General features: G+C 35.6%; 2 protein-coding genes and 2 non-coding genes across 7 annotated transcripts; 3 read left to right on the forward strand and 1 right to left on the reverse strand.

Moving 5' to 3' along the window:
- The first annotated feature begins 16,825 nt into the window (after positions 1–16,825).
- On the forward strand, positions 16,826–16,932 carry LOC132620626 (small nucleolar RNA R71). The gene has a single exon (XR_009575066.1). It is a non-coding gene; the product is annotated as a small nucleolar RNA R71 (small nucleolar RNA).
- Positions 16,933–25,182: 8,250 nt separating this feature from the next.
- On the forward strand, positions 25,183–42,619 carry LOC132616693 (uncharacterized). 4 transcript variants are annotated; one of them, XM_060331270.1, is made up of 16 exons: positions 25,183–25,318; positions 25,578–25,757; positions 26,894–26,993; positions 27,093–27,611; positions 28,190–29,221; positions 29,714–30,038; positions 30,917–31,172; positions 31,259–31,475; positions 32,540–32,895; positions 32,998–33,555; positions 34,120–35,305; positions 36,088–36,429; positions 36,899–37,136; positions 37,893–40,564; positions 40,705–40,850; positions 42,063–42,619. In XM_060331270.1, exons 2-16 carry the CDS (start codon positions 25,687–25,689, stop codon positions 42,343–42,345), a joined length of 8,301 nt encoding a protein of 2,766 aa, XP_060187253.1. In that variant the 5' UTR covers positions 25,183–25,318; positions 25,578–25,686; the 3' UTR covers positions 42,346–42,619. The 4 variants fall into 4 exon arrangements, with proteins under 4 accessions (XP_060187253.1, XP_060187255.1, XP_060187252.1 ...); XM_060331269.1 differs by having other exon boundaries at positions 25,188–25,396; positions 25,580–25,757; XM_060331272.1 differs by lacking the exon at positions 26,894–26,993.
- A 2,219-nt stretch (positions 42,620–44,838) lies between these two features.
- Positions 44,839–44,910, forward strand: TRNAQ-UUG (transfer RNA glutamine (anticodon UUG)). Its single transcript has one exon. It is a non-coding gene; the product is annotated as a tRNA-Gln (tRNA).
- Positions 44,911–50,209: 5,299 nt separating this feature from the next.
- On the reverse strand, positions 50,210–55,615 carry LOC132619330 (UPF0481 protein At3g47200-like). The gene is made up of 3 exons (XM_060334265.1): positions 55,484–55,615; positions 53,372–53,469; positions 50,210–51,689 (listed from the first exon to the last, which is right to left on the reverse strand). Exons 2-3 carry the CDS (start codon positions 53,444–53,446, stop codon positions 50,220–50,222), a joined length of 1,545 nt encoding a protein of 514 aa, XP_060190248.1. The 5' UTR covers positions 53,447–53,469; positions 55,484–55,615; the 3' UTR covers positions 50,210–50,219.
- Between the last annotated feature and the right edge of the window lie 16,474 nt (positions 55,616–72,089).

Consider the following 72,089-nt stretch of genomic DNA (forward strand, 5'->3'; position numbering starts at 1 on the left):
ATACCATTGGCACACACCGCTAACCATAACAGGCAGTATATGCCACCGGTATATGTAGTAGAAGCTCAACCTTTCACTACCCAATTGCAGGCCGTGCAACATCCAGATGTTGACCCTTATGAGGAGATGGAAAGGGAAGCAAAGGCAAAAGCAGACGAGAATGTAGCAAAGGAGATTCGTAGTCTGAAAGAAGCATTCAGAAGCATACAAACTCACAAAGGATGTGAAGGACTAGAGTACGAGGATTTATGTATTCATCCCGACATTGAGTTGCCTGCTGGATATAAGGTGCCGAAGTTTGATATGTATGATGGAAAAGGAAATCCTCGGGCTCACTTGAGGTCGTACTGTGATAAGATTGTTGGACTGGGAAAAGATCAAGATATTAGGATAAAGATGTTCATAAGAAGTTTGACAGGATAAACACTTGATTGGTACACATGCCAAGATCCGCAGAAATGGCATAGTTGGGGAGAGATGGCACAAGAATTCATGGATAGGTTTAGGTTCAACACTGAGACTGTCCCAGACCGATTCTACTTGATGAAGCTGGAAAGGATGTCACCAGAAACTTTCTGAGAGTATGCTATGCGCTGGAGAGCAGAAGCCGCGAAGGTGCAGTCCCCAATGGCGGAGAGTGAGATGACGACGCTCTTTGTACAATCTTTGAAAGATGCCGCATACTATGAAAGGTTGATAAGCGTCATTGGGCAAAAGTTTTCTGAAGTCATTAGAATGGGAGATTTCATAGAGAAAGGTATCAAGACAGGAAGAATCACAAATCTGGCAGCCTTGCAAGCAACAAATAATGCAATTCAATCAGATTCAGCTAAGAAGAAGAAGGACGGAGTGTCCGCGGTCATGACCATCCAGGAACGAAGACCAAACCAGATGTTAACCTACCAATACCCTTCATCCTAGCCTTCATATTATAGCCAATACACCCAAACCCCCCCCCCCCCCCCCCGCCTTATTATCAACCTCCACCCACTCCCCATCCTGTTTACCATACCCAGCCAGCATATTACCCACCTTGAGCACCTGTCTAGCAAAGCCCATCACGATATCAGCCAACTTACTCGCCTCAACCCCAATACCAACCATAAAATTTTCCACAAAATACACCCAGACCTCACTCAAACTTCGAAAGAAAGCCAACCAAAACTTACACACCGTTAGCCGAGCCCTTAGCCCAATTCTATGAAATGTTGAGAACTGCAGGGATACTCCAACCAATTCAGGGAAAAGTCCCTAATCCCCTTCCTAGATGGTATGAAGGGACTAAACACTGTGTGTATCACTCAGGAGTTGCTGGACATGATACTGAAAATTGCCTTACTCTCAAAGACAAAATCGAGGCGTTGATTAAAGAAGAGGTCATCCAGCTCAAAGGAGCTCTCCCAAATATAAACGACAATCCTCTACCCAATCATGGTGATGTAAATGTAAACGTGATTACCATTGATGAAGATTGCAATATGGAAGGAACTATTGTGTCGGTCAAGAAAGAGGAAAATGTCGAATCATCAGCCTTTATTGCTCCAGTGATCACGGTCCAAATGAAGGCCCCAATCGAAGTGGAAGTGTTTACTCCAAGGCCTAAGATCACGGCCTTAGTCGCTCAAACACCTTCTTTCAACACCAAAGCTATTCTTTGGAATTATCAGTCTGATGAAAAGCACAAAACAAAAGGAAAATTGGTTGTAGAAACTGTTGCTGCTGGATTGACTAGATCTGGATGGTGGTATGCCCCCGAGGAGGTAGCTCGAGGAGCACCGAGCAAAGAAAATGGCCAAAAGAAGGCCGTGACTGAGGTTGAAGTCAAAGAATTCTGGAGAAAAATGCCAACTAAAGAATATTATGTTGTAGAACAACTAAAGAAAACACCAGCCTAAATTTCTTTATTGGCATTGTTGATGAGTTCTGAAGCTCATAGTAATGCTTTAGTGAAGGTGCTGAATGAAGCTTATGTTCCAGCTGAAACCTCTGGTGAGAAATTTTTTGCCATAGTTGGAGAAGTCCTCGAAGCTCACAAAGTCTTTTTTCATAACGATGAGTTACCACCTGAGGGTTTGGCTCACAACAAGGCATTGAACATTACAGTCAGATGCAAGGACAAGTTTATTTCTAAGGTGTTGATTAATGGGGGCTCAGCTGTTAACATATGTCCTGTCACTACCCTTCGAGCTTTAGGAATTGATATTGGAAAACTACGCGACAGCCACGTGAGGGTTAAAGGTTTTGACGGAGCTCAAAGAGGTTTCGTAGGGGAGATTGACTTAGTATTAGAAATTGGACCCGTGGAGTTTATGGTGGAATTTCAAGTGATGGACATATCCGCCAGTTACAACTTGCGGATAGGAAGGCCGTGGATCCATATAGCTGGTGCAATCCCCTCTACCCTGCATCAAAGTTTGAAATTTGTTTGGAATCATCAGAAAATTGTGATCCATGGAGAAGGCAGCAATTCAATTTATCTCGAAAACTCGATCCCTGTTATTGAAAGTGTAGAAAGGCTAGATGAATCTGTCTTCCATATCAAGGAAACTATGCACACTACTCAGACTGAAAGGGTGAAATTACCACATGTGCTTATGATGGTGGCATGGGAGATGTTGAAGAACAGTTTTAAGCCTGGTCAGGGTCTCGGAGTGAATTTGGACGGGGAACCAATCCAGTTGCCCGGTCAAAAAGATACTTTCGGTCTTGGATACGAGCCCACTCTTAAAGAAATTTCACTAGCTAGTCTCAAAAGAAAAAGTGATGTTCCCTTGCCAAAGCCTGTTCCTCTCCTGAATCAGTCATTCTTCAAGACATCCGTCACCCAAGTATCAAAGGAAGCATCTGAAGACAACCTCGTGGAAGCTTTCAAGAATCTACTCATTGCCGAGGAGGAAGCTGAATGCAACATGATTCTGGATGATTGCCCAGGAATTCCAACCATTTGGGATGCTGAGCCGGGAAATGTTTTGAACAATTGGACTTTTACCCCGCCCCCGGTGTGAGGACCCCACAGTATGGATGAGACCAGGCGACTGTGAGACCCCCCATGACATGCATGCTTGACATACTTGGGTATTGTGTGAAAGGGTGCTTAGCCAATTCGAGAATACACGCTGCAGCGCCTCGAACCCGCGACCTTGCAGTCACCTTTACATTCCCCTGAGGGAATCGCCTCTTACCAATTGAGCTGCAGCTCAACTGGTAAGAGGCGCTTCCTTAGGGAGGACAAAAGTGACTGCAAGGTCACGGGTTCGAAGCTCTGCAGAGTGTGCGAACTGGCTAAGCACCCTTTCACATACAATGACCCAGTAGTCCATGCTCAGATGCATGTCAGCAGAGAGGGCAACCCCAGTTCAGATATTGTGGATCCTCGATAAAAAGTCACCTTTTTTGTGAGGACCCACAGCTAGGCGCTAACCATACTGTGAACCTCTGGGTATCTGACTCCATGAACATGCTTGACATGACATGACATACTCAGGTATTGTGCGTGAGAGGGTGCTTAGCCAGTTCGATATACGCTGCAGCGGTTGGGATCGAACCCGCGACCTTGCAGTCACCTTTACATTCCCCTGAGGGAATCGACTCTTACCAATTGAGCTCAATTGGTAAGAGTCGATTCCCTCAGGGGAATGTAAAGGTGACTGCAAGGTCGCGAGTTCGATCCCAACCGCTGCAGCGTATATCGAACTGGCTAAGCACCCTCTCACGCACAATACCTGAGTATGTCATGTCATGTCATGTGAAGCATGTTCATGGGGCCAAGGCCCAGGGGTCATCACATCGCAAGGGGTGTGGGTCCTCACACCCGGTTTTCTGGGAGTCTTGGTAGACTGATACGCTCAAATTACACCTATTAATGGCGTAAAGCGGACGTTGTCAAATATAGTAACCCAACAAGGTTGGGGTCGAATCCCATAGGGAATATAGAGAGAAAAGAGTACTAATCGTATGCGATACTAGTCTTTAAAGACTTTAATCCTATTCCGGATAGTTTGAATTGATTGTTGAATAATGTAATTGAATACTTTGACTTGAAATATAATTAATGCGAGAAAGAGACTAAGGTTGTGTTCCCCAATTTGAATAGATATTATGCTTCAGGTTTCAATGTGATATACTTCTAATGGTTGTTCTATGAATATGCACTTGGTTTCTTAAGGACTTCTTAATGTTTTCCAACAGTTAAGTCGTATTTCCTCTTTATGATTTTTCCGAATGTAAAAGAGTTGCAATCGAAGAATGACCAATAATGCCAATTTAGACTTGTTCTTATCCCTAAGTTAGTCTATTAAACGAGGGTTAACGCCTCGAGTCATTGTCATTCAATCTTACCAATATTAACTCTCTTTCCCAAGAACAGTTAATATAATGGCTTAGGATAATGCTTGCAATCATCACCCAACGTTAAATCACTAAAACTGAATGAATACCAACAACCATTATGCATATATCAATAATAGAAACTCATTCACATAATATCCATCATGGGTTCCACAACCTTAGCTTTAAAATTAGCTACTCCTGATTTTGGATAACAAAGAAATCTTACAAGTAAACATAATGAACTTACAATGCCAAATACAAGATGGAATGAGAGTGAAGTTGTTGCCTTAAATGCTCCAACAACTTCTAAGATTAAAGACCTAGGGTTTGTGCCTCCAAAAGAAAATCTAAATAATGAATTAAAACGCTACATTAAGTATTTATAGAGCCAAAAATCGCGCCAAGTTTCTGGACAAAAATGCCCTTACGCTGCATCGTTACGGACCGTAACCTGTGTTACGGTCCGTCCTTCAATTCGTCATTTGTCAGCTTTGATGTTATGGCCACCATGCGACTGACCGTAACCTGTGTTACGGTCCGTCCTTCTGAGGCGTACATTGTGACTTTACTTGGCAACTCTCTGAAAATTTGGCTGATGTTACGGTGATATGTTACGGACCGTAACATGAGTTACGGACCGTAACACTACACCGTAACACTGATGGTTTCATTAAAAACTTTCTGGAAATTTAGCTGATGTTACGGTGATATGTTACGGACCGTAACATGAGTTACGGACCGTAACACCACACCGTAACACTGATGGCTTCAATGAAAACTTTCTGGAAATTTAGGCCCTGTTACGGTTCAATGGTACGAACCGTAACATGAGTTACGGATCCAGTTACTGTCCGTAACATGAGTTACAGACCGTCATTTAGCTCCAATTTGTCCGTTTTTTAGCGTTCCATCTCATTTCCGATCCTTAGTTAATCAACCCTATAAAACACAAAAATATCACAAGAAACAATGTAAAAACACTTAAAAACAAGCAACACTTCTAGTTACAAAGGCATAAAATGTGCCAAAATTCACGGCACATCATAGACGATTTGTATTTGATGAAACAACGCGATTCAATATTGAGGCCTGAATAGTGTTTATGCTTTTGTTGTGTGTTGCCTCCAAACTTTTGAAAGCTTAAATGCCAAATCCAAACTATGCTTTTCTATTTTCTTATTTCGTTTTATTAAATTAATTTTTCTTTTATTTTTCAGCAATCAAACTAGTAAATATGTTGATACTGTGAATGTGACACGTAATGAAGCAAGTGAGCCCATAGTAAGCACCGAACAAGACTCTGAAGAATATGAAGAGGACATGCAACCTGAAGAGTTAACTAAGGATTTTGAACATTTTGAGAATAAGCCAAAACCAAATTTGGATGAAACAGAAACCATAAACTTGGGAGATTCCGAAACAGTGAGGAAAACAAGAATTAGCGTTTATTTAACTCCATCACAAAGGGAAGAATTGATCAACCTTTTGAGACAATATATAGACGTGTTCGCATGGTCTTATGATGATATGCTGGGTCTAAGCATAGCCATTGTTTCGCATAAGTTGCCCATTGATCCCTCTTGCCCTCCGGTAAAATAAAAGAAGAGAAACATTAAACCGGATTTAAGTTTAAAAGTCAAGGAAGAAGTCTCCAAGCAATTTGATGCGAAGGTCATTCGAGCTGCAAGGTACCCCACTTGGCTAGCTAATATCGTGCCTGTACCAAATAAGGACTGCAAAGTCAGGGTATGCGTGGATTATCGGGATCTCAATAGGGCTAGTCCGAAAGATGACTTTTCCCTCCCAAATATTCACATACTCATTGATAACTGTGCGAAGCATGAGTTGCAGTCATTAGTTGATTGCTTCGCAGGATATCACCAAATTCTGATGGATGAAGAAGATGCTGAGAAAACAGCATTCATCATACCTTGGGGAGTATACTATTATCGAGTGATGCCTTTTGGGCTCAAGAACGCAGGTGCCACCTATATGAGAGCATGACTACCATTTTTCATGACATGATCCACAGGGAGATTGAAGTCTATGTGGACGATATTATCATCAAGTCACGAAAGAGTTCAGATTACTTGATGGATTTGAAGAAGTTCTCTGACAGGTTGAGGTGATACAATTTGAAGTTAAATCCCGCAAAATGTGCATTTGGTGTTCCTGCAGGGAAGCTGTTGGGTTGTATTGTGAGTAGGAGAGGTATAAAGTTGGATCCTTCGAAGATAAAGGCTATTCAAGACTTGCCTGCCCCAATGAGTCGAAAGGACATGATGAGTTTCCTCGGTCATCTCAACTACATTAGTCGGTTCATAGCACAATCGACGGTGATATATGAGCCAATAATCGAGTTGTTGAGAAAAGATACTGCTACCAAATGGACAGAAGATTGCCAAAAAGCTTTCGACAGAATCAAAGAGTATTTGTCTAATCCGCCTGTTTTGGTGCCTCCAGAATCCGGAAGACCTTTGTTATTGTATTTGTCCATGTCGGCTAATGCATTTGGATGCGTGTTGAGACAACATGATGAAACGGAAAAGAAGGAGCAAGCAATATACTACTTGAGCAAGAAGTTCACGCCTTACGAGGCTCGATATGCTTTGTTGGAACGCACTTGCTGTGCCCTGACTTGGGTTGCACAAAGGTTAAGGCATTATCTGTCTGCATCTACTACTTATCTCATCTCAAGGATGGATCCACTCAAGTATATCTCCAGAATCCTATGCCTACTGGGAAGTTAGCCAAATGGCAAATTTTGCTAAGTGAGTTTGATATTATGTATGTTACCCAAAAAACTGTCAAAGGGCAGGCAATAGCCGACCATCTTGCTGAAAATCCTGTAGATGAAGAATACATGCCGCTTAAGACTTATTTCCCTGATGAAGAAGTGTTGTTTGTCGGATAAGATATCGCAGAAGAATATCCAGGGTGGAGAATGTTCTTTGATGGGGCTGCAAATTCCAAATGAGTCAGTGTTGGAGCAGTCTTAATTTCGGAGTCAGGCGAGCATTATCGAATTTAAGCAAAGCTCAGGTTTCTGTGCACCAACAATATGGAAGAATATGAGGCTTGTATTCTTGGACTCAGAATGGCCGTTGATATGAACATACAAGAATTATTGGTTATAGGTGATTCTGACTTATTAGTTCATCAAGTACAAGGCGAATGGACCACCAAGAACATGAGGATACTTCGGTACCTGCATTGCGTGCAAGATTTGTGTAAGAGATTTATCAAGGTGGAATTAAAACATGTCCCGAGGGCTCAAAATGAGTTCGCTGATGCTCTGGCAACCTGTCCTCTATGATTCAGTACCCGGACAAGAATTACATAGATCCTATCAAGGTAAATGTACACGATCAGCAAGCTTATTGTTCCTATGTAGATGAAGAGCCTGATGGAGAACCTTGGTATTATGACATTAAGAAGTATCTCAAGGAAGGAGACTACCCAGAAGGCATAACCAGTGTTCAGAAGAAAACACTTCGAAGACTAGCGAATCACTTTTTCCTAAATGAAGAAATCCTGTATAGGAGGACTCCAGATTTAGGATTGTTAAGGTGTGTTGATGCTAAAGAAGCGGTCAAGTTGATTGAAGAAGTGCATAGCGGTACATGTGGGCCTCACATAAATAATTTTACTCTGGCTAAGAAAATTCTACGAGCTGACTATTTTTGGATGACTATGGAATCAGAGTGCATTCGTTTTGTGCAAAAGTTTCACAAATGCCAGATTCATGGCGATTTGATTCGAGTCCCGCCAAATGAGTTAAATGTGACGAGTTCTCCATGGCCATTCACAGCTTGGGGCATGGATGTCATTGGTCCTATCGAGCCAACAGCATCAAACGGACATAGGTTCATTTTGGTAGCCATCGACTACTTTACAAAATAGGTAGAAGCATCTTCGCACAAGTCAGTGACGAAGAAGGTGGTAGCAGACTTTGTTCGTAATAACATCATCTATCGATTCAGAATCCCTGAGTCGATTATAACAGACAATAGAGATAATCTTAATAGCGGTCTGATGCACGAGATTTGCGAAACATTTAAGATTACCCACCGCAATTCCACTCCTTATCGACCTCAGATGAATGGAGCGGTTGAAGCAGCCAACAAAAACATCAAGAGAATATTGCGGAAGATGATTGATAATTACAAGCATTGGCACGAAAAATTGCCATTGGCCCTTCTTGGTTATCGCACCACTGTAAGGACTTCAACTGGGGCAACGCCTTATCTTTTGGTTTATGGGACAGAGGTAGTGTTACCTGTAGAGGAAGAGATACCATCTTTGATAATTATCCAAGAAACTGAGTTGAGTGATGTCAAGTAGATACAAAATCGATATGAACAATTGATGCTCATTGATGAAAAGAGGCTGAATGCAGTTTGCCATAGACAACTTTATCAGAACCGAATGGCCAAAGCTTCCAAAAAAAAGGTAAGACCAAGACAATTCAAACCGGGGAAATTGGTATTGAAGCGCATATTCCCATTTCAAAATGAAGCTAAGGGAAAATTTACACCTAACTGGCAAGGGCCTTACATAGTTCATCGAGTACTGACTGGAGGAGCATTAATTCTAGCAGAAATGGATGGCGAAGTTTGGCCGAAAGCTATCAATGCAGATGCCATCAAGAGATACTATGTCTAGGAGCTTTTCATTTATTCTGTATGTAATATTTTGTAATGTCCTTCTATGTAATGAAGCTACGTTCCATCGGCGGGATACGTAAGAAACCTATATCGGGTTTGGGCTTTTAAGATAAAAATTTCCAGAAAATTTTCATTTTGCTTGTAACATGAACTATGCCTGACCTGATTCCCACGGTGGGATACGTAGGCGGCCTGCATAGGCTTCGGTCACATTATTAGAAAACCTCAATTTTTTTTTGCTTATAATTTGAACTACGCTTGACCTGATTCCTTTAGTGGGATACGTAGGCAGCCTATATAAGGATCGGTCTCGTCATGTAAAAGTTCAATATCCTCCTGTGCCAGAAACTGGGACAAGTTTAAGGGCATCATTGCAAGACGACATCGAGAGACATGAAAGAGTATATGGTCAATAGAGTCATCAGACTAAGGAAAGACTTCGGAGAAAGGGCATTCGCTTTGTTTCACAGTGTGTCACAATTCCAAGTGTAGCAGAAATTATTTATCACTATATACATATTTTTGCTAAGCCTGTTTTCTTTTGAAATAATATGATTTTTAATCAAATAGTTTTATCAGTTGGCCAAGACTTAGAAATAGGCGGAGGTCACAAGTCCAGACAAAGTTGGAAGCATGAAGCATCAAGAGCCGGATCTTCAAAGTCAACGCGAATCAACCCCCCCCCCCCCCCTCTCAAACTTACAAATTTTCTTTGAAGGCAGATTTTCAAATTGCGGAAGCTGAAATATGTAATGTTTACAGCCTTGCAAAGATTGCGCGGCGGTTTGAGCTTTCTTATAACAACTATGCCTCTCAAGTGTCAATAATTCTTGAGATTTGCGATAAATTAATGCTTAAGTCTTGCAAATGATTTTCCAAATGTATCGACGCACAAATATTTTCTATTGCTTTCAAATGCTTCGCATAAATGCTTGCAAATACACTGCGCATGCCCCGCACTGCACATGCACTATTGCTTTCAAATGCCCCGCACTGCACATGCACTGTCGCTTTCGAATGCCTTGCATCAATGCTCTCAAACGCACTACACATGCATTGCATTATTACTTTCAAATGCCCTGCAAACGCACTGCATAAATGCTTTCGAACGCACCGCACATGAATCGCACTGCTGTTTTCAAATGCACTGCACATGCATAGCACTGCCGCTTTCAAATACTCTGCATGAATGCTTTCAAATACACCGCACATGCATTGCACCACTGCCTTCAAATGCACTGCATAAATGCTTTCAAGTACACCGCACGCATATTGCAATACAGCTTTCAAATGCACCACACATACATTGCATGGCTGCCTTCAAAATGCTTTGCACCGCACATGCATTGCACAAATGCTTTCATCCACTTCGCATAAATGCTTGCAAATGCACATGCACCGCACAAATGCTTTAAAATTCACTGCATAAATGCTTTATACCATGAATCATGTTGGTTTAAAAACCTCATTTTCATCAATCATTAGGTTTTAGAGAAAACCTCATTATGCCGGCTTAGAAAGCCTCATTTCTCATAAATCATTCGGCTTAAATAGCCCATATTCATATTCGGTTTGAGGCCTCATTTTCATTAATCATTGCCAAAGGCATCATTCTCATGAATCATCGGCCTAGAACCTCATTTGCATTAGCCTCAGCTAAGGCTATTTTATATCTCTTTACTTCCAATATTTATTTACTAATTGTTTTACCTAGTTTAAGTTTCGCAGGAACTTTAGCGCAACGTGAAACTTTTTCTTCGGCAGCGAACTGGGGCAATTTGTTGGGAAGGGTAATCAGACTTCCCGACAAGGGTCAACGGTCTACCTCGAACGCTCGTCTCTAACCCCAAATATTCCGCTTACATTCCAACACATTCATATTTTAGAATTTTCAAGTTCGATCATAATACCCAGTGTCATCATAATTCGACACTGGGACAATATCTGCAAAGATTCGCACCAACCAATATTCGTTATTCATAGGTGTCGTAGTTATCTCATAACTACATACGACCTGATTCTCGTGCAACCCGAGATATGTAGGCAACTCGGAGACCAGAGTTCGGTCACAATTCCCTAAAATTTTCTTTACCCTTAGTCTCCCGAAATTCTTTTAGTCAGGACAAAATAGGCTACTAAGTCAACGTCTTTGCCCGAGAATTCTTTCATCATTACCGGTCAAAGAGGGACAAGTTATTGACACCCAATTTTGTCCCGCCTTCCTCCAAAATATTTGTTTACGCTTCTAATATTTTGGCAACTTAAGAAATAATTATTTATATTTTACTACAATTATTAGATTTTCATTAATATCAGCACTTCATTATCCTATTGTAGCCACTAGCTATTATTATTTTTATTTTATTACCGTTACTACTACCACTATTATCACTATAGTCAGTACTATTATTATTATTATTATTACCAGTATTATTATAATTTGCATTATAATCATTTCAACATTTTTTTTACCATCTTATGCACACGCATCGCATTTATTTTCGCGTAATTAAATAATAGCGTTTATTTACTGTTGAACTTTAAAATATTATCGCACGGCTATTACGACGTCATATAATTTTATTTTTATTTGAGTACTAATAAATACATTCTTTTATATTAGATAATATTTTAGCATACGTTAGTATATAGTTAATTAAATAGGTCTTTTATTTAAATCTAGAAGCCCATGCGTCCAAATCCGAGCCCACTACCCGTTAATAACCAACTCATATTTTAAGTTCAGCAGCCCACATTTTTAATTCATCCACCCAACCCACAATAACCAGCCCACTAAACCTACCCGACCCGACCCGATACGATCATCTAAAGTGAAGTAGGGTTACCTCACTATCTTCAGCCGCCCCACCCCATCGCCTCTCTCTCCTTCCTCCATTTCTAGCTAAATCCCACTCTCCTTTTAGCTGTGCACAGTTGTGTCTTTCCATTTCCACGCAAAAATTGTCACTACCTCTTCTTCACCTGCGTTGTTCTGTCGTTGAAAGGGAAAAGGGTTTTCCCATTTTTTGCTTCGAGATGCAGCAAATCCTCAAAGGCCAGAGTGGTCGAACGTTCAGATTAGCACGAAATTTTTTGACTCGACTTTGAATCTTTGTTTCAAATCCCGCCCAGAAATTTCGATCCCAGAAAACCGTAAAAATATCCTATAAATACTCGCTTCTTGATCCATTTTGAAAGAAGAAAAGGTCTTTAGTCGCCTCAAATTCCTCTAGGCAATATTAGTTTCCATCAGTCTCATATTTCTTGATATCGATTAAAAATACTGAGTTACTTTCTGTTTTCTTTGCCCTTGGTATTACTTCGAATCTGAGTGCATGCAAGCTCGGATTTCATAGAGTTCAAGTGTATATCGGAGACCTCGAAGCCCCTGTTCGCTGCACCTGAATAAGGTCAGCAACTTCCTCTCTTCCTTGTAGTTCATTTTTTTATTCCCTATTTGATGATTATGTGAGTTATTTTCTGTAATTAGTTAATATTAGTTTAATCTTATTCAGTGTAACTTCATGTCTGTTAAGTGTGTTAATCGTGTTGTTTGATTGGTAGTTGATTTAAGATTATGCATCAAACCTGCTTGTATGTTTGATTAGGTACCCATGTTTAGTGTTAATCTATATCCATATGCTTGGTTGGGTGATTAGTCTTAATGAGAGTGCTTTAGGTCTAATTTGATATAATGTTGTTAAGTGTTGGTTGCTGGTTATTGTGTGGTTTAATTAGGTATTTAGTGATAATATTAGTTTATATCGGTATGCATGATCAGTGCTAAACATGCTTAAGTTTGGAATTTCACGAATCTGTTCAATACAAACTACATTTCTCCTTAATCATCTCTAGTTTAGTCATTGCTATTTGTTTAAGTGGTAGGTCAGCTTGTTATATTAATGAAAGTTCTATTAAGCATGTTGATCCATTGCTATTGAATGGCATTCATGCTAGCAAAATTACCTTTTAGATTAGATAATTACCTATATGTGAGTTATGTGTTTACTCTAGTCTTTTTAAAAGGGTTAACATCATGTCCTTATAGATATGTATTCCATATTCAATTGGAGTTTAGCTGAGCATATAGTGAGTTGATTTTAAAGACATCTAATCTTGAAGCTTTGCAAGTGTTTACTGCTGTCATTAGTCATCATCATGTTTTTAAAAAAAAATCTGTTTGACGCCTGGTTTGCCTAAAGTCCTTATCTGGTTCATCATTTATGGGCTCATTGGTAGTTTAAGCTCAAATAATTGTCCAAATAAGAGTTTAATTCAGTGATATAGAGAGTTATATGTAAAACAAATTTGAAATAGCATTGGGAAGTTCTGATATGATTACTTAGACCAGTTTTCATTTAGCTTGACACAAAAATTATTTAAACAACCTTGAATTTGGGTACGAGTATCTATTTCAACTCTACAAAATTTTCTGATATTCCTAATATGACTCATAGTGCTAAATTATTTACCTGATCCTAAAAACAAACCTGCCTTGTCTAAAAAGCCTAATCAATTGTCTATGTGTGAAGTTCTATTATGTGACTGAAACATGAAGATGCCCCTTGTTGATGTGTGAACTCTGATTTTTTTTATCCTTAAGCAAGATATGGCTAAGGCATTTTCACATCTCCCCTTCACCTACTCCCCTTAGGATTTGGATATGAAAGACTTAAGAACTTGTCATATATATGTCTACTTGCACTTGATCAATTCTATTTTAAACTTGTTGATTCTGGTTTGTCTCACTTGTGTCATGTCACACCTCTCCCTTTTCTTCTTGGTGTGTTCTTCTGTTTCCAGGCATCTGGTATATGCCAAGTTAAGCATGAATCTAGTGTGTATATCTGGTTGCTGAATGTTGTGTCCCCTTTTTGTGGAATGCCTTTTGCATATCTTGAAATAATGTCATAAGTATGTCAACAAGTTAAAATCTGTATGCCGCTTGAGTATGCTATGTCACCACAGACAAAGTACCATTAAATAATTTTCTTAAGCCCAAATATATGTTTGTTGAAGTTCTAACTTATCCAAGGTTTAAAGAGTTGCTTAATCCAGCTGTCCCCTGTGTGGTTTTCTCATGACTGATTGTTATATTCAAGTCTCCTTGTCCCTTTGTTAATTTAGTTCAGCATATTTAGTATGAATGCTTAGTGTCACTATTTTCCCTGTTTAAATTCCCCATGACTAGGCAGTGTTTAATCTTCTCATTTTGGGTATGCCATCAGATGTATGACCATTAGTTGGTTTGCTTAATTTGTGTTAACTGATTCGGAAATAAAATTTCAGTTCTATAAGCATGTTATGTTTCCTGCATCTGTTAACTTTTTATATGCTCTTACGTTATAAGTATACTATTGTTGAGTATGTATATGAGTGTATATTACAAGTTGTGGTTAGCACATTGATAAGGAAATTAGTTGGTCATTATGGATCAAGCTTGAACCCTTCCCGGCGTTAGCCATGCCTGGGATTCATTAAATCCCTTGGAACTTGTGCAACATCGGGAGGACGGGGGCAAAAGCTTTCCGATATTAACCTTCTACGTATCCTCATGAATGTGTATATGCGAGATATACTTAAATATACATAATGTATACATAAATTATTTTATTTGTCTCGGCTGATGCCTTACCTTTTTTTATTTGAAGTATAAGTCTTGTAAATCATCACTCTACTAATCCTTTTCTTTCGTTTTTATGCATGGCCCTCGCGTACGAGTCCAATGGACTCTTCTTCTTCCGCATTCGGTGTTGGGCTAAAAGCCCAACGTGATCTCTCTCTCGTGTCAGCCCTGTCCGCATCATTAAAAAAAAAAGATTCTGGGCCAAGGCCAAATGACCGAAACAGTTTGCAGTAATTAGCCTAAAATGGGCTGATCCATTTAATTTCTATCCCCCTCTACTTTATATTTCTGTTGTGTATTTTCGATTTGTATTGTATGACTAACACTTTACTTTATTTTGTTTTTTTAGTATTAGATGAATCCTAGCAGATTAGTGGGGATAGTTTTAGTAATAATGGGTAGTTAATTTAAGGGAGAAACCAACAATCAATTCCATAGATTTTATTCTCTTCTTTTTATGTTAAAATTATTTATAGTATCTATAATATTATTTTACTAGAACAATTGATTTTCAACAACGAGAACATATACTTGGAATTAAAGGATTATTTTTTGTTTCTTTATCATCTTAGAAATTTAAAACAGCATGGATATGCCAATATGAACTTAAATATTGTTTGTTTGATTTAATCATGCATTTTTTTTCACGCCCTTTTGTGTATCATAAATCTAAATTTTCAGCGTTAACATAGTTACATAACATAAATTATTCAAAGCCCAAGTTAGCTAGATTTTCCTTTAAAACTATTATCTAGGTTTAATTCTTTATTTGAATTCATATAAGGTGTTGCGGAAGTATATTTTCTTTTATTAAAATAAATAATACTGAGGTGCATAAAAAATGATTTTGGCCCTTTTGAAGATAGCTATTTACTTGGTCAAGTATAAAAATGCCTTATGTTTATTCGCAAAATTTATCTATTTTAATTACGTATAATGTGTTTATGAGAGACCTTTTTTCTTAAATTACTTACAAAACAATATTATTATATTTTTTATATTAACCTATGTTTGGTCGGTAACCATAATTAATGGATCCTAAAGGATGCCTAACCTTTCCCTTTAGGATAATTAAGAAATCTTACCTAGAATCACACTAAAAAGGTAGATCATTAGCGGAGGTTTAGTTTAGCTTTACCTTAGTTAATAACTAGGTGTCCTAATTCACCATTAAATAATTAGGTGGCGACTCCTTAAGTTAAATAATTTAGGAATCACCAATATGTTGTACTCTGATTTTACCCGTTTAAAATGGGGTATAACAATAACCTCATCAACATTCGGCTCGACAATGATAGGTTCAACCACCCTCTCATTCACCGCATTAAGGATCTTCCCACTTCTAGTAGAAATAGCTTTGCATGAGGCAATGTGATCACCTCCACTACCCCTTGGGTTCGGAATTGTGTCGCTAGGAAGGCCCCCTCTTTGTGGTGGAAGTTGCTCACGAGAAAGATCTCGCATTTGTGACTCAAGTTTTTGAATCGAAGCGGTGTGAGAGCCTACCACTTCGGTCAAATTTTCCATCTTCTTGTCACTCTTATTTTGGTTGTCCAAGATATTTTCAAGCATAAATTCCATTCGAGAGGTCCCTTGATCATTGGACGGGCCGTCTCGCCAATTTTGAGAGTTAGAAGAATGGCCCTTTGGTGGAATATAGACATTGGAATTCCGATTACCGTAATTGTTGTTGTTGTAATCCCTCCTGTCCGAACCACCATATTCATTTCGGCCATATTGATTGCTTTGTTGTTGTGGTCTTCACTGCTTTTGATAACCCCCTTGAGAGTTATCGATATAATTAGCGTCCTCACGTTGTGACTGCGCCTCTAGATAAGTTTCCTCCGAGACTTGATACATTCCAGGAGCATGAGATGGTATTTCTTCAACAACATTCACACTCTTAGCTTCTCTCTCCGCAAGCCTTTTTGACAGCAAATCCACGGTGGTTTGCAATTAAACAAAAGCATGATCTCGTTCATAATTTTATTTGGCCACCACGAAAACAGAGGGACTGCCATATGACAATATTTCACTATCATTTGAATGCCAAGCTTGATTGTGTGTGGTGAGCTTATCGAGCAACCGGGTGATGTTAACAAATGACTTGTCCATGAAGCATCCCCCAGCGGCAGTATTGACAGCAATCTAATTCATTATATCTAATCCCTTGTAGAACTTCTCGGTGAGAATAGCATTCGAAAACCCATGAGTTGGAGATTGAGCTAGATAGTACTTGAAACGCTCCCATGCCAAATATAATTGTTCCCTCGGAAGCTGTTTGAACTCGAAGATCTTATTTCGAAGTTCAGCATTTTTGCTCAGTGGAAACCACTTCTTCAAGAATGTATTGGCGAACTCGCTCCAGGTGTGAATAGAATTGCTGGGAAGCTTTTCATACAATTCCCTTGCTTGGCCAGCCAAGGAATATTTAAAAACCCGTAACCGAAGTGCATCAGCAGAAACAACACCTTGGGATTGTCGAGCACACACGTGCAAGAAGTTCTTCAAATGTCGGAGTGGACAGTCCTCCGAAGAATTTCGGAAATAACCATCAATTCAAGTTTCAGCAGCTGATAGATAGAACTATCAATTTTGAAAGTAGCATTTCCAATGCTAGGAGGGACTACAGCAGAAGCATATTCAGCTTCATTGATGAATTCCGCAAATATATTCTCATCTTCATCCTCTTCTGGTGCAGGTGGGTTCACTTAGAGCCCACCTTGGTTTCCTTGATTTCGATTATGTCTTCCTACCATGTTCACCTGGTTCACCAAAACAACAAATAAGGTGTGATGGAATAGAAAAAGTTTTAAAGAAAAGTACACGATAATCAGAAATTTCAAAACCGTATTCCCCGGCAGCGGCGCCAAAATTTGATATGCTCAAATTACATCTATTATTGGCGTAAAGCAGACGTTGTCAAATATAGTAACCCAAACAAGGTTGGGGTCGAATCCCACAGGGAATATGGAGAGAAAAAAATATTAATTATATATGTAACTAATCTCTAGAAACTTTAATTTGTTCCGAATAGTATAGAAGAGAGGTTTGGTTTGTATTTGCTAATTTGAAAGTATTTGGAATTTGTTTGGATTGAAAGAACCAAAGTTGTGCCCCCGCTGTGATTAGATGTTATGCTATGGGTATCAATATGATATATTTCTAATGGGTCGAGGTTGTGTATGCACTTAATCTCTAATGCACTTCCTAATATTTTCCAATAGCAAGAAAGTATTTCTTTTCATGATTTTCCCAAATGTAGAAAAGTAGCAAGTAAGATCGATTAAATATGCCAAGTAGAACTCAGCTTATCCCTAAGTGAATTCATTAAACGAGGGTTAGCGCCCCGAGTCTTTGTTATATTATTTCAACTCACACCCTAGTTCATCCTCCCAAACAAACTAGGGTTTGTGCATAAGCAAGTGTTTGCAACCACTAACTAACAATGAATATGAGAAATAATAAAACACATCACAACCCATTATATATATATATACACACAATGTTAGACACTCATTACATAACACCCATAATTTGGGTTCACAACTTTGATTAAAGAAACTACTCACACATAATGGTCTCAAAAGGAGTAAGCAATAAATGTGACATAAGGCCTACAAAGTATGATAAAGATGATGGAAAATGGAATCTTAATGTCTTCACTAAGATCTAAATGTGGAGTAATCAATGCTCACCCACCAATAGAACTTTGTTCACCTGCACAATAAAATCTGGCTGCAAAAAATAACCTAAAATGTTCTTTAAATAGGCTCCAAAAACGCAACTGACAAAATTGCCCCTGGTAGCAAGATCGACGGACCGTCGATCGTTTGACGATCCGTCGATTCCTCCGTCCTTTATTTCTTCAGCGATGTAATCCATTCGACGATGCCATCGACCAGTTCGATGCTCCGTCGAGTATTCCGTCTTTCTCTCTTCTTGTTGGCAGATCTTGATTGACGACACAAACGACGAAGCGTCGATCAGTTCCACGCTTCGTCGATGGCTCCGTCCTTTATTGTCCTTAACTCAGTCCATCACTGGAAAATCGAGCTTATCGACGCTTTGAAGAACGGTCCGTCGACTGATCGACGGGACGTCGATTATTCATTTCTGGCCAATTTTTCCTTTATTTTTTGTTTTTGCTTTTGGGCCATCATCTTCCTAAAACACAACAGAAACATATTAACAAGAACCAAACTTACTTAAAAATAACGAAAATTCATAGTAAAAAGGCGTCGAATGTGCCACAAATCCGCGGCACATCATGAGATTAGCGCAGTATTTTAAAATTTAAATTAAGAAACTATATGAAAAATATTACGCTATAGGTAACAATTAATCTCATGTAAATATGATGAAAAAGTACACTTTAAATTATTAGTCAAATTAAAAAGTTCGCATAGGCTCGCTCTCCCAAATTACTTATGGCACTGTCAACATAGCTTCTTTTTTTCATGTCCAACTTTTTGCTATGAGAAAATACATGGTTATCCTCATGAACTTGGACGTTTGTTTTCAAGAAGACATTTAAATTTTGCGAGAGTCCTATTACCTTTTTGAATAACTTTGAACATATATAAATGTCCTTTTTCGGCTACCTGGCATAGCAAGTATATGTCACTCTCCTAGGGAGAGCGAGGAACAAAAAAACAATAATATGAAAAGCTTATTTTTGCAGTCTTTTATCATTAAAAGTTATTTTCCTACTTTTTTCTCTTTTATTTTACTCTTTTCCTTTATCTTTAACAAGTGATGACCAATTGACTTCGATAATTGGTATTTTGACACGTGAAAATTAGTGATTGATGAGTGAAACTCACTTTCTTTCTTAAAAGTAGGATTGATCGAAAAAGCCAATTTAAAGTTATTTGGGAGGGGGGTGGTTTGGTTTGGGGGGCCGGGGGGCAGAGGGGCCGGGTAATAGAACCCTGCTAAAGTTTAAATATCTTCTTGAAAAAAAAGGTCCAAGTTCAAGGGGTAAAATGTATTTTCTCTTTTACTATTGTTATACTTCACCCGATTAAAAATAAGTTCCCACTTAATTTTTTAATTTTAGTCAAAATCAGTGTCCACTTATATAATCAAGAAGAAATTTATTTATTTATTCAAATTTGTTCCTTTTTACTTAGGATAATAAATAAGCAAGCATCTTATTAACTAAAAGTAGTTTAATCAATTTTTTGGGGAGTATGTAATATGAAAAGATTATCCAATCATGCTAATATGTAAGTAAAATGTCACGCCCCAAAATCCACCCTAGACGTGACCGGCATCCGACGTCATGAACAACATCGGAAGAACCTAAACGACACAATAATAATACTTGAACCCGCCAGGTTCAACATTCGCCTCCAACAATTTATAAATTAAATGTAACACATCATGATCACATGAATTAAATCAGCGGAAGTCTTTATAAGTAAATAGTCATAAACGTGACAAACACCCATTAAGTCGTACGAGACTTTGACAATCTACCCACAATTATGACAACTATCTATGGAGCTTCTAAGAGACATAACAGTCGTCAAACCTCGGGACGCAGCCCGGAAATCTAGAATAATAAACGAAACAGGAAGTGTTCCACGAACAAGGATGTGGGTTCACCAAATCAACAATAGCAGCAAGTTCTCTTAAGCGTTGAAAGTATCACGAACCTGCTCTTCTTCGTTACCTAACATACCATCAAAAACAACAATGGTATGCCTGAGTACTTTCGTACTCAGTGAGTGCCTCGGGGACAACAAGTATTATGAAAATAAAATATAATAATATATAAAGAAATCAGTTCTGAAAAATGATATGAAATCAATATACGGACAGTTATTCAGCTTAGGTATCTCGATAATAAATGTCAAACCCCATTCATAAAGCCTATTGTCAAGTTACAACTTCAAATATGCCCTTTTAATCAATTAAGATAGTCATCAACAATTCCATAAGAGAATAAGAATGTCACACATGCCAATACAGGCCCAAGAATCAAGCACATCGCGCACCACACCGGAACATATAATTCTCGGTGGCTATCCTTCCTCCCGAATAGCTAGGCATAAATCACACCGGACTATGTAGTACGCGGTGGCTATCCTTCCTCCCGAATAGCTAGGCATACATCACACCCCGGGTAGCGAACCCAGTGGTGGCCACTCTTCCTCCCGAATGGCTAGGCAACGACACACTAGGATCCATAGTGGCTACCCTTCCTCCCGAGTGGCTAGGCCAAACACAACAACAAAGTCCATGGCATAGAAGTCGATTCACCAATTTGTCTCAAAGTAGTCATATCGTCAATAATATTTAAGTTCATTACACGTATCGATCAATGAAAGACATATCAATTTAACTCTTTACCATTTACCATGCCAAGCATTTCACTTACGAATTCAATATCACTTCAAGCCACTCACAGGAAACAAGATAGAAAGCAAGCCACTCACAGCCAAACTAATCAATCAATCGATACTCCTGGTTAGGAAACCACGAAGGCTAATCGTCCTCTGGACTAACACAACTTTACCATACAGGTCCAAAATACAAACAAAAATACTAATCATGTCATATTACTAAATTATCAATCATGGCTTAGAGCCGAACCTCACTTCTCAAGTCATCATCTCAAATAGAGGCATTTCAAGTTACAACCGATTGAGAATCTTATTCAAATATCTTATTCAATTTCAAGTTTAAGAAACCCATTTAACAACAAAACAAGTTGAAGGTCTAACCTTTAGAAGATTTAAGTTCAATCATCCAATAATGGGGAAAAGCGAGTTTCACAAAGTAGTATAGTTCGTGTAAGGTTCGATGCGGGCTTGACCCTACACACGCATGACCTTGTCTAAAAGAAATCATCTTTGTAGTCAAATTATCATTACGGAGCATTATGCCATATTGAAAGGATAAGTTATTCCGACCAATGTTTGAAAACGTATAACTTCTTTACGAAAGATTTCCATGTCTTAAATCATCAATGAGAATATCATTACCAACCCTTAACCATCATTATTAAACATATCTTATAGAGGAAAACATTCATAATATCACATACATATATAGGGTTTGTTACAATCTAGGTTTAATGTGGGTTTGTCCCCTCACACACATTAACCACCATTTAAACATGAATTAGAGTTCAAGGAACATGAAAAGATTTCTTTTCCTTTCATTCATTAAAGGATCTTGAATAATATTTATACTTCCAAATTCAAGAACAACAACATCAACAACAATCTCAACAATTATTTTATATCAATATCCAACTAATTCTATCCATTTAATCATACCAAAACAGCCCACAAATCATTTGATATCCAAAAATCATAACCGAGCTTTCAATGTCATTTTCTCTATTCTAACCCGTCAAATCTATCAATGATAAGGGTAAGAACCTTATTAAAATCTTAGACATACATTAGGGTTTTGTATGAGAAGTTCACCCTTTCTATTCAATAAAGAACTTTCAAGAAAAGAAGTCATGCATTCCAAAATAAGATTTTTCAAAAGAGACATACCTTAATTGCTCCAAAACTTGAATTAAAGACTTGAATTTTGGAGAAGATTTCCTAAATCTTGATTCTTGAATCTTGAGATGGGTTTTCTTGAAAACCCTAGATTAGGAATGATGATTTCTTGTTTAGATTACAAGGATATATGTTAGAATGGAGTTGGAATAATTAGAATGGACTTACCTTGGTGTTCTTGATGTTGGAGGAGAGTAGGAGGTTGTTCTAGGGTTTGAGGGAATGAAAAATAATGACTTGAACTGATATGGACGAATATATATTGTTCTGTGAAAGTGAAATTTACGACCTGAACACTGCTGGTCGTAAAGTCAGTTTACGGGCCGTAAATTGATTTACGGACCGTATTCTGCACTTTGGACTGCACTGTGTCGCTTCAGTAAAATGGCCATAACTCCTTGCACAGATGTCCGTTTGACCCCCGTAAGATACCGTTGGAAAGGTATTTCAATGCTCTACAACTTTCATCAAGGAAGTTTTCCCAAATTCGAAATATGTTTTGAAATACGGGCCGTAAAGTTAAATACGGTCCGTATTTAACCATATGACCTCAAAATGTCAAATTCCAGAATGTTCAGAAATTCTTGGTTTCAGTTTACGGGCACTGTTCATGGTCGTAAATTGAAATACGGTCACTGTTCATGGGCGTAAACCACCATATCACAACTGAACAGAAAAATTTCAATTTCCACATTCCTTATCTGATGTTCTAAGTCTAGGATCGTGGTCAAAACTTTCGTTAAAGGTACGGGGTGTTACATAAAATTAATTTATTCTTAATATAATTTAATCTGAAAATGATTATTAGCTTAATTATGATTAACCAAAAGTGTATGAAAAAAAAAATCAAAACAACTCATTAAAGTATGAGTAAGTTGTTTTTATTATTCATCTTCTTTCTAAATGACTTTTGTTAGTTTTGTATGAACGAAGAAGCAATTTGATTTGGTTCAACGACATAGAATTCAAAATCACTTGGTCCAAGCAATTCATATTCGCTCCAAATTTGTTTAGTTAATGGGAGAACCGCTCCTTACAAGTTTTTTTTTTTTTTTTTTTTTTTAATTTTCAAACTTGAATATAATACATCTGATTAAGGTAGATAGATCCAATTCATCCCAGAAAACCCCTTATTAATAAAAACATTTTATTTTTTGTTGGTTTAATTTAATGAACAACTCTCAAAATTCAAATTTGAAGAATCATTTTGCACCAGGTAATGTCCATTAAGAAAAAACACGCTTTCTAGTAAATATTCTTTCATTCTCAAAATTCAAATTTGAAGAATCATTTTGCACCAGGTAATGTCCAGTAAGAAAAAACACGCTTTCTAGTAAATATTCTTTCATTCTCAAAATTCAAATTTGAAGAATCATTTTGCACCAGGTAATGTCCATTAAGAAAAACACGCTTTCTAGTAAATATTCTTTCATTCTCAAAATTCAAATTTGAAGAATCATTCTGCACTAGGTAATGTCCATTAAGAAAAACACGCTTTCTAGTAAATATTCTTTCATTCTCATAATTCAAACTGAAAATTTCTAATTCACAATGAACGGACTCATCGATTGCACCACATTTCTGAATTATATATATAAGAGCAAATGTGGGGACTTTTGTAGTCCTCACAATAATTTCCCAATTTTTTTAAAACTTTTTAATTAATTATTTTTAGGTCCTAATCTTATTTATTTAAGTCAATTTTTTTGTTTTTTGTTTTAAGGTCTACTTTTCAAAAGCTATCGAACCTGGAGACTTTTGTAGTCCTCACAATAATTTTCAAATTTTTTTAAAACTTTTTAATTAATTACTTTTAGGTCCTAATCTTATTTATTTAAGTCAATTTTTTTATTTTTTATTTTTAAGGTCTACTTTTGAAAAGCTATCGAACCTCCTACTTCATTTTTCATGTTCTTTGGTTTTCTGGTTGGTGCTCGATATCCTCATTTGAGCCCAATTAATCCAGATAATTCGCACTGTATCGCGCCTATTCGGGGGGAGCGCTTCCTCCAAAGATTTTTTCCATATCCATGTTCGAACCCCTAATCCCTAATTAAGAGAGGAGCAGCTCCATCCGCTGCACAAGTTAAATTATGTATTTGTCTTAAAAGTTCATTAACTATGTATAGATTATTTATTTAGAACTAAATAACTTCAGAAAATTAGAATACATAAGTTATAAATGTCAAATTCTGGCTCCACATTTGATTTGAAGTAAATAATTTCATCAAAATGGAAGTTAAAATATTAAAGGAGTGGAATCAAAATTTTGCTTTTATATAACTACCCACTTGTGGGACCACAATGAGTATATGATTGTTGTTGTTGTTGTACACTTGTACTAACACAAATTATATTTCTTTAGTTAAAATATCTACTTTTATATCTTGAGTTTGGGCCCGAACTTAGCACGGATCTCACATAACTAGTTTGTGATATAATTAGTGAAAGCAAAGTAACTCAAAAGTCAAAACACTAGTAGTCTAGTACTATCTCCTGAAAATAAGAATAGAGGCCTAGTAGTTATTAATTACTTCCTCTTTTTTAATTTATGTAATATTTTTTATTTTTTTAAAAATAATTTAATTAAATTTTAAAATTAAATTGAATTAGAATAACTTTATATTTTAAAATTAAAATTTATATATTTATTTAAAAATTATAATAAAAATACTACTTTCTCTGTTTTAATTTATGTGAAACTCGTTTGATTAGATACGATATTTAAGAAAGAGTTAAGACTTTTGAAATTTATGGTTCAAAATAAATTTTGAATATTTGTGTGACTGTAAATTATTTCATAAAATGAATTTATTTTTAAATTAAGAAGTCATTTATTTTGACACAAATTTTAAAAAAATTCACATAAATTGAAATAGAGAAAGTATAAATTATAATTTTTCTCATATCTTTGATAAAAAAAATACATTTTAAAAGTTGATTATTGAAAAGATCTCCTTTCGTTTTCCAAGGACTATTTGTTTCTTTCCTTTTTACTACAAAAAGGTTTCAGCATCTTTTTGACTCCTTAGCTTAGCTTATTAAGAAAGCACTACAGAGGACTAACTTGGATTACGATGAAAATATAGAGAAAGATAAAAGAAAGCTTATTAAGAAAGCACCACAGAGGACTAACTTGGATTACTATGAAAATATAGAGAAAGATAAGGAAAGTTTTTGATCATTCCTTTGAGTATCTTTTCTTTGTTAGTGCTTAATTTGTACTGCTACATATTACTATCAAGGTTGGTTTCTATTTCTTTTTTTTTTCATTTTGTTTTTTCCCTTAGTGACAAAGAAATCCATCTATGTTTTTCTTTTGTTTTTGGTTATTTGTGTGTAGTGTATACAACTTGCATGCAACAATTTTTATACTTACATTCGCGTTTTTTTTTTTTTTTTTGTATACTCATCTACGTGTATTTCAGGTGTGTTTGAGAAGAATTAATCTGGTTGAATAGTAGATTTGAGTGATCTTTTTTTTGGATGGGAGGGGGTTCTTCTACGGAGAAGAAGAAGATTGCATGGCCTAAAGATGATTTTATTGATTTGGTCCTCTCATGGTCTATCAAAGATATTTTTGATGACACTCTATATCAACATCAGGTACTTATTTTATTTTGTGTGACACTTTTTTTCCGTCTCAAAATACATCTCTCTTTTTGGAAATTTAATCTTAGCATAATACTTAATGACATGACATGGCATGTTTTAAAGCAGTGACAGAGTCAAAATACTTACTAGGGTCCATAATAGAACAAAGTAAATATATAAAAGTCAAGGAATTTCGACATTTACTTTTACTATATATAATAAAGAACAATATTTTTGGCATTGTCTATTTATATTTATTAGGAATGAGAAACTGAAAAGATAGGTTTAACTCTCATCCATTGTAGTTGTTTGTATAAATTTGACTTATATTTGTTAAACTCTGTATCCTATCAAGCATGGGACAGAGGGATACTTTTTTAAAAAAAAATTTGTTTTTTTGTTTGGTGTGGGGTTTGGGGGGGGGGGGGGGGTCGATGGCTTATTATCTTTCATTTTGGTTACCTATTTTGGTATAAGATTACTATCAAAAGAGTTTATTTCTTTTGAATAATAAGATGCTTTACTGGCTTTTTTTTTAACTTCATGTCCTGTTATAGGTTAGGTCTAATGACCTACATTTTTTTTTTCTGCTTTTTTGGTATCCTAGGAAGTATATTGATGGGGAACGTTAAAGTTTGTTCAAAAAATATTAGTATCCTAGTTTTTTCCTTTAGTAAAGATCCCTTTGTCAGTAGTTACTTATTTTGGTACGTAGTAAATACTTATTTATATGGTTGTTTACGACGAATCAATTCAACTTACCATGATTAAGTAATTTAATGATGTCAATATAGTGTGAGAGGATGGCTGTGGTGGGCCTGAAGAGAGGGAGGGGTAGGCCAAAGAAGGCCTGGGGAGAGGTGATTCGGCAGGACATGGTGTTACTCCAGCTTACCGAGGACATGACCGGTGATAGGAGGGGGTGGAGGTCGAGTATCAGGGTAGAGGGCTAGTGGGGGGCCGCGAGGTTTCCTTTCTCGTACTAGGAGTATTTTTATCCTGCTTCTATGTGTTGGTCTTGTCTATCTTTGTTATTTTATCATGACTTCGTTGCTCTTGCTATTTCTCATTTTCACATGGTTTTGATTTGTTTGTCCGTATCTGACTCTTTTCCCTTGTTTCCCTTGTTTTCCTTGTTTTCTTTTGAGCCAAGGGTCTTTCGAAAATAGCCTCCCTACCTTCCAAGGTGGGGGTAAGGTCCGCGTACACTTTACCCTCCCCAGACCTCACGTTGTGGGATCCAACTGGGTATGTTGTTGTTGTTGTTGTTGTAATATAGTGTGTTTGTCTCTTGCATGTCCTGTTACGATGTGATCATTAATTTCAATTGAATTTCCACATGCCAAGGTGGAGAAGATTCCACAATCATTTGAATCAGCAGAGCATTACATTGGCTCTTTCTTCTTCCCATTACTTGAAGAAACACGAGCGGACATTGCTTCTTCCTTGAAAGACATAGTCAAAGCACCATTTGCTGAATTAATCTCCTTTGATGAAGTAGAGCCAAATGGAGCTTTTGATGTTAAGGTTGACTATTGGAGGAATAAATGTAGTGATGGTCGGGTGCCTTATAGGACATCGCCAGGAGATATTGTTGTTATCTCGAAAGCTAAACCCGAAGCTGCTAATGACCTGCAGCGATCGGGATATTGGACATTTGCGTCTGTTATTGATGCCAATGAGAATGATGCATTGGTTAATTTTAAAGTCAGAGTTCCTCCATATAGCGGAATTGTTAAGGGAATGCGACAATCGTGCCATATAGCGTTTTTGGTGAATGTAATGCCAAACAACAGAGTCTGGGACGCGTTGCGTATGAGAAAGAATTTGAATATGATTGAGAAAGTCCTGCACCCTGTGCCCGAGGTAAGTGATCTTGTTGATTTACTCATTTTAAGTCCGTACCCTTTCGCTAATGTATTACTAGAATATCGATGAAGGTAATCCCCTTTGCAGATGGAAATAAATTTGGTTGAAACTTGAAAAAGATGTTTTTAAGTTGAAGTTGAAAATGTTGTATTTGAAAGTTGAAGGTGTGTTTGGACAAGCATTTTACTTGGAAAAAAATTTAAATTCTGTGAGTGGGATAAAAAATTCACTTGTAAACTGGTCAAGACTACTTTTTCAAACTTGAAACTCATCTTAGAAAAAACTAATTTGAAAATCAGTTCAATGTATAACCTAATGCCGTTTTGACTAACGAGAGCTATTCTTCTGATATTTTGCTGCTATAAAGTGGATTGGATTTTAATTGAAAATGGTATCTCTGTCTGAAATGATCGGTACATGATTCATTTCAAGTTAATGTCTGATGGTTTTGTCTCTCAAGGGGGACCTGAAATGTGGACTTGTACGTTATGCTTGAATTCTTCTCTCTTGTGTATCTCTGGATAAACGGAAACCAAGAATGAAATGGACATTTGTTGATATTTGTTTTCTTGCAGAAACGGATCGGACAGAAATGTGATGTTTGTTCCACATCCATTAATGATGAATCAGTTGGAGCAGTTGCGTGTAATCTGTTGTCCAAGTTGAACAATTCGCAGGCTAGTGCAATACTTACCTCTCTTGCCAACGTGAAGTGTCGCCACAAGGCTTCCGTTGAACTTATTTATGGTCCACCTGGTACAGGAAAGACTAGGACGCTAAGTGCAATGCTCGTTACACTACTGCGAATGAAGTGTAGAACCATTACTTGTGCCCCAACGGACGTAGCTACAGCCCGAGTTGCTTCAAAGTTGGTTCAACTGGTTCAGGAGACGTATAAGAATGAATTTGATGGCTTTTGTCCTTTGGGTGATATTCTGTTGTTTGGGAATAATAACTGTGATGATGGTGAAGATATTGCGGAGATTTCCCTCGATTATCGTGTTGGCAGGTTGGTGGAGTGCCTTGCACCAATGACTGGTTGGAATCACTGTGTAAGTTCTATGATTAATTTTCTGGAGGAACTCAGTGAGCAAGAGGAAGCTCCGAAGGTAAAGGTGAAAAACAGCTCATTGATAGATTTTTCCCAGTTTAGTTCGATAGCTTCATCTCTTCGGAAATTTTTGCTTACAATCTGTACCCATGTACCTATACGGTTTCTTCGAGGAGAAAACGTTGAAAGCATAGTGCGCGCTCTCTCCCTACTTAATTCTCATGAGAGGATGTTATTTCATAAGAATGCTGCTTCTAAGTCCCTTGTTCTTCTAAAAGATCTTCAGAAATCTCTTGGGAAACTGGATTTTCCTACTGCGACGAGAAAGGATCGGATAACGGAGTTCTGCATCCAAATGGCTTTCTCGGTTTTTTCTAGTGCTTCTACTTCATATAAGCTACATTCAGTGGATATGGAACCATTTGACTTATTGGTTGTTGATGATGCCTGCCAGTTGAAGGAGTGTGAAGCGGTCATACCTCTTCAACTTCGAGGTTTGAGGCACACTGTTCTGGCCGGAGGAGCGTGCCAATTGTCAACATTAGTGAAGAGTAGAGTAAGTATACCTTTTTACATGCAATTTTGAAGGAACTTCAATTGACATAATGTCAAACCCCTATAATGACGTCGCTTGTTTGGATATTTTTGGCCGGTATAGCAAAGTGATGTTATCGAGAAAATATATTACTCCCTCTGTCCCAATTTATGTGACACTTTTTCCTTTTAGTCAGTCCCAAAAAGAATGACACCTTTCTATATTTAGTAACAATTTAACATTAAACCTCTACCCTCAATAAGATGATTTATAGCCATACAAAAATCTATGGCTTATTGTGGACCACAAGTTTCACAAGTCTTCCTTTCATTCTTAAACTCTGTGCAAAGTCAAACACCTTCACATAAATTGGGACAGAGGGAACACAACATGAAAAAAGGGTTCCTAAAACAACTTGGTTATAGTGAAATGTTATAGAGGATGGTTATTATAGAGAGGTCTGATTGTATTTTCACTATATTTACTTTTGTAAGTTGATTACTCCTATACCAGATTTCTCGTGAAGTTGGCTTCGGAAGGAGCTTGTTCGAAAGACTCATTTCATTAGGTCATTCCAAGCACCTGCTTAACGTACAGTACAGAATGCATCCTTCCATTAGCCAGTTCCCAAATTCAATTCTCTATGGTAAACAGATCCTCGATGCCCCTGATGTAAAGTGTAAAGCCTACGAGAAAATATATCTTAAAGGACAGTGTTTTGCCCCCTACACCTTTATAAATGTACCATGGGGAGAAGAGGAGCTGGATAATCTCGGGCACAGGCGAAATTTGGTTGAGGTTGCTTTGGTAATGCAGATAGTGCAGAGCTTGTTCAAAGGTATAATCATATCAACGAAAACTTAGTATATTGTGTTAGAACTTTTCTTGAGTGCTACCCTTAATCTTTTTACCTTCTTGATATATCTTTCTGGACACTAATTAATTTCATTTTGATCCTACACTTTCTAATGTGCCGTCTTCTATTAATATTGTTTAAATTATGATAATGCACGAGTGGTCTTGTGTTTAGGGATGCATTGCCTAATATTGGAATTTTTATTGTTCCAGATTATTGCCTGGTTAGTCCATGATAATGCAAAAAGTATTCAGTGTTTATATTTTGTTACAATTAAGTTTTGCTTCATTTGGACATTGCAGACTCATGATGCTCAACTGCTTATACGAGTCGAAATAAATAGCTCGTTTTTCTGGTTCCTTGCTCATTATTATTCTCAATGAGTAGGTCTGCAAACTCTTGAATTAATGTTAGGCTGTTTTGCATGGGAGAGTTTGTAGCTGTAGAACAGTAGTTTTGGTTCAAACCCTCTATTTGTCTTAAGAAATTCATTACTCCCTCCGGATAAAAAAGAGTGTCCACTTAGTCATTTGCACACCCCTTAAGAAAATACTAACTCCTAGAAAAAAAATAGGTAATTTGACTAAACTATCTCTAATTAAATAGGTATTGAGATTTTATCACATAGCACTTAATAGGGGTAAATCTGGAAAAATAAGGTATGTTTTTCTTGATTTGATAAGTGTACACACTTTTTGACCCAAGAAAAAGAGGCTAAGTGGACACTCTTTTTGATCCGGAGGGAGTATTAATTTAAATCCCAGTAACTCAAAAAGACTAAAATCCCCAACGCATAAGCTCCAATTCCTGGCTCCGGCTCTGCACTTGTATAACTCTCTTGTGCAACGCTAATTTTGCAGCTTGGAATACGTCCAACAAGAAACTCAGCATTGGTGTTATATCGCCTTATGCTGCTCAAGTTTTGGCCATACAAGATAGACTTGGGCAGAAGTATAATAACCATGCACATTTCGAAGTTAACGTGAAGACAGTTGACAGGTTTCAGGGAGGGGAAAATGATATTGTAATAATATCTACAGTGAGGTCTAACAGGGATGGCTCCATTGGCTTCTTGTCTAGTCTTCATTGGACTAATGTTGCTTTGACCAGGGCTCGGTATGGATCAAATTGATACTCTTCTTCTTCAAAATTCGGGATCATTCTACTTCTATGCATGTCTAAGATTTTTATTCTTTCTATAGGCATTGTCTCTGGATATTGGGCAATGAGCAAATGATGCTTGATAGCAATACCATCTGGGAAGCACTAGTTCTCGATGCCAAGGATCGTCTGTGCTTCTTTCATGCAGACGACGATACGGACATGAGGAAAACACTTTTAGATGTGAAGAAAGAACTTGATCAATTGGATGATTTTCTAAGTGGGGATAGTATTCTATTCAAAGAACAAAGATGGAAGGTACACACATATATTAATTTCTCTTGCTTTTGTTGCATAGTTAAATGGGCGAAGTCATATTTTGGTCTTTTACACTAAAATTTTTCTGAATACAGCTTTGTGCAACTGAATCTGATACGTGGTTCAATAGATGTGGAATGGAGTAATTATAGAAGGATGATTTATTTCATGCACTCTAATCTAGGCTTCCAAGCTCGTTTTTTCTGGTTTTCTTAGTTATTTTCTTGTATATTGGACCCCCATACATCGTTCTCAAGGGCCTTTATTCATTAGAAAGGACGTACCCAAGGGTGTGACCTTGTGGTCACTTAAGTGGATTGGGAACCATAAGGGTCACTTAAGTGGATTGGGAACCATGAGGTCTCAAGTTTGAGAAATTAGTTGAGGTGCCCGAAAGTTGGTCCAAACACCATGGTTATTAAAGAAAAGGACATATTCTTCTCCCTCTAGGATAGATGATCAAAGTTGTATCTGACATTTAGTGAACTGTAAAAGTATTTAAGTGTTTGAGCGTTGCTATCAGAAATTCATTAAGGATTGTTTATATTATTGGTGTAAGATTGGCTACATAAAGGGCCTTCTGTTATATATCTTTTTGGATTTCGTAGTACCTCCTTGGTAATGAAAATATCTTACCTTATCAAAAAAAAAAAAAAAAAAAAGATAATCCCATTGAGCATTCAACGTTTCATCTCTTTGATTGCTTTACTTGCTAACTATTACTGAAATTTATGTGGTTTTCCTTAAGAAGAAATATCCATCATCCTCGTACTGGTTGTTTGTTCGTGAATATATGCAGCTCTTACAGTTGATTTATGTGTGCGGCTTTTCTTATGGTTCATCTTTTAGTTTAGTATAGCATCGGCCTCCATACTGTTAGGCACATTAGTTCTTCTGTTCTAAGTATTTGTTATTTCTTTGCATGCGCTTCATTCATTGTGGACAGAACTTTGGTCAATATCATTACTCACCCACAACTACGTTTTTTGGTTGTCTGTGGTCTAATAATATATTCTTCCTTTTACTTGGCCCTCAGTTGTATTATCTTCTTTCTGTTTCTTCAGGTAGTGTTCAGCGACAATTTTAGAAAATCATTTCGTAAGTTGGCATCCTCGTGCTTGAGAAAGTATGTGTTAACTCTTCTGGTTAAGCTTGCTAGTGGATGGCGTCCAAAGAGAAATAAGGTGGAGTTAGTTTGTGAAAGCTCAACTCAAGTTGTAAAGCAGTTCAAGGTGGTTGAAGGGCGTTACATCGTTTGTACTGTTGATATTCAGAAAGAGGATTTTTATACACAAGTTCTAAAGGTTTGGGATATTTTGCCTTTGGAGGAGGTTGCCGAGTTTTTGAAACGACTCGATGCAATATATTTAATGTACACTAAAGAATTCATCAACCTCTGTAAGGAGAAGCATTTTAAGGGGTAAAGTAGTTCTTTTATCGCTCCATCGTTTTCAATATTATGATGAAACAGAACTTGTCTCCTTAAAAATTTCTTCAATTTTAACGTTTCATCTTCTTTTAGGGATTGGGAAGTCCCAAAGAGTTGGGAGATTCATCATGAAATTGTTCAGTATAAAAAGGGTACTCAAAGAAGATTGAGCCGTGACTCGAATGGTGCACTCAATGACGTTGGTTATCTTGAAAAATCAAGAGTGAGTGAAAGCTTCTTGTTGATGAAGTTTTACTCCTTATCATCTGGTATGGTCACTCATTTGCTCTCCGATCGATACGGTGAAGAAGTAGATATCCCTTTTGAAGTTACTAATGAAGAGAGGGAGATAATCCGTTTCAGTAAAAGTAGCTTCATCCTTGGCCGCTCAGGCACCGGGAAAACTACCGTGTTGACAATGAAGTTATTCCAGAAGGAGCAACATTACCATAGTTCCGTTCACGGGCTAAGTGTAGCTGAGGGAAATGAGATAAGTCAATCTGCGGGGGAGACAAGAATTCGACTATTCGAGGAAAATGAAGAGGACCAATGTCTCGGAGAGACTAGCAAGACTACTTTGCACCAGCTATTTGTGACAGTTAGTCCTAAACTATGTTATGCTGTTAACAAGCAAGTTTCTCAGCTGAAAAGGTGATTGATCTAATTTCTACTTGAGAGTTGTTTGATGGAACTACTTTCTTTAATGAGTTGCTTGTCTTATCCTTAACTTGGCTTTTTTGTTGGTTTTGTTTTATTTCATTTCTATGGCTTAGATATAAGTAAACAATTTTGTAGAAAATGGACAAATGATCTGACTTTCATTTTAGGGACTTCAATTGATTAAACTATTGTATATTGTAGATCAGCTACTCTATTTAAGTGCCATTGATTTTGAGTTAAGAGGTGAAATCATTTAAAGGACAATTACTATATAGGATATTCTTAATATCTTAATCTCTATAATTCCGCCATCTTTCTGAGTATCTTTGTAAGTCCTTCATCTTATGTTATTTTTATCTTTTACTTTCTTTTTGGTATTCTTTACTGGTGCAAGCTTATCAGTTTAATGCATGTTACTTTTCAGAAATTTTAGTAATGTTTACATCATGTAGGTGATAATTAGAAACATGGATGTTTGATTGTGTCCCTTATAGGCATAGAAACTGTTGATCCTAATTTGTGTTCCTCTAACAATTACCACTCTTAAATCTACAGGTTTGCTCTTGGTGGAAGTTTCTGGGCCGAAAGCAGCTTTGAAACTGATGATTTGGATGGAATGACACACTTTAGGGACATACCGAATTCTTTTATTGCCGTTCCATACAAAAAATATCCTCTTGTGATAACATTCCATAAATTCTTAATGATGCTTGATGGAACTATAGGTTCTTCCTACTTCGATAGATTTAACTTGAAGTGGAAGCTTTCCAAGGACAAAAGCTTGAGGGCAGTTTCCCTAGAGACATTCATAAGAGAGAAGGAGATCAACTATGACCGCTTCTGTTGCTTGTATTGGCCTCACTTTAGAAGTCAGTTGACCAAGAATCTTGATCCTTCAAGGGTCTTTACTGAAATAATGTCTCATATAAAAGGTGGGCTGCATGCTGGGGATTTTCTTGATGGGAAGCTTAGCAGAGACGCTTATGTTTCTATGTCTGAACATCGGGTCTCCAATTTAAGTGAGGAAAAAAGAGAGGGAATTTATGATATTTTTCAAACTTATGAAAAGATGAAGATGACGCGTGGTGAATTTGATCTATCTGATTTAGTTAATGATCTTCATCTTCGACTAAAATGTTGTCATCTGGATGGTGACAAAATGGACTTCGTATATGTTGATGAAGTTCAAGATTTGACAATGAGACAGATCTCTCTTTTCAAATACATTTGCAGAAATGTTGATAAAGGATTTGTTTTTTCTGGGGATACGGCCCAGACGATTGCCAGGGGGGTAGATTTTCGTTTTGAAGACATAAGAAATCTATTTTACACTGAGTTTGTCATGAAATCAAAGGGTGATGCCAGAAGAAAAGATAAAGGACACATATCTAGTGTTTTTCAGTTGCTTCAGAACTTCCGTACGCATACTGGTGTACTTCAACTTGCTCAAAGTGTGATCAATCTACTTGCTCATTATTTCCCTCAGTCTGTAGATGTCTTGAAACCTGAAACAAGTCTTGTAGATGGTGCGGCTCCAGTTTTGCTCAAGCCGGGAGATGATGAAAATGCTATTAAAACTATTTTTGGGAACAAGGGAAATAACAGTGGAAAACTGGTAGGCTTTGGTGCGGAACAAGTAATATTAGTACGTGATGAATCTGCAAAAAAAGAAATCACTCATTATGTTGGGCAGAGAGCGCTTGTTTTGACCATAGTTGAGTGCAAAGGCCTGGAGTTCGAGGCAAGTCTCCTGCTTATTTATTCTGCTTAAGATATCAGTCAAGTCAATTCATTTTTCTTTTTTCCTTTAGTTTTGTTTGCATTGCTATCATCATTTAAGAGTTCAGTGTAGAACTTTTACATGTCTTAACTAGAGTTTTAACAAATCTGATGGCTATTTAATGTGCATGGAATAGTGTACTTGATCTCTTCCTGGGAGCTCACTGACTAGCAGCGAGCTATTTGAATCTTACTACTCTTGAGGCTTGAATAATAAGCACCTTACCTCTTTCTTCCCACCGTAATTGACCTAATTGTAAGTAGCCTATGGCACTATTATCATATACTATCATGATTCTTTTGTTTTGAAGAATCCGGACATTGTACCTCTACTTTGTGGTCGTACCTGCCTATTAGACAGGTGCTTTGGAAGTACATAGAAAATACTATCATGTGCAATGTCTATTTCCAAATGGTTCATAATAAGTATTATTCATTTGCAAGGTGTCTATGTGTGTGCATATGAAAGTTGAGAAGAAATAATATGAATGTCTAATAGAAATTGCTACAATTATTAGAGAAACATTTATAACTGAACTTTCATTTGGTTCCATTATAGCATATGTATATATGTATGTGTGTGTATATATGATTATGTATATATTATATTATGTATGTAGAAGCCAACGGTAAGTTGCCCAAACGCGTCATCTGAAGAACACAGTTCCAGAAAACTTGCTGAATAGAATATATTGCATGATATTTTTTGTTGTCATACCTGATACTTCGTTGATCATTTTGTAGGATGTTCTCATGTACAATTTCTTTAGCTCATCGCCACTTGGGAATCAGTGGAGAGTCGTATATGAGTACATGAAAGAGCAAAGTTTAGCCGATTTGTCCTTCCCAAGTTTCTGTGATGCGAGACATAATATCTGGTGTTCTGAGCTAAAGCAACTTTACGTGGCTATCACTCGAACGAGGCAAAGATTGTGGATCTGTGAAAGTGTAGATGAGTTTTCCAGGCCTATGTTTGACTACTGGAAAATGTTGTCTCTTGTGGAAGTAAGGGAGGTCGATGATTTCATTGCAGATACAATGCAAACTTTTAGCACTCCGGATGAGTGGAAATCAAGAGGATTGAAGGTAAGTTGATCTTCCTTGTTCCATTGCTACTCCCTCATTTGTTGTTCACTTCTCTGTCTTACCTCACTTCTCTGTCTTACCTCACTGATAACTGTTTGGCCGAACTTTCAAAATCTGCTTATTTTGAAAAATGATTTTTGTCAGAAGTGCTTTTGGAAAAAGTACTTTTGGAGAGTAGCAGTTTGTGTTTGGCTAATCAATTTGAAAAGCACTTTTGCCAACATTAGAGTAGTACTTTGTGCTTGACTAATGTTTCAGAAGTGTTTGTGGGGAAAAACTTACATTTTTTAGCTTCTCAAAAATAGCTTTAGCTACTTCTCAAAAGGACTTCTCCCCTAAAAACTTGGCCAAACATTTCAACTTTCTAAAAATACGCACTTTTGGCTTCCCAAAAGCTTAGCCAAACAAACTATAAATATGCATCTCAACTTCTTTCCGTTCTCATAAAGTGGTTGATGTTGTCATGCAGCTATTTTGGGAGAAAAATTATAAGATGGCGCTAATGTGTTTCAAGAAAGCGGGAGAAACAAATTGGGAGAGAAGGGCAAAGGCAGCTGGCCTCAGGGCAACTGTTGAACAAATTCGTTATACAGACCCCGAAAAGGCTCGTACCTGTCTTCTGGAGGCTGCTGAGATATTTTATTCCATTGGCCGGTTTGAGTCTGCAGCGGAGTGTTTTTATGACTTGGAGGATTATCAGCGAGCAGGTATAACGATGGTGATCTTGTTTGGACTTTTAGTCATTTTGCACTTCCGTTTCTCAGAATTTAAGCATCAACTTTTGAGGTTTAGTAAACATACAGCGTGGATCTTATGCTTGAGGGGTTATGAAGCATATTGATTGTCAGCAAAGGTGGAACCAGAATTTCAACTTCTTGGTTCAGGATTTTAGAACGATGACTTCAAGTGTTAATTACTAGTTATAAACTTAATATCTGTGCATATTTAATGAACTTCTTAAAACAAATACACTATTTGAGCAAAAGTTACCGGGTTCGGCTGAACCCATATCCGGGCTTCTAGCTCCGCCCCTTATTGATTGGTCAATGCTAGGTAGACCTGTAGAGATTCGTTACTTGAATTTACATTCATTTAACTGAAATTTCCGCTTCCCTCCTCCCAACCAAAAAAGAAATTAAAAAGGAAAATGCATCTTTTTTCTTGCCGTAGGCTATGTTTGTTTTAAATGAAAAATGTTTGTGTACCTATTCACATCAATCTAAAATGGTAAAGGTCTATTGTCCTAATCTGTTGGTTATCTCTGGAAGTCAGTGCTATGAAATGCAAATAAACTGTACCTCTGCTCCATCTTTTCCCATTGAGTTATTTCTGGTCTTTTTAGCTTATTAATAGAGATTTCCTTGTGCATTTTTCCTTTGCGTCGTCGTTACGTAAACATGAGCAGATTTCATATCCGATCGTGTTTTTTGTTATTCTGTTTAACCTGAAAAACTTATGTGCAGGAAATATTTATTTGCACAAGTGTGGTGCACTATTAAAGGCTGCTGAATGTTTCTTACTGGCCGGCCGCTACAAGCAAGCAGCACGAGTTTATGCAAAAGGAAATTATTTCACAGAGTGCCTGTCAGCTTGTACCAAAGGAAAATGTTACTACTTAGGTCTGGAATATATCGAGGACTGGAAGCAGAATGCCCTTCAGCGTACTAATGCTGGGAAAACTGATGAAATTGGAAAGAAGTTCCTTGAGAATTGTGCATATAATTATTTTGAGCTCAAGGACACAGCTTCCATGATGAAATTTGTCAAAGCTTTCCCGTCGATGGACATGAAGCGAAAATTCTTAATGTCTCGAAAGTGCCTCGACGAGCTGCTTCTTTTAGAAGAAGAATCAGGAAACTTTGCTGAAGCAGCGGAAATAGCATGGCTGAATGGTGATATTCTTTGTGAAGCTGATCTTCTCGGGAAGGGAGGGGATTTCGATAAGGCGTGCTCACTCGTCCTTTTATATGTGCTCTCTCACTCCTTATGGATGGACGGAAGCGAAGGTTGGCCTTTGAAATCGTTCGTGCGAAAGGATGAACTCCTAAAGAAGGCGACGTCGTTCGCGAAGCATGGGTCAAATTTTGAAACCATGTGCACTGAGATTAAAGTTTTAGCACGTGAGTCAGCTGACTGGTCCGACTTGAAGCATATATTCAGTTCCTCTCAGAAAAGTAAAAGTTTCCTTGGTGAAATGTTGTGCTGTAGAAAAATCTTGGATTTTCATATTCGAGTGGATGTAAAGAAGTATGTTTGGGATGATAAGTTATTGGGCAATCTACATGATTTGGAAGAACTGATTTCGTGCTGCCAGGTTAGTGTTGGGACAATGCTTCACTTTTGGAATTCGTGGAAGAAGAATGTCATCGATGTTCTTGATTCTATCCAGTGCCTCGGAGACGTAAATTATGGTGAATTCAAGGAGATTGGAGAATTCTGCCTAAAATACTTTGGCGCAAGGCAGCAGATGAATGGTCTCAACATTACGTATGTTCTGCTTCATCCAGCAGCCGAATGGGTCAAAAACATTCAAAACTTTGTCATTAAACGGAACAAACAGATGGTTTTTGTTGATGCTCGGCATTTTATTTCTGCTGCCCGGACTCATTGGCATACAGAATTACTCGTAGTTGGTCTTAAAGTTCTCGAAACTCTTGCATCCCTCTATGAGTTGGCCGTAAAGTCAATGCCTCTGTTTTGCCAGAGCATGTGCCTACTAAATGTGTACGAGATCGCAAAGTTTTTGTTGGATTCCGAACACCATGATGGGAGAATACATAACTTTCTGATATTGTCTGGAAAATACTTTGAAAAGATATTTCCCCTCGATCCCCGACAATCAATGGTGGACAGTATGATTGTTCTAAGGAGAACAAAGCTTTCATGTGACGTACTTCAAGAATTCATTGTTCGAGACATTGGCACCAGTGATCTTCTTAGTTATGGACAGATTGGAAGGATAGTGATGATATGGCTTGCTTCTGGCAATCTTTCCGAGGAGCTGTACAAGAAAGTTGTTGGAAGAATCCCATCGGATGTTCCTTGGAAGTCATTCTTTGAAACTCTCAATTGCATGAAACAGAGGGAATGTATGGAAGATTTTGAGTCAGGCGATTCTGTTGGAGGAAAATTGTTGGAATTTCAAGAAGTTCTATCGAGCGACGGTAATCTTGAATGTTCTGAGGGATCTTCAAACAATGCGGCGGAAACTATGGAGGTTACGTTATTGCGGGAATTTTGTGATGCTTTGCAGGATACCTTTAGCGCAAATTGGATGAAAATAGATGACTTTTTCTCCCCAGTGTGCTTCTTGTATCTTCTTGAGCGCTTCCTGATTTTGGTATCTCAATATCGTGGAATCTTCTTCACTGCAAAATCTTCATTTGTGGAGTGGCTGATATCTGAGCAATTTGAAGCCCGAAAGACTTCCACACATGCAATTAACACACAGCTTCTAGAAGAATTTTATGATTCCGTACTCGTGATGGTGCAAGAATTGATTTATGATAAAGCAGGTACAGTTAAGTGGATTGCACGATCGAGAATTAACATTCATGTGTACTATAAGCAAATGTTTTTGAGACTGGTTCTTGTCCTGTGCTTACTGTGTGTGAACTGTTGGAAATACTATGATGTTCTTTTCAAAGTACTCAGTATCGATGATGTTAGGAACCAGCTTCCGGAGGAACTTTATGACATTCTTCAGCGAGGAATGGAGATTAATTACGTTCAGATAAATGATTTTGGAGAAGCTTTTGAAAAGTGTGGAGATTCTCTTTTGGTTGTCACCCTTGGTGAGATTGTTACGGAAGTCGAGTGTCCCAATGTTGTTTCGGTGCAGTTGGGAACAAACTGCAGCAGAGAAGATATCTTGAGTTTGTTGCTTCCACCTAGAACTGACAGTTCACTAGTTCAAACTGTCACTGTTCCGGAAGTCATGTCTGATCCATCCGCGAAAATTTCCGTAATTTCTGGTGATCAACCAAACAGTTTGGCAATGCTACCTTCGGCAGTTACTTCCGTGTCAGATCAACAGATGAATTGGGCCGTGTTTCAGGAAATATCGAATGTCTTGAAGTCTATTGGCAATGATGGCTGTGGAACCTCTGCACTTGACTTAACGGTTAATCTGAAGGTGAAATTAATCCTAATTCTCTTAGTGTTATGACTTGGAATTCAGTAAAACTCTGTGCTTGGTGCGGGTCGAATTGTTTGTTTTCATGTTTTTGTCTCTTCCTACTAAGTTACTGAACTTGTGTTTTTTTCTGTTTTAAGGAGGAAATGAATGCTAATATGAACTTCTTGACGGGTGCAATTAATCTGTGCTCGGGGAAGAAACTTTATGCTGGCGAGGACATGATGGAGGAAGCGTGTAATATGCTTCAGGAGCTGTTACAACTCAATTCATTAATGAATAAAAGGTTCTCTGTTTCTTACCAGTTTTTTAACTCTTTTTTTTTTCTGCTGGATTATATCATACTGTGCTACTTTTGGTTAAGTGTGTCATTTTAGATCAATAAAACGTAATTTCACCACCCCTCGCCAATTTTAATATGAACGGCGAGGGGCATACGACGTGGCTGCTGTCGAGTTCTAAATGTTTAAGGTTTAATATGGATATTGACATGTGAAATTCATTCAAACACTTCATCTTTAAAATTTGCCCCCTGGCCCCAGAGGTTGTTTTTTATTTGAGTGATTGCACATACTTTATAAAAAAGGAGCATGCTCTTTTAAGGTTGATTATCCAAACGTCCCTTTTTAGACCGCCCTTTGGATTTGGTTCCTATTTTTAAAAGTTATACAAATATAGTGCTTAGAAAACTATCCTCTCAAGCAATGTTGGACTCAAGTCTAATGTTTGCTTACTAAGTTGCACGGTCTCTTCAGTTTTTATGCCGAACCAGTCTCCACACGAGATGGGATGGGTGCGGGTGCGGGAATACATCTCGGACGGTCAACCAACTTTAGATACTTTGACCCGAGTCCATGGACAAATTTGGGGGAAATTTGAGATTTTGATTTCTCAAAATGAAAGATAAAACTGATTTAAGACATGGGAAATGGAATGCCCATCTTGGAGAATGAAAGATTGAATTCTACAATATTCATGTAAATTTTCATAGAATTACAAACATATACCTAGTGTAATCCCACAATAAATTTTCATAGAATTCTCTCTCAAAATTTAGAATTTTTTTATAGCTCCATTGTAATAATTTTGAATCTTAGCTGAATCATCGCACTCCCGAATCTTAAAATTTAGATTTTGCCGAATCCGACACTAGAATTCGTGCCTATATTGGATACCCGCACTGGAGTCCAAGCAACTTAGTTTGATCATATATTTCTCAAATCTTACAGGCAAAACATTAAATTGTCGTCTAACATTTGCAGTAATTTACAAGAGTTTTCTCATAAGATTTTCAGTGTGATCAATAGGATCTTTAGACTGCGGTCTAAAAGGTCCATAAGTTGCAAGAGATACAAAAAGAGCATCCCTTTTGGTGAAAATTTCTGCTCATTTAAGCTGGTCTTGATACCGTCTTCTCCTAGCATGTTTTTGTACATGAATTTTTTTCATATCTTTAAATAAAACCTTTTTTAAGTATTTTGTGCTTAATGTTATGCAGCACTCTGGAACAAGAAAGCATTGAACAATTGCTAAAGAGCATTCTGTCAAAAAAGCCCAAGCTAGAAGCTTTCTTGAATCAGCTCATCGTGCCTAAGGATGTAAGTGTCGCGTTAGAGAACCAACGCGCGGAGAAACTTGATGTAGCATGTAATGAAGTTGCTTTGACGGATCTTCTTCCATCTGTCAGTACTTTTGAGACCCGAGGCGGTGACCAGGGTGCTGGAAAGCAGGGAAAAGGAAAAGGGAAGTACAAGAAACGAAAAGGTAAAAGGAGGAATTAAGTGAACATGAAACCATAGCGTATAGTGAGCATGATATGGCTTATTACTGCACTTTTTGTGTAATTTCTTTGTGTTGTGAATATAGTGAGTTGAAATGAGTTTTGTCTGGTGTTTTAGAGGAAATGTTATGAGATATAGTCAAGTTAAAAGGGGTAAAAAAAGCCTACTTTGCATTTTTTTTTTTTTTTGCTGTGATTTATACAGTGAGTTGAAACGAACTCTTTTCTCTTTGAGTGATTCTAAGGATGTGGTTGGTTAAAAATTCCTAAAGTAACAAGGTCAAACCAGTTAACAATTTGTCTTGAACAAAGTCTTACATTTTGGATAATTTTTAATAGTGGAATTAATAAAGATGGAAAGGGATGTAATTGAAAATATTAACTCTCAAATTCAAGATGTGCAACCAAATGAAACATGCAGTCCACAACTCAATTATAAGAGCCATAGTATTTTGAGAAGAAAACAATCATGGTAAAGAATAATTGTATAACATTCATTTATATTACTCCTGTTGAACAAGAAATACTTTCCGCTATTACTATTGCAAATTCTGGATAATAATCACGAGTAGAGATGGTAAGATTAACATAGTTTTCAGTAGTTCATGCGAATTGTTCAACTTTAAACATGTTGGATTATGACTCGTTTGTTGACTTGACTCAATATAATGAATTTGTAAAGATCCACCAAAATTATTGAGTCAAAATAGGTCAATATAATGTAACATGATGGTTCAAATTACAACCAAAACCCAACATTCAAAATCTTTAATTTGGACATCGTGCGTTTGGAAGAACCTACATGACTATTAGAACAATAATACACTTTCACATTTTTACTAGAAATAGCAAAACAGAAAAGGGAGAAGATTGAGTCATGTTGAGCGGGTTTGATTAATATTTCTTCATTTGACTTACTTTGATCCAATTCATTTTATCTCAAACAAATTTTGAAGGAGTTACGTCATTTGATCCGTAAAGAACAACTTTTGTCTAAATAGTTTCCAGTTTTGATGTTTTAAAAAAAAAATATATATACATATATAAATGGTAGAAGGGTCAAATGTCAATTATATTATCAATCGAAAATTGAGTTACTTTGTTCTCTGTCAAACTTTTGGTCTAACATTACCCTTGTCAGGAAAAAAACTCGTTTAGCTTTGATTTTTAAAAAGTGAATTTGAACTTGCTTTTAAAAAACACATAGAATTCATTTATATTTGCTAACTATAAATGCATGAACAAATATGAATGGAATACCACCTCATTAATGACCTACGTCATATGAGGACAGGGACGAGGCTACCTTAGTGAATGGGTTAGTTGAACGCCCTTCATCGGAAAAATTATGTTGTGTATATAGCTTAACTATCATATTTTACGCATATATACTATAAAATATCAATTTTGACAGACATTCTCATCAGAAAGCTATAAAAATATGAAATCACATTAAAAAAAAAAAAAGTTCCTGATCTGCCATTTTTTGTAAGCTGAAATATGGTCGATTACCAGAGCCAGAGTAACAGATAGTAAACTTTTACTTCACATTTGTTTAAAACAAATAAACTTTCACTTGAAAAAAGGATTCTCTGAATCTGGAGGGTTTTGGAAGCATTACATATATAAGAATAAAACAGACAAGAAAATATTTGTTAGTGAAAAGATTGATCATGATAAGACTTTAACCTCATTGATTTAACATCTCATCCGTACATTTTTTTTGTCTTTTAATTTGTACGACAGTTGTTTGCACCAACATGTCACATGCCGTTTTTGTCAGTATTTCGGCTATTTAGACGGAGCTATGCTTATCATTACTATACTATATGGCATATGCTCTTCCAAATATAAACTATACAATAAAAATTACTCAAATATATGTGTTGGAAAAAATAGTTTTGGGCCTACTACACCCATAAAGGGGGCTAGCTAATTAGACTGCCCATTAGTTTAGTCCAACTTTTAACTCTAATGGGAAGACGCGTACTAAAAACCTAAAAACGGTTAGGCTTAGGGTTAATTCTTTGCATCCGTTAGAGGACGCTTTAGGCGGTAGACAAAGGTGATTCATCCGCTTTGTGTTCCCGACGACCGGTGACACGAGTCGTGATTGCTGCAAATCTGCTTCCGCTAAGGAGAAACTCATAAGTCTCATAAACTAGCATTTAATTAGAATACTATAATATGTATTATTTTTAACTAACACTAGACAATTTTTATTTCATTTTAAGCATGAAAGAGTTTCCACCATTATTGAAGTTATAATTCTCCACTACATTTAAGGCGAAGCGAATAAATCGTGATTACCGGCTTACCATAAAGTACAAAAGAGAAATAGACCTTAAAAATATCAGACTATACCAAACTAAATTGATATGATAATAGATAAGCATTTCTAAAAAATAAAAAATCAAAATTACAGATGGCCCTATTTGCAACAACATGTTACATGTCGTCTTTTACTAGTCTTATTGAAGACAGCAACACATCTGGTTCTATGGTGTAGTGGTTAGCACTCTGGACTTTGAATCCAGCGACCTGGGTTCGACTCCCGGTAGGACCTTTTCTCCATTTTGTTTTGCCTTTTTACATTAAAATGATATGGCATTTTTTAATGAATAAAAATATAAAATAGTCGAGCTTATGTGAAATTGGCACCCCTAATAAATATCAACAGTAAATTAAAACATACCATTTTACAAGTGAAGTTTGGGGAGGATAAAGGTTGTTTCCGATAGACTCGGCTCAAGTAAAGCATAAGCATAGCTTAGGCGGAGATACATCCAATCTAATTCTTATACCCCTAATAAATATCATCCAATTTAATTCTGATGCCTTGAATAATCCAGTGTGACAACTAACAAGCATCACTAATAGGAGATATTGACACTAATATTAAATATGTCATTTAATTCAATTTAAGCAAAGTTTCGGTTTATGTTATGGTCAAAGTCCAGATCACCCTGCCCAAATGCCTATTTTCATTCGTACGTTATGCTAAGTTGCAACTTGCAAGTTAATAAACACTTAAATCTGACTTAATTAGGAATTAATTTTAGACACTGACAGAATCCTTTACAACATGACATCTAGATGACCTACAATTTCATGGAATACGTCTAGTTGACAATCTTTGTAATTACTATTTAAAATACAGTGATAGTATAAACTTTTTTTTGTTCTATCTTAAAATTCTTAATTGCATATATGCATGGGTAAAATAGATTGTTCTTGCACAGAATATAATTTAATCGATTATAACAAGTTATTATTTTTCATATTACTATATCAAATTTGAGATTAACTTAACCTAATAAATATAAATTCCTTATTGTCATATAAGTACACTACATCACACTACTAAGACGAAAAAAAGGGAAAAAATGATCTCTTATATTTAAAGTATATTTAAAATAAGGGAAAAGAGTCAAATATACCCTTCTACTTTAGTTTATTGGCTAACTTTGTCCTCCATTAGTCAAAATAATCAAATGTACCCCTCTGTTAGCCAAAGTACACAGATATACCCCTCAATGGATGGAAAATCCCAAATTAGACCAAATTACCCATTTATCAAAACTTACCCATGCCCCATCACTTAGACCAGTCCGACCCACAAAATTATTTCCCCACCCAAAATTAATCAGCATGCCGAAACATGAATTATGTTATGCTTTCCATACAACAATTCCTTACAAACCCGTTAATCTCTAATTTATTCTTATTAGTAGTTAAGTTACACAACAAAATGATCGGTAAAGGTTTGTGTGAGTTGAGCCAAAAGACTATTGATGAGTTAGTTTGGGATGCTACTGATAAAAACTTAAGTGCAGCCATATGAACAAAACCTTAAATTGCATAACTTTGAGTTTGTTAATTAGTTGACATATAACCAAGCCGTGCATTATTTCTAGAAAAGAAGGTAACAACTAGTTCTACTTTAAGAATCACGATCAACTCATATGCATAAATATTGCATAAATATTGAAAGAGCTTCACAGTACATTAACAAATCACATTACAAACCAAATTGGGTGGGGGAAATAATTTTGTGAGTCAACTCGGTCTAAGTGATAGGGCATGGGTAAGTTTTGATAAATGAGTAATTTGGAATTTTCCATCCATTGAGGGGTATATCTGTGTACTTTGGCTAACAGAGGGGTATATTTGACTACTTTGGCTAATGAAGGGCAAAGTTAGCCAATATACTAAAGTAGAGGGGTATATTTGACCCTTTTCCCTTAAAATAATTTCTTAAATATATTCCTGGGCAGCTTGAGGATTTCAGATTTCACGAAATTACAAAAAAAAAAAAAAAAAAATAATAATAATAATAATAATTAGAAACACTATGAAAAGTCTCATTAAAATATAGAAAAAGCAACGCTAAAAATTGCTTTACACATTAAAATAGACTAAAATAGCATAATTACATCTACAAAGATGGACCAGACACCATAAATAGACAAATATAGCAAAAAATGCAAAATTGCACTACTAAAATATGAGTTTCCGTTAATTATCCCTCTCTCTCTTTTTTTTTTTTTTTCACAATTTCATTAAATCTACCAACCATATGTAAGAGTTGGTTAAAATATTTAATGAAGACTAAGAATTGTCACTTTTAATAAATTTGAAAAAAAATCAAAACTACCCAAAAATATATTTAACGGATTATTTTAAAGCTACGTCAATCTTGAATGCTCACGACAGAGTTAATGATAAGCTAGAGTTTGAAGACAAATTCTGGAATCTAAAGGGTTTAGGTTAAGCAGAACCAGGACTGAATACTTGAAATGCAAGTTCAGTGGCGTACCGCAAGAGTGGAAGGGAGGCTCGATACCTAGGCCATCCAAAAGAAAAGAAGTTTTAAGTATCTTGGGTTATTATCCAAGGTAACAGGGAGATTGACGAGGATGTCATGCATCGTATTGGTGCAGGGTGGATGAAGCAGAAGCTCGCATACGGAGTCCAGTGTGACAAGAAGGGACCACCAAAACTTAAAGGAAAGCTCTAAAGAGTGGCGGTTAGATCGACTATGCTGTATGGAGCAGAGTGTTGACCAGTCAAGAACTATCACATTTAGAAGATGAAAATTGTGGAAATGAGGATATCGACATAATTCGGGCATGTGAAGAGGAGGTGCACATATGCCTTAGTGCGAAAGTGTGAGAGGTTGACTATGAATGGTTTAAGAAGAGGTAGAGGTAGGCCAAAAGAGTATTCGGGAGAGGTGATACAATAGGACATGGTGCAATTGCAACTCACCGAGAACATGACTTTAAATAAGAGGTTATGGAGGATAAGAATTAGGATAATAGGTTAGTAGGTAGTTGAGTGTTGTCTTTTGTAGTTCCTTTCATACTAGTAGTTGTATTATTACTCTTGTAGTTCCTTGTTATTCGATTTAGCCATTAATTCTTGTTTCTTGTACCTCGATTATTGCCTTATTTTTGTTGTATTTATGTTCTTTTTTCAAATTGTCTTAAAATTTTTTTTTGAGTCGAGGGACTATTAGTAGCAGCCTCTCTACCTTCCAAGATCGAGATAACATCTGCTTACATACTACTCTTTTCATATCCCACTCATGGAATTAATTTATTGTTGTTGTCAAACTTGAATGGTCATTTTCTCATTTTCTCATTTTAAGACCGTCCAAAATCAAACTAGCTTAACCACTTGGATCCACCTAGGCCCCACATTCCAAAAATAGAAAAAACAGTACCGATCACTGGCTATTCCGGTAATCTCCCGCCTATAAATATCTCAATCTTCCCCACGTATTTTCCTCAGTCGTCATCTTTTGAGACGGCTACCGGAATCTTCCCAATACGGCGTTTTCCGGCAATACAAATTCTCCATTTTGCCCTCGCCGTTCACCTCCTATTTACCTTTTTGCCCTTCTCGTATTATATATTATTGTTATTATCTATCTCTGTGATTCTCATTTGCATGGCAGTTCGTTTTCTGAATCGAGAGGTATTGTTTGAAAATAATATTTCAAATTATTAGATAGAATTTGGTATTCTTTATATGTCTTTTTAAATATTTTAAGTTGTTAATTATTCTGATTTATAAAACTATATATTTTATCACGTTTAAAGTTTAAAAGTTTGAATGTCGAAATTCCAACCATGTCATAGAAATGTCGTTTACCTTGTATTTACCTTTTTACCATTGTTATTATTATTATTATTATTATTATTATTATTATTATTATTATTATTATTATTATTATTATTATTATATTCTATCTTTGTGATTCTCATTTGCATGGCAGTAAGTTTTCTGAATCGAGAGGTATTGCTGAAAAAAATAATTCAAAGTTTAATTTTGTATTTTAATTCATGTAGTTAGAATTTATGATCAAATTTATATTGGAATAGATTTTTTCTTATTTTGAGTTAAAAGTAGATTTCGTTTTACGTGGCACGTTTGAAATTTCAAGAGTTAACCAAGTTTTTTTTTAAATTTTTTTTATCGGAATTTCTTTATACGCTATTTTAAGTTGTTCATTATTCAGAATTTTGGATTTTTGCCTCGCCGTTTCCTTATTCTATTCCTATTTCCTTTATATTATCATAGCAGTACCTTTTCTGATGAATCGAGAGGTATTGTTGGAAAAAATAATTCAAAGTTGTAGGAAATAAAATTTGTTTGGATTTGATATTTTAAATTCATGTCTAGTTAGGATTTATGATCAAATTAATATAGGAATAAAGTTCCTTTTTCCTTGGTACTATTGTTGTTGTTGTTGTTATTGTTATTGTTATTATTATTGTTATTATTCTTATTGTTATTATTATTATTATTGTTATTATTATTAGTATTGTTCTTCTTCTTCTTCTTCTTCTTCTTCTTCTTCTTCTTCTTCTTCTTCTTCTTCTTCTTCTTATTATTCTTATTATTATTATTATTATTATTGTTATTCTTGTTATTGTTATTATTGTTATCTCTGTGATTCTCATTTGCATGGTAGTATGTTTTCTGAATCGAAAGGTACGGCTGGAAAAATAATTCAAAGTTGTAGGAAATCAAAATTGGTTAGGATTTGCTATTTTAATTCATTTCTACTTAGGATTTATGATCCGTCAAAGGAAAATTATGCTCTATGTCTAGTGGGAGAAAATATTTACACGCTTTAGCCCTTATCTTGAGTTTGTTATCCGGTTTAGCCCATATTTGTGTATAAACACCTTTTATACATACAAGGTTGATACATTGTGCATAATGCTTTTCCCAGGTCTAATGTTATATAAACTGAAAATATGGTTACATGGCATAATATTTTATGTTGGGCTTTAAATTTTTGAAAATTGAATAGATTTTCCTGTTTTGAGTTACAATAGATTTCCCCAGGTGTTGCTAGCTATTTTAATTTTGTGCAGAATTGGAGAGAGCATTCAAAGATTTATTAGTTTGCGAATACATATATTTTACTTCAGGTATCAGATTTATGCCTTGGGAAGCCGCATTAAGGCCAATTCCGGCAACCTCCACCGTAGTGGAGGTGTTATCGTTGTTGAAGAGGACCGGCGAGACGCATTTAAGAGTGTGAAATTGCGATCATTCGACGTCTTCACGGAAGGTTCTGGAAGGTGCTACTGCTGATGATGAATGCTGTTGTGTTGGGAAGATCTCTATGGTGGATGTGATTTGCTTTTTATGTAAACAAGAAAGTTTGATTGATTCTTCTAAGGCACTTGAGGTTCCTGTATTGAAGATTTTGCCTAAAGGAGATTCAATTGTGAGGCATTTGGAGCCTAATTCAAGGTTTGTGATATTTTATCTCAATATATTACTTACAGCAGAACTTTTCTCCAATAAACATTAGGTTGGGGACATTCAAACAACTATTGTATATTGGAATGACTACTTCTTAACACTACCTGTGAAAGCTAGAACGGTTTGCATAATTGAGAGTATGAGGAGTAAGATGGCTGCCACAGTTGAAGCTCCTGTCCAAGGAGTATTAAAATAATTGCGCACCAAATAACTTGTCCTCAGTTGGCTATATGGTTTTAGATAATGTTGAACTGCTTTGCTGCTTACTTCGATGTAATGAAAGTCTCCGTTAAGATTGCCGAACTCTTTCGCAAGTCTGTTGAAGAGGCCAGCCACTTGTCTGTCCTCTCCTAACTTGTTCCTAATGATTCTATTCTGGCACAGCAAACTCACATCTTTGTCCGAGTTGATAAGATAACCCATGAAAATTGCAAAATCAGTGAAATATCTTGAATCTGCATCAGATATCTGTTGCTCGTAAGCAATGAGATTTCGCAGGAAGGTTTCCGTAAAACCATTGACATGAAAACTAGGGATTTTCATCACTCCATTCTCGAACTCTATATCAAATAAACTTGTGCTATCCTTAGTACTGTCTTCGTCCATCGCAGGATAAATAAATCCGACTTTTACGAAGCTAACTCCAGCTTCGGAAAGCTCTGTTGCATTTGGTATGACCTTATGCCACTTTATGAAGCTATCTCGAGCTTCCTTAGCTTTTGACTTTTCTTTCGACCTAATTGCTTGCAAAAGATTGCACCGTGAGATGTTACTTGAACTTTCCCCAGTTAGCCTGCTAGTACTTTTACTTGCTAAAGGGTGACATGACGTGTGTACTATATGAAGTAAATGTTTGAAATTTTCTGCCTGGTCTGATTCTTCTAGGAATGCAAGGGTTACTTTTGGTAATATATCAACAAAGGCAAACTGCACCAGTCGTGTCAATGGAAATTCATTAGCTTGCTTTGTCATGTCATGAAGCATGGCGAGAACAAAGAAAGGAAGTTGGTTTTCTAGTAACAGCAAGTCTCGAAGTATTGGATTAACCATGAAATCAACATTGATAATATCGTGTTCTCTTTCTCGACCCATTCCAATTTCTCTAATAAACTCAACCACAAAACAACCATCAAGCAACAACATACGCAAAAATTGATCAGCGGGAGTAGTGTCATTATAGTGGTCTACTGTATTGTCATAACACTGTAGTGCTTCTGCCTTCAGTTTCTCCAATTCACTCATGCAACTTCCCACGTCAAGCCCCTCTTTTCGTTGGAGAAACCGTCGTAGGTACAATAATTTGTACTTTTCCATTGGACGAAGTCGAGGATTTTTTTCATGGTAAGGACCAATAGAGACCATCTTTGGTGTATAAGCATCTGGATTTAATTCACGTAGTCCCACGTTTACTTTGAATATGGTACACAAAATAGACAAATTGTCCAATTCCTTAAACATTTCATCAAAGATTTTAATATTGGTTTGTAAGCATGATCGATCTTCACCGTCTATTTGCTCCATCTCGATTAAATGATCCACTGTCCTCCGTTCTTGTATCTGTAATTAGTGGAAAGAGTTGATAGTTTTTTCTCTTTTTCAGGTTTTCCTGGCCACTTTCTTTTTTCTCACATAAATTGTTAGATAAAACGAAATAAAATCTAAAGACTGATAATTTTCCAAAATAATAATAATAATAATAATAATAATAATAATACTTCTTCTATCCCAATTTATGTGACGCTCTTTTATTTTTAGTCGGTCTTAAAATGAATGGTATCTTTCCACATTTAGTACTCACGGTTTAACTTTAAATTTCTCATTTTATCCTTAATGAGATGATTTACAGCCACACAAATATATATGACTTGTTTAGACCACAAATCAAGTCTTCATTTCACTGTTAAACTCGTCGTGTGTCAAACACCATCACACAAATTGAGATGGAGGGAGTAAAAGCTCTGTCCAAAATTATGTGATACATTTCAGGTTTCGAAAGTCAAACTTCTTTATTTTGACTGCAAATTCGGACATAAAATCTTTAAGTTTTCTGAAAAATATTTACATATTTAGAAACTACATAAAAGTATTATAAGTCACAATAATTACCAATTTAAAATATTTAAATGGCACACGACTAAACTGCAGTCATAGATTTTTTTGTTTGACTCTCAAAAAATGAAAAATATCACATAAATTGAGACAGAGAGAGTAGTAAATATTGAGCAGTGAGTAGAAAAGAAAATTTTAAGCCTGTGTGTGTACGTGTAGCCTAAACAGTCTCGCAACAGACATGGGAAGGGGGGTCTTAATAAACAAAGGATCTTCAAAAACATCTAAATCATAAGGACCCATTTGGCCATGAGAATTTCACTTTTTTCCAGAAAATTATTTCACTTTGTTTGAAAATTAGCGTTTGGTCATGAAAATTCCTTTGGAAAACACCTAAAAGCTTGTTTTCACTTCCCCCCCCCCCCCCCCCTCCCACTTTTTTCACTTTCAATACATTCAAACAACCAAATATTCTTTCCAAAAACGATAACCAAACACAACACCATCTTCAACTCCAACTTCAAAATTCCAAATAAAGTGAAAAATATTTGATTCTCGTGACTAAACGCCTACTAAGATCCCATGAGTGCTAGAGACATAACATAGAATTGAGTTTCATTAGCATATGAGGATTAAAAAAAAAAAAAATTAGTTTATGGGTTTTGGATCACATTTTTTTTAACTGATTATTTATATAACTAAATAAATCTTTTAACATAAATATAAGATTTGAATTAAAGGTACTGAGTTTTGCCGACCCGTAAGTCTAGAGCCGACGTCAGGATTTCAACTTTATGGATTCTGAATTTTAAAATGACAACTTCAAATGATATACATATTCAGTATACACACACATGCACTACCTTTTTCTTTAATTTTGTACTTTATTTCTTCCATAGTCAATCTTCAATTTCACTTGCCTACTTCTCTTTTTGCAACAAAATAAGCATATCATCTTTTCTCAAAAAAAAAAAAAAGGAAAAAGAAGTACTTTCATCGTCCCAATATAAGTGTCTTAATTTGACTAAGCACAAAGTTTAAGAAGGAAAGAAGATTTTTGAAACTTGTGGTCTAAAACAAGCCATAGATATTTGTGTGGCTTTAAATCATTTCATTAAGGGTAAAAGCGAAAGTTTTAATTTCATTCTAAATATATAAATGTAGAGAGAGAGAGAGAGAGAGAGAGAGACCTCATTTGATGTAATTTGACGAATTTGTGCAGTCTGATGATCATCTATTGGGGTAATCTCAATATAGTGTGCCATCCTTCTTACGACACTTTCTTGATCTATAATTTCAACCAAAGACAATATTTATTGGGTTAGAATATAAAGCATGTATCTGTAATTGAATCATATTGCGGAAGTGATTAATGGCATGCTAAGCTAGAAGTAATATTTTAATGGCAGAACTGCATGCCCTTCACGATAATAGATGGTTTGTTTACACAATCAACCTCCGTGAATAATTAAAGGTTAAATGTACAGAGTCAAATATCACTTGGATCAAAAGTGTTATTAGCTAATAATACAAGGACGAAAAATGTCATTTTCCCTATAATTTATCCTTTACCGGTTTTCACCTTAACTAAAGTCACTCGATGTACTAACAAGTAACAACTCATACACGCAACATATATACATACATAATGTACACGAGGTAGCAAATTAAGCATGCATGCATGCATATATACGTACTTAATATGACTTGCTCAAGTTTTTTCTCCTTCCGGTTGGTAGAGTTCTAAACTAGCTTAAATTTGATCGTGACACCTGCTACAACCTGATTGTCTAACAAAATTATATAGAAACAAAATTTAAGTTATATGCACAGGCAATAAAATATTTGTTTACATAATCTGTGTAGTTTATCAATTAGTGGTTGTTTGGTTCAAGGAATTAGGCGGATTATCTCGATTTATATTTTAGGATTAAATTTATCCTATGTTTGATTTGAGATATTAGCAAAAATCTGTATTAAATAGAACTTTAATTTGAATAACTTATCTAATATAAAAGTTGAGACAAGGTATCCAAGTTTTAGTCCTAATTTTAATCTCAGTATTATAATCTTGAGATATTTCGATTTTAATGTGACCCCGTGACAGAGGGCAAGCCTCTGAATAAGGGATGCACATTGTACTCCCTATTAGGCGAATCCCACATCGGAATGAGAGAAGAAAGTTAGAGCTTATAAGAGTAAGTTCATAATCAACTGTTGATGCATCTTTTGGGTTAAAACCCAAGGGACAAATCCGTGTGGGCCTGGGGACAAAGTGCACGATACCTTAATAGTTGGACCAGGACAGTTACAAATATAGTATTAGAGCAGGACTCTCCCTAATCAGTACATGGTGGGGAAAACCTCGACAAGGACCCTAAGTCCCCGAGGGTGGGGGGGGGGGGGGGTATGTGAGGACCATAACGGAGAGCAAGCCTCAAGAGTGCACATTACACCTTAGGCGAATCCACATCGGAATGAGATAAGAAAGGTAGGGATCTCATAAGAATGAGTTTAGAATCAACTATTGAGGTGCCATTTGGGTTAAAACCCAAGAAACAAATCCTTGCGTGCCCGAGCTCAAAGCAGACAATACCTTGACAGTTGGACCAGTGCCATTACATTTAAACCAAACAACCCCTTAATGTTTATCTTAAAAGTTATGTATAACTTTTTTTACATCATCAATATATAAAACTTAAACCAAATCACACATGACATCATTTTATGAAGTACTCTCTGTCTTAATTTATTTGAAAAGATTCGCAGTAAGAGTCAAAATACTTCATTTTATACCTTCCCCAACATAAACATTTGTTTTGCTAGAAAAGGAGATACTACTCTTTAAGAAAATGGAAACAAGTGGGAGTAATAAAAACTGCCTTAAGTATGTTGTAGCCTATAGGGTGATACTCCCTCCATCCCAATTTACGTGGCATCATTCGGATTTCAAGAGTCAAACGAACTATTCTTTTTTGTGACTTTTTTATATGTCCTTTAAGTATTTGAACTGTCAGTTATTGACTTATCGTAGTACCTTTTACGTAGTTTTTAAATATAACAATATTTTCAAAGAACTTAAAGATTCCACGTCCGAATTCATGGTCATATTTTAAGTTTTTAACGGTTTGACTCCCGAAATCCGAACAGTGCCACATAAATTGGAACAAATGCAATACTATTTAACATACTTATATTTTATTTTTATTCCCTTAAAATTACTAGAAAAAACTAACAACAACACAAACTATTTCTATAATTAATAATGTGGGATGTTGTATAAAACATTTAAAGCTAATTACCTCTTTGGTTTGGTTGTACGTAAATTCAAAAGTGGACTAATTGGAGTGTACTTGAGTTTCTTCTTAGGTTATTCTCTGCTTGACATTTCTGAAGGATGAGAGATGGAAAATACAAAAGTGTATGAAGACAAAGAAGAAAATGATGTTGAAGCTAAAAAGACCTTAGTACTATATATAGATTTTCTTTTGTGTGATTGCAAGCCTGCCTATATTACTAACATGAATTAATGTCACTTTAAGAAAAGTATCATAGAATAACTTACCCCCCAAAAAAAAATCATAGAATAAATAAAGTTTTAGGTATCATAGAATAAAGTGTAATGACATTAAATAAGAAAAGTATCATAGGACAAAGTTTTAACTAGTTAATTAAGTTTCAAATCAACATTTATTCTTGGATTTCATGTCAAGTTTAGTTCAACAGAAAAACACTAAAGTTTTCCAATTCTTTTATACTATTGCCTTTGACATTTCCGGCTCCAATAATAAACATATGGTGGCACTATTTTATAAATTCTATCTCGAATGTTACGTATAATGACGTCTAGTTTGTGACATGAGCATATTATAATAAAATTTTACTAGGGAAACAACTTGCATATTGTATTTGCACCAATCAAGTTATTTCACACTAATAGAAATAGAGGTTTTTTTTTCCACCGACATTTAGTGGGAAATTTATGCTATAAAACATGATTTTCCCACTTTATTCCCACAGAACCAACTCACTAGGAAAACGCATGGTGAGAAACAGATTCACATTGAAACGCTGAGAAACTTCCTAATTTTTTCGTGTGAAAACACTACTCCCTATTTAGGCTTCCACTGAACATTTTTCAGTGAGAAATTCAACGGGAAAATAATGATTTTTTAGTAGTGTCTACTATAAGATGAGGATAAATCACAATTGATGTGAAAATTACATGATAACTAATTACGATTAACATATAATTAATAGTTTATTTATACAAGATACATGTTATGAACTTATTGATTTGCTAGGAAAATAGAAATGTAGGTAAGTATTTTTCATTTAACTTTTCTTGTGCTCTATATATAACTGCAAATTTTGATGATTGATGATGATCGTTGGTCGATCTATCTCCTCCCTATAAGAACACATTCCTTCAAGAAAAAATATTCTCTCTTTAATAGTGAACAAGTTGGAGATACAATCTTTTTTTTTTTCGGAATTTTTTTTTCACGACATGTACACCAACCCCACTTTTACATGCACATTAAAAAATATTTTTCATGCACCACATATGATTTATAAGTGTAGGATTTCTGCCCTGGAATAAATAAGATGATAGTGAGGTTAATAGATTGCGAGAACATGGGAGATAATGGGTGAGTCACCTGTATGAGAGAAACAAAGGTTCTTGAGAAGAACATAGAATAGTGTCTTGGAAGAAATTAAATATTTACACCTAATGATGAGATAAAAAGTTAGAGGATTCCTTCTCTCTCGGGGTATACCTTTATTTGTTCACAATGGACTTTACACTTTCTTTAAGAAAATAACAAAGAAAGTACATATTTTACTATAATACCCATGACTATTAGCATTTCAAAAAATTTGACAAATGATTTGGGTAATTAGTATTTAATGATAAGGGTAAAGCAAGAAATAAATTGTGTTAAGGGTAAAGCAACAAAATAAATTGTCTTTCTCTTGATATGCTACGTAGACAAGTAAAAGTGAAAATTTATTTTTAATATAGTAGACAAGTAAAAGTCAATGAGGGAGTAATATATAAGTGTACTTATCGGACGGACCGCCTATTTTTTGTACATAACATCTAGCTTGAAGTTCATAATTTTTCCCCTGTCTACATTGATTTTTTTTTATAACCGCGGTGTCCGAATCAGCTTGCACGCACCTTGTCTAATTCCACGGGATACCTATGTGACACACTTTCCTTTTTAGTCCATTCCAAAAAGAATGTCACCTTTCTATATTTAGAAACAATTTAACATTATGAGATTATTTACAACCACACAAATATCTAAGACTTGTTTTGGACCACAAATTTCAAAAGTCCTCCGTTTTTTATTAAACTCCGTGCCTAGTCAAATGGTGTCATACAAATTGAGACAGCCGGAGAGTGGTTTTTTTTTCTCTGCTGGGATTTGAACCTGAGACATGATCATAATGCCCAACCCACTTCATTGACCACTGGGTCACCCCTAATTAAGTGCCTATCTACATTGAAATTTTAATTAAACAGTTTCGTTGTTCTTCTCACTTTGAGGAGTTTTGTCCCTTGACCCAACTAACCCTGCACAGTCTCCATTAACTTTAGGGGTAAATTTTATAAAAGGTTATACAATTATGAGAAAAGTCACATAACTTCGTTTGTAACAGAAAACTTACAAAGCTTTTTGTTGAGATATATACTATTAACCATGTGTATGGATATAGTTTTTATTATAGAACAATTATTTATTTAATTTTTAATAAAGAGTTAAATAGATCATGTACTAGTATGTGTGTCCTTTACTTATATAGTAGATGATTTAGTGTATAGAGTTTAGCTTATACATGGAAGATTAAATCATCGGTTCTTATAAGTATAAATTTTATGTTCACAATCTAAGAAGGAATTTGGACAAAGCCATTGGTATGATTGTATCACAAGATTAATATAATGTATCTTCATTATGGGAACAGTATAGTTCCATCTTCTTATGCTAGTAAATTTTGTATGTATTGAACGGACCAAGTAGAGATAAGTGTTTTTGTACTGAATATATAAAACAAATTCTCTAGTTCATTAAATATACTTATACTCTTAATCTTGATATAATTATTATGATCAATGTGATTTGTTCATTATTTTGATGTATTAAAAGGTACGACTCAATTGCGGGTCTATGTATTCCTGGTAAATTGGATAATGACAAAATACATTTGTGAAATAATAATTAGTTGATAGAATCCATGTCTCGACTTTGAGATTGATGATACCCCTTTATGAATGCTTATAAGTCTCATGTGAAAATCCTGCAGGTGGATTTTATATCCGTCACATGATACAAGTTAAGTGGAAATATAAAGGATTCAATTAGTCAATGAATTAAATTGTCAATAATTTAATTTAATTTGTTGGTATCTGTAATCTTAACATGGGGAGTTAAATAAGATTTAATGAAAGATTTCGAAATCGAACTGAGGAGTGCAGTTACGATTTTTTAGTGGAATAATTCGTAATTTATTATGGTAGGATTAATTCAGATATTTCGAATTAATTCCATAATAGGAAGCCTCGTTAATTAAATTATATGGTCCCTGCTGTGCCCGAATAATAAAGAATTAAATGGAATATTACTTCTTGGTGAAAAATAAAGACGCAGCTGGTTTTGGAAAAGAGTGAAAACCCTAAAACCTGTAGTTATAAAATAGGGGTCTTATTCAATAAGGAGGTCAAGGGTTTTACAAGTTTCTACACTTTTTCCATAGAAATTCGCCCACACGAATTTCATAAATTCTGGTATTATTCGGGTTACACTGCAGAAGAATGCATTATATGTAACTTCTGTTAGAAAGATTTTATTTCAGTTTCTAACCAAACAAGAGATGGATAGTTAGTTTATTTTTCTTGTAACTCTTGTGTTATTGAGTTTGATAAACATTTTATCTCTTATGGTATATTGATGCGGGGACACTTTAAATTAATATCTCTTCTGAACTGAATAATGTTAATCTGTCCCATAAGAGATTTTTTTTTTCCGGGAATTGAATGAGCTTATCTGTGGCACTTGTGTCTAGGTCAATTTGATCTAGATAGGATTCCGAAGTTAGTCAAAGGGTAAAGTTTTAATGTTCATTGAAAGTGGAGGCACTACCAACTTGTGAGTCCTATTTAGAAGGAAACATGACTAAGAGACCTTTTCTCTTAAAAGTCAATAAGGTTAATGATAAGTTAAGCCAATCCATTCTGATTTGTGTGGTATAATGAACTTCAAGGCAAGAGGTGATTTTGAGTATTCTGTGACATTCATAGAAGATTACTCATGATATGAATACATTTATTTGATGCTCTGTAGGTCAGAATGCTTTGAAAATTTTAAGGTATTTAAGGCGAAAATGAAAAGCGTCGGGAATAATATATTAAGTCACTGCGATTTGATCGTAGTGGTGAGTACCTCTTTGCAGAGTTCATTAGTTGCTTATCAAATAGAAATTGTCTACACCAAGTATTCTAGAATGGATTGGTGTGGAAGAGAAAAGAAATATGACGCTTATGAAGGTGGTAATATTAATGATTGACTTATTCATATTTGCTTTTTCGTTTTGAGATATGTCTTAGAAACTAATTTAATTTCTTCTAAGTTAGTACATTTGATACCCATAGAACAGTGGATTGGATGTAATCCAAATCAGCAATATTTTTGGATATGAGGTTGTCTAGCACATGTGTTCAAAGGGAAAATAGATAAGTGGGAATCAAGAACGGATGTACGCATGGTTATTATATATTCAAATGGAATGAAAGGAGGTTTATTTACAGTCCTAAAAGAAAATAAGGTAATTGTTAATACAAATGCCAGATCTTTAGAAAAGGACTATTTAATAAACCAAGTTCCTAGAAGTAAACTAGTTTTATTGGAACTGAGCAAAGAAATAGCAAATGAGTCATCTAAAAATTCAAAAGTTCAAGAGCATCTAACTGACAAGTTAAGGTTGACGTTCCATTGCATTTAAGTAGTGGGAGAAACGTTAATAGGCGTAAGGAAATTCACTACCTATAAGTAGTGGGAGGGATCTTGAGCAAATAACACTATATGAAGTCGTTAATATTTCAATACCAAAAGGCAATGAAGATAATATTAAGACCCAGGAATATGATAGTGTGACTATAATAGTAGTAGTACTTAGTCGTGTTGGGAGAACATAATCAAGATCGGTTTGGTGTATACTCTTGGGAGAGTTTCATGATAGGATCCTGAAAAGAAATACATTTTTTCGGAGAGTTTCATGATAGGATCCCTGAAGATCTTAGTACAAAGCCGGTCAGTTACGACGAAGCACTACTAAGACTTTTGGTATTCATGCAAAAAGAATACATATGAAAGTTGTAGATGCATGGTTAAAAGTCTAAGTGGGAGATTGTTGGGGTATATGCCATTAACCATGCGTTTAGATATGGTATATTCTAACAATTGTCATGGTTAAAAGTCTAAGTGAGAGATTGTTGAGATATATACTATTAACCATGTGTATGGATATAGTTTTTATTATAGAACAATTATTTATTTAATTTTTAATAAAGAGTTAAATAGATCATGTACTAGTATGTGTGTCCTTTACTTATATAGTAGATGATTTAGTGTATAGAGTTTAGCTTATACATGGAAGATTAAATCATCGGTTCTTATAAGTATAAATTTTATGTTCACAATCTAAGAAGGAATTTGGACAAAGCCATTGGTATGATTGTATCACAAGATTAATATAATGTATCTTCATTATGGGAACAGTATAGTTCCATCTTCTTATGCTAGTAAATTTTGTATGTATTGAACGGACCAAGTAGAGATAAGTGTTTTTGTACTGAATATATAAAACAAATTCTCTAGTTCATTAAATATACTTATACTCTTAATCTTGATATAATTATTATGATCAATGTGATTTGTTCATTATTTTGATGTATTAAAAGGTACGACTCAATTGCGGGTCTATGTATTCCTGGTAAATTGGATAATGACAAAATACATTTGTGAAATAATAATTAGTTGATAGAATCCATGTCTCGACTTTGAGATTGATGATACCCCTTTATGAATGCTTATAAGTCTCATGTGAAAACCCTGCAGGTGGATTTTGTATCCGTGACATGATATAAGTTAAGCGGAAATATAAAGGATTCAATTAGCCAATGAATTAAATTATCAGTAATTTAATTTAATTTAATTGATTGGTATATGTAATCTTAACATGGGGAGTTAAATAAGATTTAATGAAAGATTTCGAAATTGAACTGAAGAGTGCAGTTACGATTTTTTAGTGGAATAATTTGTAATTTATTATGATAGGATTAATTAAGATATTTCAAATTGATTCCATAATAGGAAGCCTCGTTAAATAAATTATGTGGTCCCTGCTGTGCCCGAATAATAAAGAATTAAATGGAATATTATTTCTTGGTGGAAAATAAAGACCCAGTTGGTTTTGGAAAAGGGTGAAAACCCTAAAAACTGTAGTTATAAAATAGGGGTCTTATTCCATAAGGAGGTCAAGGGTTTTACAAGTTTCTACACATTTTCCATAGAAATTCGCCCACAGGAATTTCATAAATTCTGGTATTATTCGTGTTACACCTCAGAAAAAAAAAAATTGAGTCCATGAAATAATTCTGCGGGTGAACAGTAGACGCGGAGGAACAGTACCGATGAACAGTAAAAATCAGAGACTAAAAAAAACCAAAAAAATCTGATTTGTTTTCATTTTCTACCCCTCTCTCTCACTCTAAACTCTCTCTAAACCCTCCCAAAACCCTCCTAAAAGCTCTCTAAATCTTTCAAGTTGAACTCCTCCAAATCAAAGCAAGATTTCATCTTAGGAAATTGGAAACTAGTTAGGAAAGGATTATAGTATTTGGTGCTTGATGTGTGGCTGATTATTGAAGCTTGGAGCTAGGATTTTAGTTGAGTTTTCTGGGCAATAAGGTATGTAATATACTCTATTCTTGTTAATTAAGTTATTCATGGGAGAATTCCCTAGTTTAAAGTGAAGGGAATTATGTTATGAAGTCATAGATTAGTTGGTTCATATGGTTGCCTTGAGGGTTGTTTTTTTATTGGAACTTTGAGAGATTTCTAGGTGCTTATATTGCTATATGAGGTTGTTGATATTGTTGTTGATGTTGTTGATAAGTTGTTGTTCTTGAATTTGGGAGAATAAAGTGTATAAAGATATTGTATACAAAGCGTATACCGGGCTGTTTTGTGCCGATATTTGGGGCTATTTTATGTAATTTTCGTGACTGTTTTGTGACAATATTTTGGAGCGGTTTTATGTAATTTTCGTGGTTATTTTGTGACTATATTTTGGAGCTGTTTGGTATAATATTTGTGGCTGTTTTGCGATGATATTTTGGGGACTGTTTTATAGTCGTTATGGACTGTTTTGTGGGCTGGAATATCGGGGGATTGACTGTAGTTGTTGTTGTTATATTATGGATATACATAAATAAGGAAGTGTATACAAGCATTGGCATCCGAATGCATGTTGGGCTGTTTTGGGAGTAATCTAAGAATGGATTTAATCCTAGTTTGATATGAAATTGTTGTTGATATTGTGATTAATGTTTGGCTAAGTTGGAATTTCGAGGATTGTTAAGTTTACAGGGGAAATGCTGCCCAATTTTCTCTAGAATTTACGACGCGTTCTTATAGTCGATTAACTAATGTTAATACAAATTCTCCCGTGAAGGTAACGACGTGACATTGGGGGAGAGCAAGTGAACGATAACATAGCTAAACGACAAAGGTATGTGAGGCTAGTCCTTTCTTTCTAATGGCATGAATCCTATAGCATAAGTTCTTTTCCTCTTCATGAGTTCCTATTTTCCGGAAAGCTAGAAGCCTAAGTCCATAAATGTCTATATAAGATAAGAGATAAGAGATAAGAGATATGATATGATGATGCCATATTGATAATGATGCTATTTATTTCTTACACTCACCTTATGTACTAATTCCTTCAAGGTGAGGCAGAATGTCAATAATTGCTCCATAATGAAATCGGGGGATCACGACCTTACGCCACCCCGACAGAGTATAGTTGATCTTGAGTCTTATGCATGTACTATGATAAGCATATTATGATAAGCATATTATTACAAGTATTTTTTATGAGCATGTCATGATCATATTACACCGCGCCTAGTTGGCCGGGCAGTCACCGCCAAGGCGGGCAGCTATACGGATACACCATGACCTTTTGGCATGGGCAGACACCACTAGTGGGCGGCATGAGATAGTACCCCGGACGCGGGAGGCCTGGACGCGGGCTAATGTTATTGATTATTACACCGTTCCGATATGGACGGGCAGCTTGCATATTATGCATATATGGAATTATGATGAGTATGAGTAAGACAGCATGCATTACTTCTTTTATGATTGAAATTCAGATTTAGATGTTTCATATTGATGTTCACATTATATTAACACTGTCTTTCTTTATTATTTATGCCTCTCATACTCAGTACAATGTTCGTACTGACGTCCGTTTTCTTTGGACGCTGTGTTCATGCCCACAGGTAGACAGGGAGGTGAGCTTGGTCCAGACCCTTAGTAGCTGTCAGCTGATTGAGAGCACTCCATTATCCGGAGGTGCTTATGATTCTTCTTTTGGTATATATGCATATTTTGGGCACGACGGAGTCTTGTGCCGTCTATATGTTTAGTATGTCAGTAGAGGCTCGTAGATATGCAGTGTGGGTCAGATGGTCTCACAAGATGTTATTATTATGTATATATTATTTTGATGGCCGAGAGGCAAATGTATATAAGTATTTATGTTTCTATATAAAATATGATTTTCCTACAATTCGTGTATAAAATTGGTAAAAGGGCATTAAATGAGTAAGATGAGTATTAGAACGAGTGGTGCTTGGTGGCTAGCCCCGGGTACCCGTCACGGCCCCTAGCTGGGTCGTGACAATTCGGGTTACACAGCAAAAGACTGTGGAACTGAAGGATGACAATCTCGTGAATGGTGTGTGTTCGTGGTTAAAGATTCGATTCTTGGTCGCAGTCACGCTTCAAGAGATAAGTATCATATCTTGATATGTATTGTCTATATTATATGCAAGTTCAATCCTGGCTATTTGCTTCCGCTGTTTATGCCTGTATTCCATCACTTTTATGAAATTTACCCTCAACTTTGACCATATCTCTTTTGCAAAACAAAGTATTAAAACATTAATCCATGGAAAGTTCTTGCAATTATGAGAGCACCGAGAAGAATTCTGTAGGTTGAATCATGTATTTACCATGATCTTGAAAATTGAATGCAATTTAGGAATTGTCAGATTCCTGATAGTTATTCTTTGTTGCATGAACCATTTTTCAGTTATATAATGAACAACTTCCTCAATGCCTTGTTCTTGCTAAAAATTGTGAGGTCCTTATTAGGGACGAAATTAGCGAGGCTCTTGTTCCTCATGCACTAACTTTGAATTAGCTTGGGATAAACTCCATTTAGCGAGGGAATGTTCCTCACTAAATCAAAGTTTTCTATAGTAGTGAGTAGTATTGAATAATGGAACTAATAACTGGTCAGAATTGATTGAAAATAGATGTTCAGGATTCATACAGCCGATCCAATTAGCTTAGGATTGAAGCGTAATAATAATTGATTGTATCTTTATTATTGAGAGAGAGAGAGAGAGAGAGAGAGAGAGAGAGAGAGAGAGAGAGAGAGAGAGAGAGAGAGAAGAGATTGATAATTAAGAATCTACTTCATATTCGAAGGTGCCATACCCAGGGGCGGATCCAGCTCTTCAAGTATGGGTTCCCGGGAACCCGGTAGATTTTGCACATACCCTGTATACATATTAATAATTACATTAAAATTTTATGAATATTTGAATGTGAACCCGTTATCATTGTATATTAATTTGAGATTGCTATGGGAACCCATAAACTTCAAATACTAAGTTACCAGAGAAAAGAAAAAACTTCCACTATGATTCTAATACCTTTAATCAATTAAGCACAAGAAGCTTTAACACAGTAAAGCTGAGACATTCAAACAACAATTGAATATAATTAGTACAATGACTACTTACTTAAAAGCACCTGTGAAAGCTAGAACAGTCTGTATAGCGGTGAGTATAAGGGGTATGATGGCTCCCACAGTTGAAGCTCCTGCCCAAGGACTATTAAAATAACGGAAAAGGGCCAAAACTACCCTCGAACTATCCGAAATAGATCACATGCACCCTCTGTTTGTTTTTGGTACCAAAAGAACCCTCGTTGTCACTCCAAGGGACCACAAATGCTCACTCATTAACGGACCGCCACGAATGCTGATTGGGCAGTCTGACGTGGAAAAAATTGTCGAGATGGTTGTCCACCTATGCAGTCGACGTGACCAACCCCCCCCCCCCCCCCCTTAAATCAATGTTTTTTTTCTCTAATTAGAACCCTAATTTTAGAAAAAAGCTTTTTCCCCCACTAAACTAACATCTTTGTCCGAGTCGATAAGATAATCCATGAAAACAGAAAATCACTAAAATATCTAGGATGTACATCGAATGATAGCTGCTCATATGCCTATGCCTAATTAACCCGCTTTGTAATGTGGGTTTTTTAATCTCCATCAGTTGGTAAAGTAAACTTGTGAATCGGTTATAATAATCCTGAGTTAGAGAATCTGTTACAGTATTTACAAATGTTCATGTCAAAACAGATATTTACACATATTGAAGTTCATTATTTAAATAGATAATATAGTAAAAATTGTAGCTTTAGAAATTAAAAAGAAAATTTTATAGCTACACATCATAGAATGGTAATGAAAAGAGAGCATGAAATTGTAACTCCAATCCTAAAGTATTGCTGTTGCAATTGGTTCCAAAATGATGAAATGGGAGGTGTATGCAACTTTTAATAACAACGAGGGTCAGCTTCTTTATATCAAACATCAACTTACAAACTGGCCATCAAGATTTTAATTTGTATCTTTAAGATTTTAACATATTTACAAATCCCTTCATTTGTAAATATTTAATATGAATATGCCTAGAAATGCTAAATCCATTAATGGAACTTGAATACAATATTAAGCCCATCAAACACACAAATTACATGAATAGATCAGTAGTGACAGATCCAGAGTAGAAGGATTAACAAAACTAATCAACAATGTCATAAAATTAAGACGACTTCTTAAGAGTGCTTATGAAAGATAAAACTGTCTGTGTAAGTGTGAGTATGAGGAGTATGATAGCTGGTTGGCTGCCACAGTTGAAATTCCTGCCCAAGGACTATTAAAGTAACTAGTAAATTTACCCGGTCTTCACGCGGTCATGGAACTACCTTAAATTTAGAAAATAATATTTTTCGAATATTTGATTAGGAAAATTAACTAAAGTATGCTTTTGAAAAAACTAAAACATCTTTCATTCATTTCTCAAAGAAATAAAAATACAAGCTCGGATATATAAAAATCTAAGGCTAAAGAATGGATGTAAAATATTTAAGAAATAAGTAAATTGTAGGGGAAGCGAAAAATTGAACATACAAAGAATTTAACCATTGAATTTGAAATAAATCATTACCAGAAATTTAAGATTCAATGCCCTAAAAATTAAAGAAAAACGTCACTTGGGGAACTCTAGATTTATATTTTGAGCCTATAATTTCATGAAGCATTATTTAACTTCGAGATATAACTCACTTCTTTTCACCACTAAGAGCATCCCGATCATTTTACAGAGAACGTACATCAAACATATCTTTAAGCTTCTTCTCTATATGTTCTCTTTCGATTGCCTTGTATTGTTTAAGAGTATGGTTGTCCAATTTCGTGCCATTATGTCTTATCTTTTATGTTATAAATCATTGCAAAAATCGTTCGATTCAAGACAAAATTTGCGTAAGCACCTTTATACGAGACAGCAAGAGAGTTATTTCATCGAGATGAATTAGATAAGATGTTAATATACAATTGCTGTATACACACTCCAACAGTCTTTATCCCCTTATATATAAATTCACAAAGAGTATGTAAAAAGATTATGGGAACTGCAGAAAGTATTTACATCAACCATCTAGAATAAAGATTCACACAACCTTGTATTTGTGCCTCGCAACTTTACTACGGTGACTTGATCCTTTATACTGTTGGAGACGCAATGGTTGAAAAGATTGATAAATTCTGGCATTTAGCAGCACATGAGTGAAAAGTGCAATTTAGGGACAAACTTTGTCTTCTTAAGTAGCGAGGGACACTAATTCACCGATTTTTTTTTACAAAATATATGTATGCATAAATAATATTTTCATTGAGGCTATTAATTATGGATAAATTTAAAAAATTGGAAACTCATCAAATTTGTGTTTTTTGATAGAGTAAATTTCACATAATCCCATAAACCTTCAAGGTTTGGGAAACAATATACCCCTTACACTTTTTGAATGAGACCGTTAACCTTCTACATTTTTAGGTGAACTTTAAAAATCTAATATCTAGTACAAGAAAAAAAGTGTTTAACTAATAGTATGATTTGAATTATATTTTTTGGTATGATATCATTATAGTATTTTATGGACAATATTTTGTTAAAAGGATCAAGATAATAAAAATGTCAAGAAATGTTGAAAGAAAACAAAGTTATCCTATCACCTTACTGCATTCATGGGTACACATTACACAAGTATAAGTTAAACACACAATAATTAACGTTCTTCTGTAGATGCTTCCGAAGTAACCAAAAGTACAAGGTTATACAGTAGTTTTCTTTGTAAGAGAACATTACGAAAAATTAAGCTTGTAGTTTAACCAATATATAAGAGTGGATGAGGAGACATACCAACAAAGTGTTCATGGCCGCAAGCAAAAGGGCTTAAGAGTCCTAAAGCTAGGAACATTTAGATGAAATTAACCACAATACTGGATCCCTGCAGAGATACAAAACAATCTCATCACACAAACCTACGAAGGAAAAACAGCCAATTAGTAGAGCAGGATGGAATATTATTTGCAAACCTATATATGGTTAGAACTGTCAAAACGGGCCAGCCCAAGCCTGGCGGGCCGGCCCTTCACTTGTAAGGGTCTTGAAATGGCCAGCCCAACCCAGCCCTACAAGGGCTGTGGGCTGGGGTGAGCCAGCCCTTCATTTTTTTTCCAATTTTTTTTATAAGAAAATTTGTTTTCAATCTAAATTCGAACCTCTTAGTATACCAATTTGTTATATTTCTAACATACAATTATATGGAAGTACATAATTTTAAGACAACTTATATAAAATAAACACCTATACATCATCGAGCACATTTGAATCCGTTTGTGATAAAGGTGCCTTAATTAACATCTCCATCTTAGTCTACATTCATATGCAAATTTAATTAGTTAAGCATTATCAAATAACTAGATTTTAGAAACTAATACTTTATATTTAAATTCGCTTAAAATATTACCATTTTGAATTTAGTAAAGCTCTGCAACTAATTTCGAGTAACAACAAGTTTTTGACATTTTCATGATGGAACTTTTATGCTTGGTGATTAGAAATTTTAGTAGGCGTACTTGGCGATTAGGAATTTAGTATTAGGGATTTAACGCTAAATAAGAAAAATATATAAGATACTAAGATTAATTCGATAATAACTATTCCTATTTTTTTACTTCTTTTTTCACAATTTTCTTTTAAATTTCAATAATGAATACAACTTCTATACTTGGTGATTAGGATTTAACGTTACATGAGTAAACTAATGTGTAAGACACTAAGACTTATTTGATAATCACTATTTCTAGATTTTACTTCTTTTTTCACAATCTTCTTTTAAGGTTTTAATTAATCTAAATAGCCTTTTGCCCCACAGGCCGGGCCTCGGCCCAGCCTCGGTCAAGCCTCAAGGGCCAGCGGGCTGACTTGGGCTGGGCTTATAAGCCTCAGTTTAAATGGCTTAAAAAATCCCAGCCCAACCCTACCCCAGTAGCGGGTTGGGTTGAGCTGGCCTCAAGGGCTAAGCCCATTTTGACGGCTCTATATATGGTGATTGGTGACCCTTCATTATCCGTTACAACTATTCATTTCCTTCCTTGATTAAAGCAATAAATAATTAAACATTTATAAGAAAGGAGAAAAGAACCCAAAATAGGAAGGAAAAAATAACCTATTAGCAAATGAAATGTAATGTTAATTTATAAGAAATTTTTGGATCTCACATTTCGGACTGTAGAAAAGATTACATTTATATCCAAAAACTCAAACCTCTCAATTTTCATCATTAGAACATGCTTATGCCTAGAGTTGTGATTGATGAGGGGAGAGGAACGGGTGGATTAATAATAAATGGTGATAGTTTTACTTTAATTAGCATTATAGTTATAATTTAATTAGCATTAAGTTCATGTTACGTGGTGCTGATACATGGGCTTGTCTGACTTGATGACTAATACGTGTCCTTTAGTTCATTTATTCTGTGTGGCTTTTCTAAACCATTTAGTTAGTAGATTAGGAATAAGAAAATCAAAAAATGGAGAAAAATGGAGAAAAAAGATAAATGCCAATGGAGGTCACGTAGAGGTGCCACATCACTTTGTCTATGTCTAGCTTTATATTATATATAGATATAGATATAGATAGATTGTTCCTGCCCATATCCATTCCTTGTCTATTAGCCTTATAAACTTTTGCCTGCTCCATGTACTTGATTACTTATTTTCACTGCCTTTAGACTCTTGCTAACTTATGCTTTAGTATTGATCCTTTGTTTGTTTTAGATCAACCTTTGAATAGCGTCTATTTGCTTTAGTGGCTTTGGTGAGGGATGGTAGACTAGGGTTATTGTTATACCCCTTTTTAGGCGGGTCACATTGGAGTACAACATATTGGTGATTTCTATTTGTTTATTTTTAAGGAGTCGCCACCTAATTAATTTTAAAGGTGAATTAGGACACCTAATTATTAACTAAGATAAAGCTACACTAAACCTCCGTTAATGGTCCGCTTAACTAATGTGATTCTAGGTAAGGATTCTTGATTATCCTAAAGGGAAGGGGTTAGGCATCCTTTAGAATCCGTTAATTACGGTTACCGACTAAACTTAGGTTAATATCGAAAAATATAATAATATCTTAAAAGGAATTTAAGAAAAAAGGATGTCTCATAAACACATTGTACATAATTAAAATAGAGAAACTTTGCAAATAAACATAATGCATTTTAAACTTGACCAAAATAAATAACTATTTTCAAAAGGGGCCAAAAATCATTTTTTATGCATCTCAGTATCATTTATTTTTTTTATAAAAGAAAATACTTCCGCAACACCTTGTATGAATTCAAATAAGAATTACACATGGATAATAGTTCTAAAGGAAAACTTAGCTAATTTGGGTTTTGAATAAGAATTATGTTACATAACTATGTCAATGTTGAAAATTTGGATTTTATGATACACAAAAGGGCGTGAATTTCCTTTTCCTTTTTTATTTTTTTATTTTTTATTTATCTATGCTCAATAAAAAAAAAACATGCATGATTAAATCAAACTGGAAGAATTTGTTTATAAACAAACTTAAATTCATATTTGCATATCCATGACATTTTAAATTTCTAAGATGATAAAGAAACAAAAAGTAATCCTTTAATTCAAAGTATGCGTTCTCATTATTGAAAATCAATTGTTCTAGTAAAAATAAATATTATAGATACTATAAATAATTTTATCATAAAAAAAAGAAGAGAATGAAACCTATGGAATTAATTGTTGGTTTCTCCCTTAAATTAACTACCCCGTCTAATTCCGCTAGGATTCATCTAAGCTAAGAAAACAAAACAAAGTAAAGTGTTAGTCATACAATACAAGTCAAATGCACAAAAAGAAAATAGAATAGAGGGACAAATAATCGAATGGATCTAGCCCATTTTTAGGCCAATTGCTGCGATCTGTCTGCCATTGGGCTTTGGCCCAGAATTCTTGTTTTTTCTATGCTGCGGATAGGGTTTGACACGAGAGAGATCACGTTGGGCTTCAACCCAACACCGAATGCGGAAGAGGACGACTCCCTTGGACTCGTATGCGAGGGTCATGCATAAAAACGAAAGAAACGGATTAGTACAGCGGAGATTTATAAGATTTATACTTCAAATAAAAAAGAAAAAGCAATGACCGAATCACATAAATAATAGACCAGTTCAGAACTTTGACGTACCAGCTTAATAGAACAATTTCAACACTCGAGACAAACAAAATGATTTATGTATACATTATGTATATTTAAGTATATCTCACGTATACACATTCATAAGGATACTTAGAAGGTTAATTTTGGAAAGCTTTTGCCCCCGTCTTCCCGATGTAGCACAAGTTCCAAGGGATTTCATGAATCCCAGGCATGGCTAACACCGGGGAGCGTTCAAGCTTAATCCATAATGACCAATCTAATCTCCTCATTAACGTTCTTAAACGAAAGTATACTAATATATACATTCATATACATACTCAAATATAGTATACTTGCGATGTACAAACAAATGAGATTTTAAAGTAGGCACAGAATCACCACAAACAACTCATGAAATTTCCTATAGCATACTAATGGAATGAAATAGACTTCAATTGAGGCCAAATATTAGCGTGAAACTTAACACACAAGAGATTCAATTGCACAGTTGAACAAAGGTGTATTGGACCGAATCATGACTCATTCATTTGATTAAAAACGAATCTCAAAATGTCCCTATTATAGTAATGGCACACAGTGGTAGTCTCACATATATAACATAACCTTAACATGACTTATGCCAACCTTCAGTAGCATTCTTGAGCATATTTTTTTTAGTTCAAAGCTTCAAACCAGCAGTGTTTATGTTATTATATACTAAGCCTAAATAATAAAAAAAGAAAA

The sequence above is a fragment of the Lycium barbarum genome, chromosome 11, assembly GCF_019175385.1.
Source record: "Lycium barbarum isolate Lr01 chromosome 11, ASM1917538v2, whole genome shotgun sequence".
Classification (NCBI taxonomy): Eukaryota; Viridiplantae; Streptophyta; class Magnoliopsida; order Solanales; family Solanaceae; genus Lycium; species Lycium barbarum.

Coding starts and splice junctions, on each gene's coding strand:
- LOC132619330 (XM_060334265.1), bottom strand. CDS start 53,446: ATGGCACACTATATTGAGATTACCCCAATAGATGATCATCAGACTGCA. Junction 51,690..53,371: donor GTCAAATTACATCAAATGAG/GTCTCTCTCTCT, acceptor CACTAATTACAG/ATACAAGAACGGAGGACAGT.
- LOC132616693 (XM_060331270.1), top strand. CDS start 25,687: ATGATTTTATTGATTTGGTCCTCTCATGGTCTATCAAAGATATTTTTG. Junction 32,896..32,997: donor AAGGAGAAGCATTTTAAGGG/GTAAAGTAGTTC, acceptor ATCTTCTTTTAG/GGATTGGGAAGTCCCAAAGA. Junction 40,851..42,062: donor AATTCATTAATGAATAAAAG/GTTCTCTGTTTC, acceptor AATGTTATGCAG/CACTCTGGAACAAGAAAGCA.